This window comes from Gordionus sp. m RMFG-2023, chromosome 2 (genome assembly GCF_954871325.1).
Source record: "Gordionus sp. m RMFG-2023 chromosome 2, tfGorSpeb1-WG-v2, whole genome shotgun sequence".
NCBI lineage: Eukaryota > Metazoa > Nematomorpha > Gordioida > Chordodea > Parachordodidae > Gordionus > Gordionus sp. m RMFG-2023.
In genome coordinates, this window is record NC_088776.1 from 9,104,690 (window position 1) to 9,175,590 (window position 70,901).

Below are 70,901 nucleotides of genomic sequence, written 5' to 3' on the forward strand. Positions count from 1 at the left end.
GATACTATATAAAGCATATATGATAATTTGAGTAAAATATTTTTATGCCTCATAGGAACCCTAATAAATGACTTGATTCGACTAATCCCATCGATGATTCGACTAACCACGGGTTTGGGACTACTAGGTTGAAAACAAATTTACTAAAACTTTTTTGAGAATAAACGATTAAATATTTTAAAAATGTATATATTTATAGGTAAGTGTTTATAGTAGAGGTCTGCATTGCAGGGTTTCGGCCCGCCCCCCATCTAAGGGGGCTGGCAAGAAATTTTTAAGAACGGGCAGGCGGGCGTGTTAAAAAAATTTCAAATATGAGTGGGTTAAGAAATTTAAACAATTGGCGGGCGGTTAAAAAAATTTAAAATCATTTAAGTAATATTAATAAAAATTGTTCTTATGAACTTTTTTGGATATTAAAAATTAAAATGTCCTTTTTGGTTATACCTACAAAAATACCAATCGAATCGAATAATTGCTTTATTCGTATTCGATACTAAATTCCGAATCGAATAATGGATTTATTCGTATTCCTTTAAATCAAATAATTCATTATTCGTATTCCTTTAAATCGAATAATTCATTATTCGTATTCGTACGAATAATAAAATAATTATTCGATTCAATTCGAAAATTTTATTTAAACATAAATTAAAAAAGATAGAATATTAAATTTATTTTGTAAAATTTAACTATGGATAAAAGACAAACAAATTTTATTAGTAAGATAATATAGAAGCATATATATATATATATAGTATTTTTATATATAGTGTAGTAAAATCAATATAATATTCAATCATGTAGAAGACAAATATACTAACAACAAATTTTTTAAACAAAAAGTTTTTGCAAAAAGTAAAATTTATGATTTCTCCATCATCAAACGACGGAGAAATATCTGGTTCGCCCGTCATTCTTGACAGGATGGCTACTAGTTTATTTTAATTATATATATGTTATAAATTGCATATAAATATAAATACTTTCTTCGTCCATCATAAAACAATTTTCTGATGTTAATTTTATATTATGAAGTTTTAAATAATAACAGCCATTAACAACAATTTTTGAAATATAAAATGTTTCTTCATTATTCCACTAGGAAATTTTATTAAATAGGAATAATTGCAAATAATTCCTACTAATATATGATTATTTTTCAATATTATTATTTTAATCGAATAATTCGATCGAATAATAGATAAAAAATTATACGACGAATAATATATTTTCCTTATTCGATTCGAATTTTCCTTATTCGATTCGAATTTTCCTTATTCGATTCGAATTTTCCTTATTCGATTCGAATTTTCCTTATTCGAATTTTCGAATCTAATAATTGTGTTATTCGCATTCGTAAAATACGAGTCTGTTGTAGAATTAATTTGCATAAAGATTTCTTTTGGATTTTGTTGTACATGTATTTTGCATAAAGAATTTTTGTGGATTTATTGTTATAACGCGTGATAAAAAGATATATTTGAATAGTTATAAAAGAGTTTTGATGCACAATGACAATCTTGTCGTTGTGACAATGGTGTTGGAGAGCGGAGGAGACCGGCCCTTTACAACCTTCAGTCTGTGACCGGTGGGACAACAAGGAGATGTGTCAAACTGTATTCTAATACAAAAAAAAAAATTCCAGAAGAACGTAAGAAAAATATGTAAATAAAGATGAAAAGGAAAAATTATGTTGTTAAGATTATGTTTATGTAGGAATATAAAATCTAAAATTAAAGACAAAGGTAACATTCATAGTAGATAGAGATAATTGTGTTTAGTTATTTAAAGGTGATAATTAGGAATTTTATATTTAGAAGTTACTGGTAAACTAAAAACCAATGGAATTTTGAAACTAATAAAGACTATGATATTTTAGATTTTAGAATTATTATCAAGTGATCACTAGAAATAACTTTGACAAAGAAATAGAAACATAAATTGCGAAAGTTAATATTTAACTAATAGGTTGCTGAGATATAATAATTAAAAAATTCGGTGAATAAGATTAGAATATAACTTTATTGTTAGGAAATAGTTGATTAAATTCTTATTGAAGATTTACGTTTAACTTTTATTTTAAGGGCTGCGAGAGATAAAACAGCCTCAAGGATTAATGTGAATTAGTATATTAGGTTGTAGATTAACCAAAAAATCTTCATAGAGAGAATCGGCTTTTCGTCATTAGAAAATTTATGCCGCAATCGAGCTCAATTTGAGATCGGATTTTTATTTTGAATCATGAATAAGATTTAAGAAGAATCATACAATACTATTCTAATAATACAAAAGGAAAAACATGCTTTAGAAATATACATATCAGTTTTCAACAACGGTTGTGCGAAAAATTATAATGATTAGATTTCATAAGTTCTTCAAAGACGTGGGGTGAAAACCATAGTGATTAGAATTAAGAGGTTGTTCATAAACGTAAGTATGAAAACTTTTATGATTAGGTCATTGATTTCTCAACAACGTATGTATGAAAAGAGATTTATATATTTCAGCAGTTTTTTTTAAAGACTGAGTGTCAAATAGTACACAATGATAATTTTTTTAAAAAGATAGGTTTTGATATATATTTTAGAATAGGATTTTTAGATATAAATTTAGACATGGCTGAAAAGAAGATGAGATCAATAGCTAAAGGATGAGTACAAGTAAATTTTGCAATGAAAATATGGGTCTAGGCTTCATTAAGGGGAGAGGGGTGATAGAATGTGATATATTTATATAATTTATTATATTTTGCTACGTATTATAAAATTTAAGATTTAGTATAATTTACGCCATTTATTAAAGGCAGAATTAGTTTAGAGGAGATAAATGTAGATATGTAAATAGATTATTTTAGGTAGAAGTAGATTAGATGTGATTACCCGATATCTCAGCAAGGGCAAACTGTCATAGAAGACCCGAAAGTCTGAAAGATAGATACGATTACAAGAATTAGAGGCAACAACCAATCAATTACAAGAGAAAGGGGGAAAACAAGCAAATTGATAGAAAAGAGGGTCAAGACGTTATGCTACAATCGTTAATCGCGGATCAAAAATAGCCAATTATTATCGAGACTTGAGTCTAAGATACGGAAATCGACAATCATAGGAACAAGAATTCGTGAAAACCATCGTTTATCGCAGACCAATCGTTTATCGAGATAAAAAGCTAATCGTGGATGACAAGAGAATGATAGAAAACAAGCTACGATGAAACTGGATGGCATTGATAATCGTTCATCAAGAGTGGATCGTGGAAAACAAGCGTTTATCAAGTTCGTCAGTGGCCTACAGAGATAAAAAGCTGATCATTTCCCAGGGTGACAAGCGACAGATAGAATTCAAAAATTTCAAGCGACAAAGCCTTCGTTAGAACTTAGAAGACAGCAAAAATTAAGAAGAATAAGTCGAGATCGAAAGAAGATTGATCATTCGCAGAATGTAGGGTCTAATTTAAGTAGGGAGGTGTTGTAGAATTAATTTGCATAAAGATTTCTTTTGGATTTTGTTGTACATGTAATTTGCATAAAGAATTTTTGTGGATTTATTGTTATAACGCGTGATAAAAAGATTATATTTGAATAGTTATGATTAGTTATAAGAAGATTGAAAAGAGTATAAAAAGGCAAATTTTTACGATATAAAAAATCTTTGTTTTTTTTAAATTATTAATTTTTTTAATTATATTTTATTTTATTTTATTTTTTTATGATTTTTACTATTATGATTTTGAATAAAGAATTAAAGTTGATTTTATGATTTCGTGATTCCTAATTATTATTAATTTCCTTTATATATATATATTTGTTTTCTATTTTTATATTTAGGTTTTGATGCACAATGACAACCATGTCGTTGTGACAGAGTCGAATATCGAATAACAAATAATTCTTTTTAGGTATACTTGGTATCATAAAAAAATTTTTCTTAAAATATATAAACTTTTTTGTATATTTAAAACTACTTTGGTGGAAACCACAAGAAAGATTTGCTAAAGCTATCAAGATTAGCAAGAAAAATATTGTCAATTCCTGCAACTAGTTCTTCGAACGAGGATTTAGCATTGCTGGAAGGTTTTTAGAACAAAGAAGAACCTGTTTGAACCCAAGAAATCGATTCATTATTATTTTTGCATTATAATTACATATAATATCAATTTTATATTTATATTTTTCTTAAATATTTTATTTGAACAAATAAATTAACCAAAATTTAAATTGAATATTTTTTTATGCTTCATATAGTAATTTCCTAAATTATAAAACTTTTTGTAGAGATGTAAAGCTGAAATCTTTTTATTAGATGCTTAAAAAATTGAATGAATAGCCATAATTAAATTTTATAATATCAGGCTTGGGTTAAAAAATTTTATAAATAGATTGACGGGTAAAAATAATTTTTAGATTAATGGGCGGGCGGGTATATTTTTATGGCAGGCTGGTTTTTTTAAAACATTGGGTGGGCGGGATAATGATCAAAAAACCCTCCCAATGCAGACCTTTAGTTTAAGGTATATATTGGTATTTTGCAGAATCTTATACTATCATTATTTTCGAAGCTATGATGATTTTGACAAAAGATTTCCCGATTAGCCTTGGCCTCCCCTATGCTATTCTAATATCGCCTCACCTATAATGCCTATCAAAAAGAAAGATTGAACCATGCAAATTTGTAGATTTCAGACATACTATAAAAGAATATATGATCGATTAGTACCGACTACCGGTTCCACATCTTTATAGAGAAACCATTATAGAGAATGTATTTTATAGAGAAACATTTATAGAGAAAACAATTATAGAGAATGCATTTATAGAGAATTGTTTTATAGAGAATGTAATTTATAGAGAATGATTTTAAAGAGAATTATTTTATAGAGAATGTCCTTTATAGAGAATGACTTCAAAGAGAATGATTTTATAGAGAATGACGTTTATAGAGAATGGTTTTATAGAGAATGTCGATTATAGAGAATGATTTTAAAGAGAATTATATTATAGAGAAGGTCCTTAATAGAGAATGACTTCAAAGAGAATGATTTTATAGAGAATGTTGTTTATAGAGAATGATTTTAAAGAGAATTACTTTTATAGAGAATTATTTTGTAGAGAATTACATTGTAGAGAATTACATTGTAGAGAATTACATTGTAGAGAATCATTTTGTAGAGAATTACATTGTAGAGAATTATTTTATGGAAAATTATTTTCTAGATCTTGATTTTATAGAGAAATATTATATATGGGACAATTGTAGAGTTCAAAAAATTTATGCGGGATTTGAAAAATATATCAAAATTAACATTTTAATAATACAATTCAGTTTATTTGTTGTATTTTTTCGATGACTTTATTTGTTTCAACAATGGTTTTTTTGTATAATCTTTTTAGTTCATATCAAGGTTTAGCTTGATTATTAACTCAGCTAAACCAAACCTGAAACGATTTGTTAAATATGTATTAACCGTTATTAAAGAGAATCTAAACTGAACTAACCATTTTTTAAATTTTTATATATTGCATTTATATGTCAGCTACCTAAATTAGCCTATAGAAGGGTTCTTAACTTTACCCTTATGGATATAATATGACAGACGAGAATCTTGATTTTTTTTTTAATTAAGAAAAGGTTTTAACTAGTTGTTTGGGTGAAAAATATGTCACATTCCCGTTCGTTCTGCGTTTCGGAACACGTTTCTAAATATAATTTCCTTTCTATTTTATTATACAAATTATAAATCTTTTTAATATAGATAACTAAGAATTCATTAATCTCTAATGAAACACATTTAGATGTATGCGATGGCTTTAATATATTGAGTGTCGAAAAGTGCCGATCTCTATTTGGGGTTCCACATATTTATAGAGAAACCAATATTTTTGATTTATAAGCACCATAATTGTCCTTCCTAAAAAACCAAAACCGTAAATTGAAGGTTTCTATATAAAATATTATAGCGAATGCATTACCGCAAATGCATTGACGCGAATGTATTATAGCAAACGCATTATCGCGGCATTATAGCGAGTATAATACAGCGAAAATATTATACCGAATGCATTATCGCAAATGTATTATCGCGAATTCATTGTCGCGAATGCATTATCTCAAATGAATTACATCAGTGGCTATATCGGGAATGGAGTTTGATGAAAACTACAATTTTATATTTATCGGCCTTTAGACAGACATAGTTGAACCTGGAAATTAAGTTAAAGTTGGGCTTGGGTCTAAAAATATATTTTTTTAAAATAGGGTTAAGGCTTTTGATTTTTTTGACTCAAAAAATATAAAAAAGATTCTAAGCAATAAAATAGATTTCTCTAAAGATTAGGGTAAAGGAATTAAATTTTTATATTAATTGATTGTATAATATGCGTTTAGGTATATTTTTCAATTAAATTTGGGACAGGACAAGCTCAGGCCTAAAATTTAAAATTATGGCTAGGCTCCTAAAAATAAAGATTTTGGATGGAGCTTTGGCCGATATAAATAAAATTTGCAAGGCACTAAAAAAAAAGTTTTATTTTAAACATTGAGCCAAAAAGATAATTAGACCTCGGATTTATATTATTCTTTGACAAAGCATGCTTTAATTAGTGAGGGATTTAGCATGGACTTGATAAACATTTTTTGATAATAAATTTATATAAAGTTCTCTTATTGTTTAATCAAAAAGACAAGGTCAAAGCTTATCACAACAAGACATGAAACAATATTCAGCATCATAGGTAGATTGCCGAATTGAATTACTATCCATCTCAGTACTTAATTCGTGTAATCTCTGATGATGAAATTGCCAGTATTGTGACTTAGGAATTGGTAAAAAAATAGATTATTGATTTCCTTAATTGATTTTTGCTAAGTTCTTGCTTCCTGACGAGTCTTTTTTCCAATTATGTGATCAAAGACTAAATTATATAAAAATGGATATAGAAATATAATAAATATAAGTAGAGCTAAAATTGAATGAATTGAACATGCCTCATATATTATTAAAAATAACTTAGCTATTTTTAAAACAAATTATAGTATATTTCCATTTCAGTTCAGTTGCTATATTTTATTAATCTGATGAATGTCATAAATTTTATTAGAGTGGCGATAATAGTGATTGGACGTTACTATCATCGCTGAAGATGAGAAAATTTAATGGAATAAAATATTTACTTTGTGAGTTGTACTTCAAGGAGTAGATACAACCCTAAAAAATCGAAAGGTGGAAAATATCTCTTTTTTACATTTTCTATGCCTTTATATATAACTGTCTCAGGAAGCTTAGATAATGAAAATCCTTATGCTATGCTTGAAAATAAAAATATTGCTTTAATCATGAAAATTTTAGAAACATCCACCCCTCCTCCCAACAGAAAAGTTTGAATAAATAATTAGCCCTAATGATACGAAGAAATTTAAATATTAATGATAATTATACTTGCTTATAACCAGATCTATGGACCGACTACCAATAATAAAAAGACGCTTAACCATTCAAACAATTTTAAACAGGACCTTTTACCACAGGGGAATGGGTTATAACTCATGATTGGCATTGATATTAAAATGGGTAGTTTGTATTTGGAATTCCGTTGTTCTAATTTTGATGTGGTATAGGAAATGAGGAGAGTGGGGGAAGAAGGGGGTAGTATTATAATATATGATGAAAAATCTTTTGATAATTAGGTTTGAAATAACTTCTAAGTGTAAAAGAGTTAGTAAAATATTGTGCAATCTGCTGCAAATATCAAGCTTCGATATTTTTTAAAGAAAGACATTACAATGTGATAAATCAGTGTATATCATGATACAAAGCTTCTTATAATCATATGATGACAAGTTTGCCTGTGAACCAACCATATTTAAACAAATTGGTATCAATAAATATAATCCCTATATGTAAATAAAAAATTTCTTATAAATATTAAAAGTCTGATCTTCGGAATGTTTAACAAGTTCAAAAAACCTATAAAAAACATTTTAAACTTTTTGATTCACCTTTCTCTACACTCCTAAGGAGTTTAGGCTTGTAATAAGAAATTTTTATTTTACTAAAATCAATTTAGAGAAAAAAGTGTATTATTTTAAATTTTGTCGATGTATAATTTTTAGGTAAGGGTTTGAACTATCATTTTGTATTTTGTAAATTCAGATACAATTATTTTTGGACCTATGACGATTTTGACAGAAATTGATCCAACCACCCCCTGGTCTTCCCTGCCTACCCTGTGAATATTAGACAGTACTCTAATGATCTTTTAACTAAACTTAATTTTGGTAAGGCGATAGTTTAATGGGTAATGTTTTATTTTTTGTTATTATTTGCATTTAAAATCATTAATTGAGTGCGTTTTATTAAATTTAAAAATCTGATTTTGCCAGAAATGCACCTGAATAAGTGTAGAATACCCACCCTTAATGTTGCGCAATCGGTTAATTTTAGGCAATTCCAAAACGGTTAGCCAAGTTTTTAGATTAAAAAATCGGCTAAGAATAATTAGGCTTAGCATAAAAATAGCGAAAACTAATTATTCAAAAATTTTGCATCGGCTAAGGAGCTCGGTTAATCGCCCGTCATATATCCTTACATAATAAATATATAAAATAATTTTAATAAAGGCTAGGCTTAGTGTTGCGTAACGCTGACGGGCGATTAGCCTAGCTCCCATTTTGTCTAATTAGTTTTAGGCGATTTTTCTGTTAAGCCAAATTATGTTTAGCTGATTTTTAGGCTACTAACACTACTTATAAATTTCAGATTAATGTAAATTAAAATTTCTTCAAAAGTTCAATATAAGATCTTCTGAAATTTATAGGGTGGGTATTCTACACATATTATAATGCATTTTCGGCAAAATCAGATATAAAATTTAATAAAACGCGCTCAATTTATGATTTAAAATGAAAAAATAGAACAAAAGAAAATTATTAAATACAAAAATATTTTGGCGCAATCGTATGAAATTCCCATGGTAGATTCTCTTCGGAATTGGTAAAATCAGATATATTATGGAAATTATAAAAGCGCACTATAAATCAGAGACCTACAGGCCCGACCTTAAACCCGGGCCGTATTTTAATTTTTTTAAATACACGCGCCGGGTCAAAAAAAGCTTTTTTTAAAAAACTCGAGCCGGGCCATATATTTTAAAACCAAATATTTTAAATCACCATTATTATCTAGGCAAATTAAAAATAGATAATATATTTTTTAAAAATCGGGGCCGGGCCAAGCAGATTAAAATAATGCACAAAGCAACTAAATATTGACAAAATTTTTAAAACAATTGGCGTAAGGCTGGCTTTGTTGCTAATAGTTTTTTTTAAAATGGTTACTCTACTAGTTAAAGCAAAGCACCTAATAGAAACTGATAAAGAAGGAAACATTTTCATAATTTTAGTATTACTACTTCTAATTGTTCAGCGTATTTTAAAAAAAATAACAAGAGGAAACTCAAAAATATTATCATAATTATTCATAGGCAATACAAATCAGGAATGTGAATAATTTTTTTTAATGATTATTTTTTCCCTTTTTCTATTCAAGGGTTCCGAGAATTTATATGACGGCATCTGGCTTTTTTTGAGAAAATTTATTTCTAAAATAATACTTAATTCATTTTCTATAAAATCATTCTCTATAAAATTATTCTCTATAAAATCCTTCTCTATAAAATAATTCTCTCTAAAACAATTCTCTGTAAAATATTCTCTATAAAATAATTCTCTGTAAAACAATTCTCTGTAAAATATTCTCTATAAAATCATTCTCTATAAACGACATTCTATATAATTGTTTTCTCTTTAAAAGTTTCTCTATAAAATAAATTCTCTATAAAATAAATTCTCTATAAAATCATTCTCTATAAACGAAATTCTCTATAAAATCATTCTCTATAAGTGAGATTCTCTATAAACGACATTCTCTATAATTGTTTTCTCTTTAAAAGTTTCTCTATAAAATAAATTCTCTATAAAATCATTCTCTATAAAATCATTCTCTATAAAATCATTCTCTATAAAATCATTCTCTATAAAATCATTCTCTATAAAATCATTCTCTATAAACGATATTCTCTACAAAATCATTCTCTATAAATGAGATTCTCTATAAACGACATTCTCTATAATTGTTTTCTCTTTAAAAGTTTTATAAAATAAATTCTCTATAAAATCATTCTCTATAAACGATATTCTTTATAAACGACATTCTCTACAATTGTTTTCTCTATAAAAGTTTCCCTATATTTGCATTCTCTATAAAAGATTCTCTGTAAAGACGGGATACCCCGACTACCTACAATACAAAATATTTTGTCATGAACAGAACAAGATATTCTCTACATTGGACATGAAGGATTCATTACAGCTCGATTTAGATGATAAGTCAAAAAGGTTCCTTTATCAATATAACAGATTTTTATTTGAAGTCTAGTCTTCTCCTGCCATATTTCAAAGAGCCCTAGATTTATTATTATGGCACATGTGCTTATCTTGATGATATTGTAGCAGGAAAAAATTCGGTCGAACATGATGTAAACTTATGGAGGGTACTAAAAATACTAGACAACAATAACTTAAAATTAAACTACGATAAATGTGTTTTTAAGGCAAATGAAATAGAATATCAAGGGAACAAAATAAATGGGGATGGAATATAAACCACGATCAAACATGTAACATGAATGCGCCCAAACCAAAAAATATAATAGCATTACAAACCTTTATTGGAGTCCTTACATATTATCACACTTTATTCCGAATTTCGCAACAAAGGCATGGTCGCTGTATAATCTATTACAAAAAAAAAATCGATGGATCTGGTCAGAAGTTTATAATAACGAATTTCTGGATTTATAAAAACACATCATTGCTCCTCTCCTAACGCCTTATATACAATCAAATCCATTAATTCTTGCCGCCAATACTACCAATTTGCGCACGCGAACTGGCAATATAGCATGCAAAATATTCAAAATGGCGTAAAACCCCAGTAAAATGACGAAAGTAATAAAAATCATATAAATGGTGTATTGTTTTTAATAAAATTTACGCCATTTTGTCATATACATGTTATTCTCATCATTTAAAAATAAATATATGCCTGCCTTTGCTGATTTATATGCTTTCGATTTTCTTTTAGACCATCAAATAAAATTAGGTGTCAATTATCGGGCGTTTTCTTTTATTAGCTAAAATTTAAAAAAAAACCCAATTCTATTAGAAGCATGAATTTGCAAAATATATTTTTACATATCTAAAATGGACAATTATATAATTTCAATCAAAACATAGACGTTATATTATATACTGTATATATATATATTAACCCTTTTAGGCATTTATGTTTACCCCTTAACATTTACCTAACCTACTCTGCTAGACATCTGAGTTTTCCCTTTAACCTTTACTCTTACTCTAACAAAGAGGTATTGTAGGATTTAAAATTAACGTTTAAAGTAAATAAGGCATATAATGAAGATAATTTTACTTGCGCACCATATGACCATCAAAATATATTCCTTGTAACAACTACTCGTAACTAAAATTATTTGGAATGACAAAATTTAGAATTAGGATCCTGAGGACCAAATATAATCCAAACAGGTAGCAAATATTTAGAAGCCAACGTTCTCTGTTACGTTCCTGAGATCTAGGTTAGAATTCCAATCATTGCATTTTTTGAAGATCTAATTGCAAACGTAGAATTCTATTTTGGTTAAATGAAACATATACTAGGGCTGTGCAGAATCTCTATCTAATTTCCATAAACGTATCCAAGATTTTGCTAGAGGAGTCACTAATAGATTGGTTTTCTCACATAATAATTTTTGGAAAATAGATTCAATGATTGTAGACTATTGGTTTTCTCACATAATAATTTTTGGAAAATAGATTCAATGATTGTAGACCTTTGACTATTTTATCTTTATAATAATTATTTATTTTTATACTTTTTTTAATATATAAAATTTCTATTTTTTCAGTTTTTTTTTTATAAAATGTCTTATAAAATTTAATTACAGTCGTTATTTAAAAAAAATTATTATATACTTATTTTTATTTCAAATTTTTGTATAGTGATATATTGCATACATATTTGAGAGGGAAGGGGCTGGGGGGGGGGGGTGTATAGGAGAGAATTTTTATTAGCTTAAAATTATATTTAACAGAGACGCCAAATTTTCGAGGGGGGATTCCCCCTCCCACATCCCTGCTGCGCCTAAGCTAATCAGTATCATATATGCATTTCTATATAATAAATTTAATATCATGGCAAAAATATCTTCTTTAATGAAATTAAATCGGCAACATACTAAGTTGCGTCTAAAATAAATTATTTAGAAAATTAAAAATAATATACCTGTCATATTTTTCTAAAGCTATAATATGGAAGGTTTATAATAATAAAGTGAATATATATATAAATATTTGGCTTTTATTTTATCAGAATTTAAAAGAATAAATCAACCAATATGAATGAATATTTGTGAGGTTATTTTTAGCACTACTCAAATTTATTTTTATTTTTGGTAAGTTCGGTTAAAAAATTCAGCATTTCAGCAGGTTAGTTACTATTTTTCTATAAAAATACTATAAAATGGGATTTTCACTTATGTTAATATATTTTTTTTTTATTGTTACACATAATTTTATATCACAATTTTGTTTTAAACCATATAAGATGAGTAATAATTAAAAAATCTTCATTTGAATGAAATAGTCTTTATAAATATTTAGATAAATAATTTTGAAAATGTTTTTATTTTATAAAATTATTCTCTAATTTTTATATAGGTTGCATCAAATGTTATAAAGCTTAAATATTCACAAATATGTTTTGGGTTTTTTCCTTTTTTAATATATTTTCACAGAGTCTTATGAAATCAAATATTTATTGTAAAATTAGATTGTATACAGTTATCAGACTTTAAATATTTGCATGATTTTTTAATGCAGTAACAAAATTAATATAGCTTCTTGAATCAATATAATTCTATAAATTTTAAATGTTATATTAACCTTATATTATTATTTTATGATTCATTAATTTAATTGATAAAAAAATTTTAAGATAGTTTTTAATAAAATGGTACCATAATTATAAGGAAGGTAACCATTTATAAAAATTACATTTGAAATTTTAATTTTATGGTTTTGCTTACAATTGTTTTTGATTTTTATTATTTGTTTAAGACTTATATTTTTATTTAAAATGCATTTATTTGATTGTACTGGAAAAATTAAAATATAAATAATTATAAATTAGAAAGAATTAATCTAGACATTTTATTTTTATTACATGAAGAAAAATTATACCTTCAATGGACATAAATAATAAAATTAAAATGAAATTTTTTTTATTTAGTATAGCAAATATTAATAGCATACATAAGTAGAGAATTTTTGCCATCTTTTATGATAGATATAAATCAATTCTCTTTATATTTAACAAATAAATTTATCTATAATATATTTAATGATGACAGATCATTAGGCAGTTTTTTAATAAGGTAATATTAATCAAAAAAATAAAAAAAACTTAAGAATTAATTATTTTATTAACTAACCAAAAATTTAAAATGCCTAGACCTATCAAATAATTCTTCTATTGCCCATTTAATTTAAATGGGCAGTAAGATCAGCTCCATAAGTGTTTTAAATTTTTGGCCTGTTAATTATTAATATTAAATTGGGAACTTTAAATATGGATTTGAGTAACTCAGACTGAATACTATGAACCTGGTGATGGTAGGAATGAAAAACATATATCAGAATTAAAGAAAAAACATGATTAATGCAATAATATCAGATACAATAAATGCTATTCACTATTCGAGTTGTCAGGTCTACCACATTGAATAGTAGACTACCTCTATTTTTATAAAGATCTAATCCACTATACTCAACTAAATACCAATTCTCTTTGCAATTTCTGAAATCTACCACAAATTACATTTTTTTTCTTTTTTCAAAAATCATTGTTTTGCAGAAAATATTTATATAATATACTTATAATTGAAGGATGATTTATTGAATAATGAAATAGGAAAGGCCATAATAGTTTTTAATTTGTGGGATATAAAAAATCTGACCACTAAATAATTTCTTTAATATGTCAGTCCATGACAAATCAAACGTCTTTTGGTCAACCCCTTTCAGATTCGATAATAATTTGTAGGTTAGTAATATCTGAAACGTAATTTTATCTCATTAGCAATTATATTACTTAAGATATTGGGAATTAATAAAAAAACGCCTTTTTTATACTAATATTGAAAATTTAGTTTTAAATTAAAAAAAAATTAGTTACAATATTGAATCTAATATTAATAACTAAAATTGCAAATTAAGGGGAACATCAAAAAAATTTTTTTTTAAATATTGGTCATCTTATGTCCAGTAGAAATATAAGATTAATATTTCGAAATGATATGAGCTTCAATTTCTTAAATTTTTTTTTCTATTTATTTACTATTTTTCTAATAATTTTTCCAATAATTAGCTTTGCTAATAATTATATTTAAAAAAATCTCAAATAATGCACAAAAAAACGTATAGATAGCGCTATATATGAACATTTTTTTTATCGTTTAAAATCATTTTAAGGCATTAAAATTGATTTACGAGTAATATGCTTATTTAATTAAATAAATTTTTTTAGCCACATATTTAAGAATAAATAAATTTTATTAAGAACAATTTATTTTCTATAATCATGATATTACTCTTAAATCAATTATAATGCCTTAAAATGTAACGATGGAAAAGACTTTTTACTGCATTGAAATGTTTATATATAGCGCTATCTATACGTTATTTTATAAATTATTCACGATATTTTAATCTTTAAATAATGAGCCTGCAATTATTGATAATTTGCTAGAAAAATAGTAAAAGAATTATAAGAAAATAAAAATTTTTTAAATTTAAGTTCATAATATATTCAAAATATAAATTTTAAAATGTACATAGCAATATTTTGAAAAAGTTTAATCTTGATGATCCTTTCATAATTATCAATTATTGACTTTGTTATTAATATTAGATTCAATATTCAAACTAATTTAGCTTTTAATTTAAAACTAATTATTTGACATCACTAAAAAGTTAAAACACCCAATTATTTACCTTTAATCCCCATTAGCTCAAATAATATAATTACGTATGAGCTTAAATTTGGTTTCAGATATTACTAGAACATATATATAACGTGCATACAAATTTTTATAGAAATTGAAAGTAATCAGCCGAAAATTTAGATTTTCTTGCAAATCTGACATGGAATACCATTAATATAAGTAAGATCTTGAAAATTAAAATTTTAAAGCAGGGGCCTTTCCACTGCTACATCTATTTTGTATCCATTCTTTTCATACCGCACAATATACCCTTTTACTTATATTTCTTACGGTTTTAATTCCAGTCTTTTCCATCTTTGTTCCTAACATTTTAAATACTATTTAGATCAGTATCGAATTTATTATTCAAATTTCGGAAACATAAATTTACAATTTTGTATTTAAATTGCAAAATTAAATTAGATATAAAAAAAAATTAATAAAGAAATGAATTGATTATGAAATTATAAATTAATTTTCATATAAATAGGATCGATGATATCGCAGATTTAAGGGCACGTTTTACAATGATCGTGTCTAGGAATACGTCCTTTGCATGAACAGCACTGCAGGCTTTGTCATCCCTTCGAGTCAACAGGAACACTACAACCAGAGCAAAGGTGATGTTGGATTGATCAATTGAGACGAATTCCAATGGGATGTGTGTGTTCGTTTTTGATGAGTTGTAATTGAAGATTAACAAAAGGGATATTTCGAGGAGCTCGTGCCCAGAGCCATTTAGAATTGACGAAAAGAGAGGATGGATGATGGAAAACGACCAAATGGCATTACACAAATTCCTTAGAAGAGGGGTCAATTTCTGATTTTTGACTATTCCTGTTTAGATCCCTTAGCCCCACTTAGCACAAACATCTTTGACATCAAAGAGCTATTCAAAATTAATAAATATTCGTAAATATCCAATGAACACATTTTTATACCTATAATCTCCTCTAGGCTGTGCTTTAATCTTCTTCAGGGAACTCGGTTCTCATATTCTTAAAGTTACCGATGAACCCAAGGAAGGTTTTTACCTTAGGCAAAGACTTTCCATCGCCATTCATAAATCCAATCACATCAGTCTCATAAGCTTCCTTCCTAAGGAGCTAGTCTAATTTTTTTTTTAATTCTCTTTTTACAAATTTTATTTTTTTTGTATAACATTTATGTTATTTTTATATTTTTATTACTTGCTTTGATTCGAATTAATATATTATTTATTTTTTTATTAAATGTAAATTGAATTATAGTAAAATAGCGCTTTACCCATCTATCGCTACAAAAAAAGAGTTGCAGCTACTTTAACCACTCTGCTGTAAATATAGTAACACACACAGAGTTAAAATTATGTTGGAGCAAATATATTATTTGTTTGTTTTGGTAATTGACAAATTAGGCATCTCATATATTAAAACATTTTTAGAAAAAAAAATATATATTAAATTTTAAACACTAAATTAATAAGGAGTCACGGAAATTGCATAATAACGGTATATAAACTTGTTTATATACACTTAAATAAAAGGAGTATATTTGTTTAATTTCCTTCTATATTTATTTAATAAAAAAAATTTTTTTAAAAAAAAAATATCTGGCCTTATTAAATTCTCGATATTCCATATTTGAATCTCATTATTTTAACATTTAAGTTGTATCTCTTATGATATATATAAAGTATATTTATATAATATATTATATTTAAAACTGAATTATAATGACAGGAGATTTTGACCTTATACAATATTATTATCGTTTATATTTATTTATTTATTTTTCCCCATAATCTATATTATATATTTAATATTTGGTAAGTGTGTATCACAAGGGATGGGCTATTTATTTTTTCTTTAATAATAAATGATTCCGTCGCTACTCACTTATCTAATATTTCTTCATTCAATATTTTATTTAATTATTTCTTGTATTTTTATTTTGACTTATATAAGGTGTTATTCGCTTCCGCTATCCCACCCCTTGCTCAGGAACCATGATTGCCATAATCTTATTTCAAAATAATGATAAATAGCTTAATAAGAAATATTTTAATTACATTCTAGCCAATTCATATTCAATTAAAGAAGAAGAAAAATGCAGACGATATATTAGAAAAAAAAGTTACATGACTTGATGTAAAACCCTTTAACGTCGAAAATGCTTAGGTGAAAGAGAATTTATAAAATGTAGTTTGTAATTATGTTTTAATGAATGCCGTGCGTTAGAATATACCGAGAAATAATTCTGTATTCAGTTTTGTTATGGCAATTCCGACATATTTTATTGGTAATTGCTTCGACCATTTATTTCGATATATGTCATAATAAAGATCATACAATTTTCAGTTCAAATAATAGTATTAACAAACACCCTTATTGTAGTGAAGATAATATAATTTATAAAAATCAGCCTTCTAAAACACATAAGCCAGATATCACAGACCAACTTATCAATGATCAATCTTATTTCGCATACGATGCTCATATTATCGATTCTGGTTAGTTGAATACTAATATTTATGATTATGAGAATCAAATTTTTTTTTAAATCGTAAATTTTATTAAGTTTATGATATCTACCTTCATTTTTTAATTATTCTATTTGATTACTTGAATTTTTTAAAAGAATATATAATCATTTACAATGATTACCATTCAACTAACAAGCGTAAAGAGTTGTTATATGAAATATCATTATCCTGTGATCTAACTCGCGATAAAACCATATGGAATATAATAGCTCGTAAACAAAATAATCCTTTTGCTTACAAATATCCAAGCGACTTTGACATAGTAAGCATTTAATTATTATATTTTATATATAAATAAAATATGATTATACATTTAACCTTTAAGTTATGAACATTTTTTATTGAGCGTATAATTGAAATTTATAAACATTTAGTCAATCAATCATAATTGTATAAATCAAAAATAAACTTTAAAATGGATCAATCAGATCGCTCTAAACTTAACCAACATATCGTCTGGATTTATTGAACGACAAATCGCATGCTTTAATCAAGATCCTCGTGTCAAAAAAATTATTCCACATTTTAGAGTCACCCGAAAACTTTTACATTCCCCAAACGATATTAATACTGAAATATTTTATTATCAAAATGAGTTCAAGGGAAGGAGGAAACGAATGTCTTTACCATATTCTTTTAATTCCAATGACAGATACACCGATAAAAAAGACTTTAAGAGTTGGTTTTCTCCTTCTACAAACAAGAATAAAATGAGACGTCCTCTTCAAATGAATAGTCAATTCGAGCAGAAAGTATAATTTTTTTTTCAACTTCACACTTAATTAATCTCTTTGAAAACATTATTTTATATATAAAAAATTAAAATGACAGCAATAATCATTTATAGGTCTAATTTATTGTATGAATTACTTTTAGTTTTATCCGACAAATCAAAGATTAGTTTAATAAATTGTAACAAATATTATTAGATATCTCATCTCCTGGGAGCCGACATTCTATGGTCCCTCAATGTAACAGGACGTGGTGTAAGGGTTGGCGTCTTTGATACAGGTCTTTCTTCCCCGCACCATCCTCACTTTCGTAGGATCGCAGGCGTCACCGATTGGACTTACGAATCACTCACTTCCAGCCCTACATTTGATAATAGAGACGAATTTGTAAATAGTGGGCCGGAAATTGTAGGAGCAGTGAGCAGACGGCACGCAGCTGGGGTCGATACCCTTGGTCACGGAACATTTGTGGCCGGGGTTATTGCAGGCTGTTCCGATGTGTGCCCTGGGCTGGCCCCTGATGCCGAGCTTTATATTTTTAGAGTTTTTACTGGTTCGCAAATATCTTACACATCGTGGTATCTGGATGCCTTCAATTATGCCATCATCAAGAAAATTCACGTTTTGAACTTAAGCATAGGAGGTCCCGACTTTCTGGATCACCCATTTCTCGATAAAGTTTGGGAGATGAGCGCCAACAACATGATAATGGTTTCCTCCATTGGGAACGATGGTCCAATAGCAGGATCTTTAAATAATCCTGCCGATATGATAGACGTTATAGGAGTGGGGGCCATCGTTTTTAATGACAAATTAGCTCCATTCTCATCTCGAGGAATGACTAATTGGGAATTGCCATATGGATATGGCAGGGTCAAACCAGATATATTAACTAACGGTTTTGTTTACGGTACCGGAATTAACGGAGGTTGCCGATCTTTGTCTGGAACGAGCGTTGCCTCACCAGTGGTTACAGGAGCTGTAGCTTTATTACTTAGCGCCATCTTTAAATATTATAACGATACCCGTCAAACCAACCTAAAACTTCACAACGTCGCCCTCATAAAACAATTACTGATGGCCGGCGCATCCCGCCTCCCCTCAATTTCCATGTTCGATCAAGGACATGGAAAAATGGATTTGCTCAAATCTTATCAACTCCTTCAAGCTTACGCGTTTTCTTCTTTTAATGGTCATAATAGTTCTTCCTATGATAATTTTGATGACACTAACGATGATAAATCTAATGCTCAAAATGTTAAAAATGTCACAATTTCGCAAAAAATCTCCGATAATATCGAAAATAACTCTAAAAAGATTATTAATATAATTGAGAGTACTCATATAAGAAACCTTAAAACTCTCGATAAAATTTATAAGATTCGATATGGAAGATTGATTCCTTCTCTCTCTCCTCCTTATTTAGATACGGCCGGTGCTTCAGAATGTCCTTATATGTGGCCATTTTGTTCTCAACCTATTTACTTAACCGCTCAGCCCTTGATAGTTAATATTACCATATTAAATCCCGTTGCTTCTGCCAGTACATTAGTTGATAAACCCACCTGGCATCCTTATTCCCGCGAAAATGGCAAATACTTACATATCAATGTGGCTCACTCATCCCCGGTCCTATGGCCTTGGTCCGGTTGGATAGCCATTCGCGTGACGGTTAACCAGCTTACAGCCCCACCTTTATGGGAAGGAGTAGCTTGTGGTCAAATCAATCTAACCTTACGCCATATTGGAGCCGATATCGATACTGTTTCCAGTACTAGTACAGTAATATTTCCACTGAGAATTAGAATTGTAAGAAAACCGCCTCGTGATAAAAGACTTCTATGGGACCAGTTCCATAACCTCAATTATCCTCCTGGTTTTTTTTAAACTTGATTTCTATTATATTACAAAATGCAAAGCCTTCACCATCTACGAGTGAAGAGTTTGAATATAAAGATATAATTTGTATAATAAATTGTTTCTACAGTAGTGGCCACCTTAAAATTATCTCAAAACATCCTTGAATAAATAACTTAATTTCAGTTTTTATTTTGCACATATATTTTTTAATATTCATATTGGAATAGGTTAGATTGCTTAATAATATTTCGGAGGAGGCTTAGATTATAACGCAGCTTTCGAGTCCCATAATAATGTTTAAAATATACAAACAAAAATTGAACGTTTTAAAATGCTTTTTTCAAAAAATTTAGAATTTTTTTTTAACGTTTTTACATTCAAAATTTTTTCATGCGGGTAGTTGTATATTTTTTTTGCCATTTAATATATAAATGACGTAATAGGTAAATATATAAATAATCATATTTTTAGCAAATGGACATTGCTTTTTTCATACGGTAGTTTAACCTATATTCACAATTAGCGGCGAAGAATACAATATTATATTTCTATAATATTTGTATACTTCGTCGCGAATTCGTGCTAACTGTGGGCGCAGGGTTGGCGACATTTTTATGGGCATGTCGAACTGATGGGTATAACCTTTCAGTTCTATTCCGGTTTTTAGTTTGAAATTTTAAAACGATTTGGTTCCATTTCGATTATTTTTGAACAACTTTATATCTGTTTAATAAATCAGGTTTATTACGGTTTTTATAAGTTTTGGGTTTTTTAAATTAATCATGATATATTTTATTAATTGACTCTTAATAATGTGATAAAAAAATATTTAAAAATTACTTACAAATAACAGGCAAACAAAATTATTTTATTGGAATAAGAAATAACAAATTACATGATATATATATTAGAGGTCTGCATTGGGCGGAGTTTCGGCCTGCCCGCTCACCCATCTAAGTGGGCGGGTAAAAAATTTTTAAAACGGGCAGGCGAGCAGTCGAGTTAAAAAAATTTCAAACTATGAGCAGGTGGGTGGGTGAGTTAAGGAATAACAATGGGCAGGCGGGTTAAAAAAATTTTAAATCATTTAAGTAAATATTAATAAAAAATTGTTCATATGAACTTTTTTGAATATTAAAAATTAAAATGTCCTTTTTTGGTATCATAAAAACTTTTTTATATATTTAAAACTACTTTGTTTGAAACGACAAGAAAGAGATTTGCCAAAGCTATCAAGATTAACAAGAAAAATATTAGCGATTCCTGCAACTAGTGCTTCTTCTGAACGAGGATTTAGCATTGCTGGAAGGGTTTTAGAACAAAGAAGAACGTGTTTGAATCCAGAAAATGTTGATTCATTATTATTTTTACATTATTAATTACACATAATATCAATTTTATATTTATAATATTTTCATAAATATTTTATTTGATCAAATAAATTATCCATAATTTAAATTGAATATTTTTTAATGCTTACTTAATATAGTAATTTCCTAAAACCTTTTTATAGAATATCTGAAATTTTTTTTATTAGATGCCTAAAAAATTGAAAGAATCGCCATAATTAAATTTGATAATAGCGGGCTTATTTTAAATTTTTTTTATAAATAATGGGTGGGCGGGTAAAATTTTAGACTAATGGGCGGGTGGCTAAGGAATTTTATACTAATGGGCGGGTGGCTAAGGAATTTTATACTATTGGGCGCGCTGGCGCGTATATTTTTTGAAAATTATGGGCGGGCTGGACAGGCGGGTTAAATTTTTTAAAACATTGAGTGGGCGGGCTTAAGGTCCAAAAACCCGCCCAATGCAGACCTCTAATATATATATCATAAGTACGTTATAAATTTATACTATATTTAAAAAAGTATTATTTAGTATCGTGTGGTTAAATCACTCGTTTTTAAACAATTTTTAAAAACGGTTAACTTAATATTTTATACATAAAAATATTATGCAAGCCTAAAGATTTAGCTCATAGATGGCACTAAGTTTGGACATATATTCGCAAGATCTTAATAATTGCGTAATATTTTTTTTCCTGAATTAAATATTGAGTTAGCCTTTAAAAATCTGGCTCAAATCGAGTTACTATTTAAAATTAAAAATATATTATCAAAACCCTCTAAAAGTCCGAAATTTATAACTGTTCATTTCAGTTTCGTAAACCCACCCTAAACATTATAAAAGAGATAAATGAGCATCCATAATTAAAATAATGAATGTTGATTATATATATATATTAATCTCCAATAGACCTAAGCGAGCTGGACCTAATTTTGATATTATTTTCTGGATTGATCTAAAAAAAGAATTAATTATACTATTTTTTATATTATTAATTAACATTTATAATATTATCCAAATAAAATTTTAATTGATAATTTTTAAACTCTTCTTTTCAATATTTGAATTCATTTTTCTCATATCCGCCGCCTTCACCTTTATCCACGTCATCTTAGGCATTCCTCGAGGACTTGATCCTCCTACTTATTTAACCAGTCATCTTTTATCTTACGTTCCACGTGTCCAAACCATCTAAGTTTATTTCTTCTCATGGGCACTCCAATCACTTCAATTCCCATTCTTGCATTAAACAATATTTGTAAAATGTATTTTTGGTTTTCATATATCTAATCGCTAAAATTTTTGGATTTTCATGCAACAGTAGATTTGATTATCCAATTTTTTCAAACACTATGCTATGACCTTAGCATAGAGATCAGTAAAATCTCTTTAGTACATATAATACATAATATAACATTATATGTTCAAAAAAAGGTTATCTACCCCGTGATAATTTACTCCACAAAGAAGAACCAATGGACTGGAATGGTGATCATCTTCACACTAATTATCGTGGATTTTACAATCACGTGCGTAGACAGGGTTACTACGTGGAAGTTTTGGCGTCACCTATCACGTGCTTTGATCCACTTGACTACGGAGCACTACTGCTGGTTGATTCCGAGGAAGAATTCTGGCCTGGAGAGGTGCATAAACTTCGCGGGGATGTGGAAAATGCAGGGTTGTCTTTAATTGTCATAGGAGAATGGTATAATACGACCGTTATGAAACGGGTCAAATTTTACGACGAGAATACCAGGTTTGTTTATATATTCATTATAATTGGTAGTTAATGTCCAAAAATTCAAGTTAGCAATTCTATAAAGTCTTATTTTTATTTTATATGTTAATCAATCTATATATATTGATCAAAATTTAGCCATCAATCCGCTCTTATGTGGTCACCTTATTATATGGAAGTTTCGCTTAGTTTGAGAGAGATAAAAATAATTGAGAAAATTAAAGAAAGATTTTTTTTTAAATATATATAACTTTTTGTGTTTATAACAAAAAGGCATTGGTGGATTCCCGACACTGGAGGGGCTAATGTACCAGCCCTTAACGAATTACTCTCCCCCTGGAATATAAGTTTGGGGGATCAAGTTTACGAGGGTCAATTTTCGATCGCCAAACATATAGTCCATTTTTCTTCCGGTACTTCAATTACAAATTTTCCTTCCCATAATTCTTACCTGTTCACACCGAATCTTAAAGATCAAGGTATTTAATGTTTGGACGATATCGTGATGAATAATACATATTTTAAAAATTGCATAATTGAAGTTCCAAAATAAATTTAATTTTTTTTTTTGAAATATTTTTATGGGGCTAAAAGGTTATTCCGTTATCAACGAAGGTTCTAAACAAAACTCCCTAAAATTCATAGTAAAGACCGTCCCAGTTTTGGGTTTGTATCAAACGCTAAACAATGAGAAGGATACAAATACTAAAGGCAAGATTAAACCAGGCAGGATAGTTGTCTATGGAGATTCTAATTGTTTGGATAGTTTGAGAATGACAAAAGGTTATAATCTTTTATATTAAATTTTTTTATCCCTTTCATGTCGATTTTTATTATAAGAAGATACAATGATGGATTATTTAATACATATTTTGTTTTCGTATATCATCATTTTCAATCAAATAACCATTATATCTTGTGTTATCAAACCGGCGAAGCCCATTCTCGAGGCAACCCTAGGATAAATGCTTATTATGAAACTATTCTAACTCTAACAGATCCAAATGATATTTAAAATGTCAAACAACTCTACATTTATATAACAACCCTTAGATTGTTTTGGCTTATTGGACGACTTACTAACTTATGCTACTCAAGGTGTTCTAAGTCCCGAACTTATAGCTAATGCTGACAACTACACCTTCGATGTACCCGTTGTTTTCCCCACCAGACTTCCTGGCAATAAATTGCATAGATATTCTAAAGTTCTAGCTTCTGTGGGAAGTTTTACACCCACTCTGGAAAGTAATTTATCATATATTGTATATTTTTTAAAATATTTACATAAATCGTAATAAAGTTAGAAAAATATTGAGGCTTAAATTTTTTTTAAAAACTATTTGATTTAAATTTTAAAAATAAGATAGGGTTTAAATCAGGGGCCTGGAACCAAACGTTTTCGGGGAACGGAATTTGGGAGTGGAACATGAAATGAAAATAACAGGGATCCTGGGAACGTTCCGAAAAATAATAATAGCAACTCATAGAAATTCGTTTTTCACTTTCTTAATTCCAGTTTTATTCACATAACAATATTATTACCCATCATTTAGCATTATTATATGATTTTTAAGAATTACGGAATGTTTTTGATACATTGAATGGAACATTTTTTTGAAACAAAACACGAACCTAAAAGGCCTTTTTTCCAAGTGCCTGGTTTGAATTGAATAATTTTTTTAGTGATGTTTTTACTATCTTTCATGAAATTAATAAAGTTTAATTAGATTTTATCTTAATATCTAATGAACGCTGTTTATGTTTTGCCTCATCTACCATTTGATCTTTTGTCTCACAGACCTTAAATGGGATGTTTGTTTCTATATTTTTTTCGCGTTTCTGATTTTTAACATGTATTTGTTTTAGTGATGGTCAACGTTCCTGATTTCTCGATTTGGACCGAACCATTTAAAACCGATTTCTCGATCTGTTTTTGTAATGTCTTTGGTTCAGTTTGGTTTGAACCGAAAGAAAAATTATATATTGTCATTTTTTAAAAAATAATTATCAAATAAATTTTAATAATATCAAGAAGTCTCAGAATCTTTTCAAGTTTTATTCATACGCTAAACTAGATCCTACCTTTTTATTCATATATTAAGTGTACTCTTACTAAATATTATCTACCATTAACGACGTTAAAATCTAAAATGTAAGCTTAAACTGTGATAAAATATATAAATAGATTTTGGAAATTCAAGTTAAATAATTTCTAAATCTCACTTGGCAAAAAGAATTTAAAGTCAGTGTTTCAAAAAGGTATATTAGATTCGATTAAAATTATGATTTATGAATACATTTATATATATCATATACAATAGAGCATAACCATTAGTAATATTAGTAGTGGTTATCTTATTTTATATTTATCCTTTATTTAAATATCTATCTTTGCCTGTGTAATTGGAATATTCTTATTAGCTAGGATTATTTGAAAATTCAAACAACTATGGTTCTTTGCAAGCAATCTCTAAAGCAGGCGACCTAGTACCTTAGAAAATTATCAAGCAAAAGGATAAAATCTATTATATGGGTCTAGGCTCAAAAATGGAATAATCTAAAATTTTACATCAAACCTTATTGAAGATTATATTATTATTCTAAATAATGTTTTTGCTGTTGTGTTAGGCTTAGGCCTAGTTATAGCAAACGCGACAATAGTGGGACATCGCATCACTTTCAAAATACCAAAGGTTAAATTATACAGCTTATGCCATATTTTAACAATGAATTATCACGTAATTGACATCGCGGTTACTACATATATTTACAAATAGATGAAATTTTATATGTGTATTTAAAACCAGATTCAGGGTTTGGTCTTTAGAATCTGTCTCTCTGTTCCGTTTTTAAATATCCTCTCTGAACCGGACTTAACCATGACCTTTGCTAGTTTAAATTATACGTTCAATTTTTTGCTTCCCTTTCCATTAATGTATAAACCAAAAATATATACAAAACTAGACCAGAAGCTTGCCTTTCCCCATCCCGATAAAAATTTGGTATCGACACCCCATCCGGACGATTCTGACAAAGCCAATACATACCACAGCAAAAAACTTACAAATGATAAAAAAATAAATAACGCTATGACAGCTAATAAAAACTATAACGAGGAAAAACGAAACACTGATATCATAAAAAAGGATAAAGATAAAAATGTCACGATCGATAACGATGACGTGGGTTTACATATGAATATCCTTAAAAATGTCAACGATAACATAATCCATAATAATGGCAGCCAGGAAACGATCCCCCTCAATTTGAAACCTTTACCTTCCTGCCAGGAGAATTCCAAGCGTTTATCGTTTTTCTCTCCAGCCTTGGGCCGACCTTTAGACCTTAAATTTAGTCAACAACTTTCACATCTCCGCGGGCCCTTCGCTACATTTTTAGCGGAACGTGGTGATAAAAAGGGAGTTGATTCTACGATACTTAAAGAAGTTAAAGATACGATAAATGTGAGTTTTTTAAAAAATATATGAGCAATAGGATTTTAAATTAGAATTATTGGTAAATATAAATTTAGTTGTTTTTTTGGGGGGGGGGGGGGGTAATATTACGAACGAACGTTTTATTTATTTACTAAATCATTTTTAATTTTCACTTATTGCACAAAATAATAAATAATTAAAGATTGCTCTACAAATGAAAAATTTGGCACAAACAACTCCCGTATCTATTCGAGACATTTCATCCATTCCTCCTTTAATTCGCGATTATGCCCCAAATAATTATGGTGAGGAAAGCTTATTGGATACTAACCATTCCATCGGAATCATTTATTATCTTTTATCATATCTCCGGATCTCTCCGACATTCCCTTTCGTCCCCGTCAAATCTTTATGCTTACTAGGAATATTTCTTTTCCTAGTCACTCTAGTAAAATTTTACCGCAGTTACGTAAAAATAAATCGCAATCATGACGCCGATAAATCTGGCCGCAAAAGATTTCACAAAAAAACCAGTATTCTGCCCAACTGTTTTAAAAATTTATATCCAACCCTCCGACAAAAGTTTCAGAAATTTGTTGAGGGAGATGCGGTCAATCAAAGAGTAGCTTCTAATGAAAAGGCTTGTATAAACAAAAAGGGAAGGCGTAAAAAATAGGTCATTTTTTTAAGCTCTAAAATCAGGTGGTGTTTGATGCATTTTGGGGTTGCTATAGCAAAAAAATTTTTAAAAAATTCTTCTCGTTTAGTTGACTTATTTTCAACGAATTAAATCACAATCAATCATTGAGCGTTTATAACATAATAATTACAATTTATCGATCATATGATTTCTTTGAACATAGTAATTTATTTTTTGAATTTATATAATAGAATGGGGATTAAATAAATTTTAAATAATAAAAAAAAATGTTGATACTTATACCTTCTTACGTAATAATAATGTCTCAGATACAAGATACTCTTTTTTTTATTAAAAAATTTATGTTTGTATACAAAATTTGTGAGCTCGGTATATAGCGCACCCGGGTTTTTGGAAATTTTTTCTGAACTCAATAACATTTTAAAAGTCTCCGAAAAATAACTAACATAAAAGAAAATCACTTTTTAAAATTTATTTTAAATAAGAGAAAATCGAAAAGGGTCAAAAATAAGAAAGGAAACTCGAAAAAGATCAAAATAAAAATATGAGGTAAAAAAGGAAATAAATTTTAAAAAAGTAAGGGAAAAGGTCAAATAAAATGAGGTATAAAAGGAAAGAAAATCGAAAAGGGTCAAAAAAGGAGGTAAAGGGAAGAGAATCTTAAAAATTGGGTTAAAATAAAAGGATCTAAAAAAATTGTTTTTAAATTTAAAAAAAATTAATAATCGCTGGAGAAATAAATTAAAAATTATTAAAAAAAATACTCAATTGAGTTTTTTTTGTGATCTTGCGTGGAGTATTAATTGTATTTTGCGTAGTTTAAGCAGTTTTTAAAAAATATTCTTAGTCTAATAATGCTGTATATGAGGACTATCAACCATTTTTGTCATTAAAATCATTGCCGTCATCTTTTTACATAAAAATTAAGTAATAAAGAAGAAACCTTAATATTAAAAAAGCCATCAATGAAGAGAATTCATTTTTATTTATAAATAACAGATATTAAATTATATAATTGATTGATTACATTTAACAATACATATCAAAAAATTCACTAAAAATATCTTCGTCGGATCAAATCACATAGGATTAGTTTCTGGTTAAAAATCATATGAATCAAATCACATAGGATTAGTTTCTGGTTAAAAATCATATGAATCAATTCAATATAAAATTTAAATATAATATCGAGTTTTCAATATATGAGGAATATAAAGAATTTTTAAAAATAATCCTTTCAGTGATTTTTTTTAAACAAATTATCTAACTGGACTGGCATTCATTAACTAGAATCAAGATCAGTAAATGAGTCATCTTCACCTGAAAGAGAATCTGAAGAAGATTGGGAAGAATAGAAATCTCCTATCCTATTCGAGCCAGAACCAGCGTGAATTTGTACCCAACATCTTTCTATCCTCTGAGTACCTTTCTTTTTTCGCCTTTAAGTTTAACAAATGAGTGAGAATAATTATGGATAAAATTTAATTGTAATAAAATATTCAAAAATCCATCGATTAAAAATTTTTTTATTCCTAAAACTAAGGAAAATACTTTTTCTAATCAAATTTTTTGTTTATGCAATCATTTAAATAAAACTTTGGAGAATTATTATCATTTCGAGATATTAATTTATTAAATATCTAATGAATTCTAAGATCGCCGGAGGAAGGGGGGGGATTCAAAAAAGAATAAAGAAATAACTAGAAGATAAACCCTTTGTTTCCCACGTTCAAATCCAGCTTATAAAAATCGTCCAATATAAGCGTCCTATCACTATCTCCTTTTTTGTTTTTTCCTCCTGTATCCTCATCGAGTTCCAATATGGCGCTCGCTTCAATCATTCCCCCAAGTAAGAAAAGGGTCAGTTGTCCTGCAGAAGTACGTAAGACAGTTGCGCAAGATTTCATCCTCGGACCAGGTCTTACGTGATCACACCTATCGGAAATATCTTTTTTTTCGTCTACATTATTAGTAATACTATTTTGGATGCTATTTGTATTATTTAAATCTCCGTGGTTCGATGTTAAATTTACGGAGTCAAACTCTTCGTCAAGATCTTCTTCGTCCGAAATAAATCTTCCGTTTTCTCCCGTTTTCGGTAATAATTTGACCCGTTTCAAGCTGAAAGGTAAAGATTCGCTTTCTTTGGATAGTTGAGCGATAGCAGTATTAGAATATGAGGTAGGGTCATTGATGTGTCGTTTGAGGATGGGGAAAGGTACCCATGTAGAGGAAGATACGTCGAATTGGTATATGTCGTTGTAGAAAACGCTTTCTTATAAATATTTTTTAAGATTTATTAAGATAATATAATATATTATTATAATTTATATCGTGCAAAATTGAGACACAAAGCATTTTTTTTTATATTATAAAAACATTTTTACTTTCCAAATCTTATTTTTATAAAAATTTTATTTAAAACTTGTCCTATTTTTTTTAAAAAATCTACACATTTTGAAATTTAGATTTTTGCAAATTATAAGAAAGCATCAAGATTTTAGTATAATCACCCCCAACTTAAAGTCATTTTTTTCCTAAAAAGATTTCAAATCGAAAATTAAATGTACAAAAAGGTGTCAAGAAATCTGTAAATCATAAGAAAAAATTCACTTAAGAAAATCTGTTTCAAGATCACTATAATAACCTTTCAGTTGTGTGATGTGGGCTGATAAATCATTCTTAACACAACATAATGTATTTTTAAATATTAAGTTTTCTGGCTTCATCCATTATACACGTTTTACCCAAAATGATATCAATAATTTTTAAGAAGTAGGGTCTAGCGTGCTATAATTTAAAAATATTTTAAAAAAACAATCTGAAAAACTCGTCTAAATGCATCAAATCAGACATAAGTTATATTTTAAGCAGAGTTTAGAAACCGGAACTAGAGCCCTACTATCTTCTATAATTTATGGGAACCAGAACCCATATAAAAATTTTCAAGAAGCCATTTCTAACAAATCTGTAATTTATATTATGTTTAAAAAGTTGTGTCACTCATTTTAAAGGGCTTATTTATTATTTAAATTTTTTTTGAATAAATAGACTTTGTTAGAACCCGGAACCGTGTCAAATTTAGGAGGCGGAACTTTTTCAAAATTTTAGTAACCGGAACCATTTTTAGTTCAGATTCCAAATTCTGATTTTGTTGGTAGCCATATATCTATGAAAAATGTTTGAAGAAATATAAATGGCTATCCTGCTTAAAAAATAAAATGAAACATTCAAAATATTAATTTTTAAAAAAATAATAATAATTCTAAAACCACATATAAGTTCTTCCGTTTGTTCCTTGTCAAAAACACCCCCGAACAGCAATACTCTATCGGTTCCATAATTAACAGACACGGCCCCGCATCTCTGAAAAAGACTTTGATCTTTGTGCAGACATCCACCCATCTTTTGCTTAACCGCGGTCCATCTCCATACCATTGGTATGGCTGTATTTTTGTCGATGTCTGATAAAATAAAATTTATTTTATAACTGAGTGGAAATGTATCAAATCCGGTTCCCTTTTTAGACCCGCCGATTTTTAAATATCTGAACCGGGACCGGATATTCTCTTCAAAAATTTATAGGAACCAGAAATAAAATAATTCTTAGATGGGCATTGAATGTCGATTAATCTGTTGAAGATAAACTAATAAATTTAAATATATTTTAAATTTATTTCCCACGTATATAGGAGAAAATTATAAATGAAAAATTTTTTTTAAAAAAATATACAATTTCATTTCCCTTTTTTTAAAAAAAATAATATCTTTACTCTTTAAATCCGGAACCAATTTGTACATATCGATTAAATTTTGACCGGTCCCCACTTCCAAATTTTTCTTATTTTCGGTTGAACTTCCTTTCCCGTAATTCACGGTGTAGCCCCAAAAGAGCAAAATACCCTCATTTTCATCTGTGTCCTGTTCCCAATGTTTTAAAAGTATTTTTTTAAAGGCTATGTTCAGACGTATTATTTTGTCTTTTTATTTTTAAATGGCATTAATCCTGACTTGATTACCGTTTTTTAAATACGACATATTTTAGATGTAAGAAATAGCAGTGTTGTTAAAGTAATTAGTCACATTCCTGCGAATAAGTAATTGAAAATGCAACCAGTATCGTTACTTTTTAATATTTGATAAATATACATAGCTTTTATTATCTTTATTTGATGATTTTCCAAATTTAAAATCACTGGCTATTTATAATGCCGCATTTACATAAAGCGGTCCTGTACCTGTAGAACGTTTGTTTATTCTAGGGAAGATTAGGTCAAATTTTTATGAAAAATAAATATTATATTTGTGTGATTTATTTTTATATCTTTTCGGTGCAAATATATATTATAATCATTATATTTTTTTGTTCAATGGTAGTGCAATTAGTTTTTGTTTATATTGTATTTAACTTTATAAATTAATAAGATTATATTTTAACCTGATGGGTTAATTATTTATAAAGTAATTTGCAATGCAAATAGTTATTTTTGTAAATTAAGTTGGTTACTTTTTTTTTAGGATTTAACGAGTAACTGGGTAAAATAACTTTTAAAACTTTTAAAAAATAGCTATTGTAAGCTCCTTTTTTTAACTCTTAATAAACTTATATCCCTCTCTTTTCTATTCAATCGATAGTTTAACTAATTTAGTAATAATTCTTCTTTTTCATAAGCCTATGTCCAAATTTTTTTAAAAAAATTCGAAAAGTTTTAATATTTTAATAAAATTTTGAAATTTTTTGAAATTAACATGTTTTTATTTATATATTTTTTTAAAAAAAAGCTTATACCTTCTTTTTTAATAGCTTCAAAAGTGTGCTAATCAAATTTTTTGATATTTTGGACACAAAGTAATCAAGTTTGGAAGCAACCTATATAAAATTTTGTTGTTTTCCTTTATTTTTCTTAAACCTTATTTGTTTCGCGTTGTTTAGATGTCTTTTCATCGAGCGTCGATGACGAATCGAGAGACGTAATATTTTTTAATTTATTATCAGTGATTTTGTACGGTAAGAAGTGAAAAGCCGAACGAGGCGAGGGAGGTATGCCTTTCTGATTTTTGATATCTATATTCATCCAAACCCTGTTTTCGGTGTGGAACAAGTAAAGATCGTTAAAGTATTGACAGTACCTGATTAAAGAAAACGAAATATAGGTGTGATTAGCGCTCTGTCAAATTGAATCTTTAAGCCCGGTCCAGCCAGTATTTTTATTTTTACACTTCGAGCCAGATCCGAAAATAAATTTTATTTTAAAAAATATTTAAATTAGTGCTTTTTTATCGCAGGTTTCAAGGACCGATTAAAAAAATGGTATTCTTTGAAAGAGTCTAGCTTGAAAATATAAAAAACCGGTACAATTATACAAATAAATCCATTGAAAAAAATATTATAATGAGGTGATTAATATTCATTTACTGTCATATCAATTTTTTTTTGAAACAATTTACAAAATATAGCCTAAATTATTCAAAATAAATCTTAAAAATTCCGGGCGGGGCATAAGATAATCAGAAATAAAAAATACTGAGTCGGGGTCGAAAATGTCATTTTTTTCAAATTTGGGCTTAAAATTTTGACCTCTACTCTCAGATGAAAGGTGATCATTGTGATTAGAGGGAAGTACGCTATCATCATTTGAATAAAATTGGAGGGATAGGGGGGGGGGGGGTTGTTTTTATTTTGATTTTCTTTTTTTGCTAATTTTGATATGGTAGTAAGATTTAGGATAGGAGGTAAAAATTCTGAGGAGGGTGATTAAATTGTCATTGGTTTAGGGGAGTGTAATCCTTGTTGTCTGTTTCTACTTATTTCACATTTTTTTTTAAATTTTAAGCCCTAGCCCAACCGAAATTGCAGGGTCCTAGTGCGTGGTTACCCAAAAAGTTAAATTATAAGAATACTTGTTTGTGAAAGAATAATATAATCAATATACATAGAAAGACCAAAAAAGAATCGAATATTCAATTAATTCTGACTAATTTGAATTGAATAGTAACGAGTACGAATAGTACATTTTGTTCGAATAAGAATAAATAATTCTTCGAATGGAATTCTTTGAATATTCGAATCATATTTTTCGGAATAATTATTGATATGTTCCTTTTTAAATATAATTTAATCATTGTATCGATAACCTTTTAATCCGACAAGTGATATCATTAACAAGGTACATTGACTTAGTTGGAACTAATTTGTTGTCAAAAAATAGTATGCTTTAGAAAATAATAAGAAAAACTACTTTCCATTAGCTTAGCATTATAAATTAGATTAATATGCATTTTAATTTCGTTAAAAACTTGATCGAATATCACCAATTTTTATAATAATTTTTTCCGTTTAAAATTTTGTGAAATAAAAAATAAAATTTTCTATCAAAGTATTTTCGTATGAATTAGTTAAAATATATTATTTTTAAAAAAACCAAATTATTCGAATCTGATACAAATGGTTAATTTTATTATTTCTACAAATCGCCGCCTGAGAATTAGCTTATTCTATATCCACTTTTTGTCAAAAGTGACTTTTTTTACATAAATCAAATTTTTATAATTATACAATTATATATATAAAGAAAAATTTGAAATATAAAATAAGGCAAATTATAGCCAATATAAGGTTAAATATCCTATCGAAAATAATATAAACTTGATTTTTTAAATTCTTCTCCTGAAATAAAAAAAAGTGGAGTTAGAATAATCTAATTCTCAAGCTAATAAATAATGAAAAGAATAATATAATAGAATATTAATAATGCGCTCTTTCGTTCATATTACAAAATTTCCATATTATAGTTGTCCAATTAGGTATTAATTGTCGGTTATTTTTAAGCTAGAGTACTTCTTCGGGATATCTTAAATGGCTCAAATTTGTATTTTTTTTAAACCGTATAAAACAATTGTATCATTTTTTTTCAAATGAGGTGGGAGTTTAAATTTTAGATAAAACTGGTTAATATGTTTTTCATAGTTTTTTTTAAAATATATTTTCAATACATTATTTTAGACATTGTTAACTTAAATATTCATTTCGGTATAAAATAATTACTCCCAAAAATTATAAAATTATTATTTACAATTTATATGGTGTTAAAAAAAATTCAATTTAATATTGAAACTTTTCGTTGTTAAAGAATCCTCCAAATAAAACGATAATTTTTTTGAAAGCAACCATCCTGTGTCCACTCCTGGGTGAGGGCGCTCTGGGTGAACTAATATAATAAATAATCAATTTTAATGTATAAAACGATATGCATTTTTTAATACTTTATCTCTTGATATATTTTATTTTAAAAAAATTTGTTTAGATCTTATGAGTTGATATCTAAAATATTTTGCTATCAAAAATGGGTTTACCTTAATTTTACAAATTCTTACTTCAACTGATAATTTTTTAATAGGTTTAATTTTTAATGAAATTAAGTATTTTTAATTTTAAAAATGAAAACTCTATCTTTTCCCATTTTTGTTGAATTATATCGAAAAGCCAAAGATCGTTGTAATGATGGATTTGAACATGAGATTTAGTTATAAATTCCCCTCCAAATAGCCATAATTGCCCACCTGAATGAGCGAAGCTCACCATCTATAAAATATTTAGCTAGTTATTGTATATAAAGAGAATCCAAATATGATGACCACTAGTAAAAATTTCTCAAAATTGGTCCTTTATTTCAAAACACACTATACTGCAATTAATTAATAAGGATATATTTTGAGTTATTAAAATATATACATTAAAACAAATTTAAAAAAATATAATTTATCTTTTAATATCATTTTTATGATCATCCCCATAATTAAAATTCCCTGGAATAAAAAAGTGAGGCCTATATATCTCCCTCTCTTCCAAAATAAATATAATGTCACTAAAAACATTTTTTTAACAAGTATAACTTAATAATTTCAATTTAATTTTCAGAAAATATATTTATTTAAAAGACCTTTCAAATAATATTTATAAAGAGAAGTACTGCCCAAACGCCTCCCATTTCTTAGAAAATAATGGTTAAGTATGAGGGATTAATCTTCTTATAATCATATGGACATATTGTATTATGTCAATGAAACTTAATATAAAAAAATTACTTGATGTGAAGATCGTGGTGGAGGCATTATTTCACAGAATATTTGAAACCATTCATTTTTGTGTGGTGTGTAATAAAAAAAATCATTGTAAAATGTCACCTTGAAATTTTTAAAATATTATAATATATGCATGAAAGTGAAAGAGTATAATTAAATGATTTTAAAAAAAAATTCAGACATAAACAATTATTATATGATTTTAATAAAATGTTAATTATAATTAAAAAATAATTACAAATATAATTTAGAGATATATAAAACTAACATTTTACTTCTTTTCCGTTGTCATATTCACCTCCAAATAAGTATATAATTTCTTTATTTGGATGTGAAATAAAAGTTGAATTGGTTCTGTGGATATATATATACAAATTAATCGCCTTAATATTTACCTGGGAGATGGATATGTTATGTTTTCAATTTTAAAAATTTTTGGTGTATCATTAAGATGTTTTAAAATAATACTTTCTATATTTTCCTTTTAAGAAACATATCATAAATATCTGTAAAATATATACTTCTCCCGCATTTTTGATTTCTTTGTTTAATTTTCTATCTAATAACTTTTCTTCTTTAGCATTTAAACGTTCTTGTTTAGCCTCTTTGTTTTTTCGTTTTTTACCCATGCCAAAATTTAAAAACAAATTTTATGAATGTTTGAATAATTGGGTTATTTTTTATAATCATTGAATGCTTTAATATTTCTGGCTAGGGCTAAACATATACGTAACATCAGGGCTAGGAGGAGGAGGTGGTTACGAAGAAATTGCTTTATAAAATAACACACCTTTGATTTGTTTTAAATTCGTTTTCTCAATGAATAAAAAAATAGCAAATATTGCATTCCCATTATAGCTGTGTATTTATTTGCGTTGTTAAAGTGCCCAATTCGGGGTGATTTTAAAAAACGGTCCGAGATAGATTATAACCAAAATATATTATGTCATAGAGATTTTGCACATAGCTAGCAGAAATGCTTAGATATCTATTTGCCAAATCTCCATGCATACATAATATTATTTTAGCTAAAATTTTAATCGGGCAGTTTTAAAAAATCCAGCTTTTTAACAAAATTGGTATTTATACTAAAAAATTTTACAATAAAATAAAATTGAATTTTAAATTATTTTATTGCTTTTCCCATGCCCATAAAAAATCAAATCCCTTTATTTACAGATATCTTATCTTCCTTCATTTCTCAGGAATCAAATAATCCAATCATTATAGTTTAGAAAAAGAGATAAGTTTGTCAAAAATGATAATAATAATAATAGGTATTTTGGGTCAAATTTGGGAAAACTAACGTGGAAAGTAGTAAAACAATAATGATATATAATATTATTGTAAAACATTAAAAATTGAAATTCTCATAATATTTAAATGAATAAGACTTTTTGCTTAATCTGCTACTAATTTGGGTGTCAGCATTTAAATTCAAAATGAGCATATTAAGGCTTATATAAATTTCATTAGCAGACTATCATTTGTGACTTATAGTATATGAGTATTCATATGCACATTTAATACTGAGTATAGAAGACTTACCCATTTATAAAATTTGATATTAAAATCTTAACATCCCCGAAAAAATGTGCTAATAACAATTGTAAATGTCTGATTCCCTGTAGCCTTTTGGAAAACAAAGCAATAAGGAAATATGAGATTCTAACCAGCGCTCAAATTATATTTAAAAATATGGAAAAAATTCGATAAAATAATACAAAGAATTAAAATTTAAGCAATTGTGTAATAGTATAAATTAGTGGTCACAAAGGGGTAGCCAGGGGGGGGGGGGCTAGGGGAAATTCCCCTCCCCCCTCCTTTCAGAAATTTATTACTTTTCCTGAATATCATTTTAAGCTAATAAAAAATATCCCCCTTAGTCCTCCCCCCACTCATTGACCCGCAAAAATGTATGCACTTAAACAATAATTTGAAAGAAAGAATGTAAAAGTTAATATTTTTTATAAAAATATTCATCAATAGTTATACATTTTTAGAAAAAAAGCATTTATATATAAAAAAAAGTGAACCAAAAATGCTTTTTAAGAAATGGAATATAAGATAAGTCTTAAGACAAAAGTGAAATGTAATATAATTATTAATAATAGATCCATAAAATTACTAAATAATATAATATATCAAATATAATTTTTTATAAAGTGAGTAGTTTTAATTTATTTATCTTATAAAACTAATGATAAAATTAATTCATATAAATAAAAAAATTAAAGGACAATACAAACAGTGGAATATTATATGTCGATTTACTATCTATTTTTATCAATTATCATATGACAATCAAGTAATTTTTATCAATATAGCGAATCATATATTTTACAGAAACTATAAAATATTGATAAGGACATCAGAAAATATCTTTTAAAGATATTGTGGGATAAATAATATGAAGATTAATTTTTAATATTTTATTTAAGATATATAGATGGAGTTAAATAATTAAATGCAAATTGTTGCTATATTTATTATCAAGAGCATTGATTAGTAAAATTTGTTAAAATATTAACTGTAATATATTCTATAACTATCAAATATGTCTGTGTAAGTGGAATTTTACCTAGTATTTTGTAACTAATTCTATATAATAGAGGAATATCAACTATATGCCTACTTACTTTTTCTAAATAAATTTCTTATACTTTTTTGAAATAAATTATTACCATGCATTTACATTAATGTATATACAAGTAATTTATTATATTTTATATACACTAATAAATTATATATTTCAAATTTGTTTCTTATTTTTTTTATTAAAATTAACTTCATATCTTGTAAAAATATTTTATGACTATATATCGACTAAGGTAACCCAAAGGGGGTTTTGGGGCGAAGCCCTCAGTAATTTTTTAATTCCCCCTCCTCTTAGGAAAATCCTGGCTACGCCTATGAGTGGTCTAGATTATATTAATCGTAATGGGAAGGGAAGTATAAAATAATTTGGTAGGAATTAATTTTGAGACTTATAAGATCTTAGCTGGTATCTATTATTAAAATAAAAAGATTCATCTACATAGTGTTATGCTTATTAATTTTTTATATTCAATTAATTTTATAAGAGTATTTAAATTATTTATAATTAGATTCTTGTTGAGCGAGCACATTATAATGTATATTAGGCAAATAAATATGTAGAGTTTATTACTAGATGACATAATGATAATATTACTTTCGTGATAATTTTATTGTATTGGAAATAACAATAGAATGGAATACTGCGAATATAAAGCAATATGTCATTAATATAAAGATAAAAAATAGAGAATTATAAAAAATTAAGAGTATTATAGGAGATAAATAAGACAAGACAGATCAATTTTTACAAACCGATTATTTGTTATAGTTATGGAGCACAGACACATGTAGTGACAATGCGAGTTAACAATGCATCTAAAGGGCGCGAAATTTGGACATAATAGTCACGTGTATACGAATTAGAAAGGATTTGATAATAGTTTGAAGTTCTCAAAATGCGGACAAGGACGGAATTTACAAGGGAAATGTAATAAATAGCTAAATGAGATTAGAAATAAGGCTATAAATAATAAAATTAATAGTATGCCTGATTTTTTAATAACAATATAAATTTAGGTAAAAATGAAGATATAATTAATTTAAAATGTGTAATAAAAATATTTTTAAAGATGGAAATATTATTGGAAGAGAAATTGAAAAAGACATTGTTTGTAAAATTGAATTATAAGAGATAATAAAGAGAAGAATGCCCGTGGATTAAAATAACAATAATAGAAAATGAACATTCGTTTTAACAAGAATATAGGTGCTGATTATAATTGCTGGTCTTTAGTTTAGAAATTAAACAATATTTAACAAATAATTAATTATAAAGTAGAATCTGATATAATTGAGGATATGTTCTGCAGTGAAATAAAGAGTATATTGTTTTTTAAGATTAATAAGGCACTCAAAAAGATCTTGAGGTAGATGTAAGATAAGTGGAAGATTACTTGCCTAAATTTTGTGACATAAGAAGTTTACTTTTTTAGAATAGAGTAAAGAGATAAAGTACTAGACAAATGGCTTAAAGAAGCTATAATAAGACAACAGTTGATAGTGTATGGGCACACTATTTGTCCCTATAAGAAAATGAATCTAAAGGGAGCAACAATTTTTCGAAAATAGATTTTTATAATGCCTTCTTTTAATTAAGGTGAATGAGAAAGCTAGTAAGATATTAACCATTACGAGACATTGCTTGCATTCTGCAGATTGTCTTTTGGGTTAAAATCAGATTTCAAAGAACATGGGCACATTAAGTGGAATGATATATTATTTAGATGACGTTTTGATATCAGGTTAACAGAACAAGAGCATAATATTAGATTAATTAAAGTGTTAGATATAAGCTAAGAAAATGGTCTAAGAGCTAATATGAAAAAAGTGTTTTTGGAGAAAAGAAAGTAATGCACTAGGACATGTAATAAGGGGAATTAAATTTATCCTATTTTAGAGAATATTGATATGATTACGAGCATGAGAACACCGAGTAATAAGACAGAAAAACAAGCGTTCCTAGAACTATAAATTATTATAATCGTTTCATACCGAATTTTGTAGAGATAGCTACGACAAAGAAAAATATAAGATTTTAATCGGAAAAAACAAAAAAAATGGTAGATAGCAGTAGCGTAGCTAAGAATTTTTCTCAGAGGGGGTCCATACATATAAAAGCCCCTCAGGCCCCCTTTTAAAATTATATTTGTTTTTCTTATAATATAAAAGTCCTAGAATTATTGATCATTTTAATTAGTGTTGTTAAAAGGCTCGATTTGAGCCGATTTAAACAGCTAACTCAAAATTTTAAAATATTGCTCAAGACTAGAGATTTCATGAATAATGTTTAAACAAGTATTTTTTGAACGTATGATCCAAATTTTTTTTTTCTCTGGGGATAATGAATATATTTTTTATAAATGCAACAATAATATGTTAGTATAATTTAATAGATTTTTCTCTATGACTTTATAATAATACAATCCAGAATAATTTTAATAGTAATATAATATCCTTTCACAAAGATCAAAACCAGAAAAATATAAATATTCATGGTATTTATTTGATATAAAGTCACTTTTGAGTCTTTCAGCATATAATCTAAAAAAAAAAATTTGCTCTGGGGGAGGGGGGGGTCTAAACCCGATCCCCACCTCGTAGCTACGCTACTGGGCAATTATATGATTTGAAATTATAAAGAGAGGTATACTTTTCTCTTCGATTTGGCTAATTCATCTAGAATCAAATTTTTATCTAGAATAATCTCCTTATAAATTTTTAGTATGGCTAATACTGTTTTCACCTGTCTTACCTAAATAAGTTAACTTTTTCAAAGTTGAAAGACCTTTCATTAGTGAAGGTACTAATCGATAAGGTAAATAAAATAAAAAGCAATGTTTTTATATTAGGCAGGGAATCTAAAATGCAATTACACATATTTTTTTTGTCTCAAAGAGTACACTTTTCGGTTAAGATTTTTATACCAAAATTATACATGACAGAGTAACTTATCATACAATCCTGATAAATCATCAGAATAAAACTGAGATTTTCTTAATATCCTCTCGCATTTCAAGTGTATTCGGACTCAACCAGCAAAAGAAAATAATAGCTTCTTAATATAAAATTGTGAAAATAAATCTATCCTTTAATTGAAATATAAATGTGTAACAATAGGGAATATAAAAATTTTATTTTATAAAATTCCTCAATCTTAGATGCATCAATATATGAGATTGGACTATTTAGAAACTACTCTAGGTTAACAACTTTCAATCCCAGACACATTAGCGATCACCTTTATTTTCTCGTATATTTCATTTCATGATCCATGCTATTTATATTTACCAAATGAAACGATTTTTCTTTAATTTAAAAATTATAAAAAAGAATTAAAATTTTAAAACTATCTAATTCGTTTAACAGTATAAATTTTATTATTAAATTAAATTTATAAATAATATCTAATTTAATTATTGTAGAAAATATGTACAATATATCTTTATTGTTATTTAATATTTTACATATAATTATTAATATATATTTATAAACCATGAGATCATGTATTTTTTAAATATATTTTCTTTTTTACCTTGTATAAATTATTATATTTCTAAATTAAAGCTGTTTTTTAAATAAAATTATTCGCACTAAAAAAAATTTACACTGCCTATATGGATCCTAGAGGTCTGCAATAAGGGGTTTTTAGCCCACAAGATAGCACATCCAATATTTTTAAAAAAAATTAACCCATCCGCCATAAGTTTTTATAAAAAATATAACCGCTCACCCTTTAGTCTAAAATTCCTTACCCAGCCACCCATATCAAATTTAAATAAGCTAATTCTTTTAAGCATCTAATTAAAAAAAAAATATTTTCAGCATTATATCCCTAAAAAAAGTTTTATAATTTGGGAAATTTCTATTAAGCATAAAAAATTTTTTTTTTCTCTTTAGCTTTCACCTTTTCTGGTGGTAAGCTCCTTCAACATCTCTCTCCACTTTATGTTATTCGTACAATCTCTTTTATCTATTTTATACTTCTTTATATTGGCTCTAACTTTATGGCCCCATTGAAGTTTTGGCCTTCCTCTTTTACGTTTGCCCATCACTTCCAATCTTTCAACTTTATTTCCTATGTAGTTCATAGGCCTTCTCATTGTGTGCCCATACCACCTAAGTCTGTTTACCATTAACTTAGTCTTAATGGGCACTACCTTTAAACTATTTAGTATTCTTGTACTGCGCACCTTATCCTTTCTTGTTACCCCAGCAATCATCCTCAGCATTCTCATCTCCATAGTTTGTAGACTTCTCTCGTCTGATTCTTTGGTTGGCCATGTTTCCGAACTATATAGAATAGTTGGTTGTACTATGGAACTGTAAATTTTTCCCTTTAATTTGTGTGGGATTCTTTTGTCAAATAGCACTCCAGATAAAGATCTCCACTTTAACCACCCTTGATTAATCTTATTCTTTATCTCTTTTTCTATTGTGCCGTTTGTTTGTATAGTGGAGCCCAAATATTTGCAGCTTTCAATTGCGGATATCTGCCAATCATTTATATCAATACTCTCCGTTTCATCTCCTCCTATCACCATATACTCCGTCTTTTCTCTATTTACTTTTAATCCGTGCGTTTCTAGGATATTTATCCAATTCACTAACCTTTCTTTCATTTCATCCTTGGATTCGGCAAGTATCACAATATCATCTGCAAATATCATATTCCACGGGACTGTTTGAGGTATAGACTGTGCTAATACATCTATTACTGTAATGAAGAGAAGTGGGCTGAGAGCCGACCCTTGATGAACTCCTTCGGCTATTGTGAAGCCTGCTGAAGTACCTGTTGTGCTACGGACCATTGTTGTATGTCCCATATACATATCCTCTATTATTCTTATATATTTTTCGGGAACTTTTTTGTGGCGTAGCGCCCACCAGATAAGTTTTCTTGGGATTCTATCGAAGGCCTTTTCTAGATCGAGAAAGACCATGTGTAGCTTTTTGTTCTTTTCCCTGTATTTTTCACTCATTTGCCTAATTGCATGGATAGCATCGGTTGTTGATCTTCCAGGCATAAAGCCAAACTGTGTCTCTCCTATTTCGATTATATCTCTTAATCTTTTTTCTATTATTTTTTCGTATAGTTTTAGACAGTGTGACATTAGTTTTATGCCCCTGTAATTTTGACAATTGTGTGGATCCCCTTTATTTTTGAAGATAGGAACTAGATAGCTCTGCCTCCATTTTTGGGGGACCTCTTCATTTCCAAGTATTTTATTGTACAGATTTGTGAGGAGATGTATTCCATCATCTCCTAGTGCTTTAAGGCTTTCTATTGGAATATCGTCTGGACCCCTAGCTTTGTTGTTTTTCATATGCTTGAGGCATGTGATTATTTCTTGTTCTGTTATAGGTTGTACAAGGTTTTGACAAGGGGAGTGTTCGTCGAGATGCAATATGTGGGAATTAAAGTTGAGAAGCTCCTGAAAATATTCTTTCCATCTATTCATTATTTCTTTTTCCTTTATTATCAATTTCCCATCTTTATTTTTGATTACTTTCGGAGCTCCGTTTATATCCCTAGAGTTCTTTTCTCGCTGTTTGGCTAATCTGTATATTTTATTTTGCCCTTCTTTGGTATGTAGATCTTCGTACATGTCATCGTATGCCATAGATTTGGCCCTAGCCACCGCCTTTGTAGCTAATCTCTTGGATTTTTTGTATCTTGACTTGTCATCTGCATTTTTGGATTTGTACCATATTTTATAAAGGGCTTTTTTCTCCTGTATAGTGGTTTGTACCTCTTGATTCCACCACCATAGTTCTTTGTGTGATTTGTTGCCTCCTCTTGTCAAGCCTAGCGTCGATTTTGCAGTGTCTATTAATCTGGATGAAAGGTCTGTCCAGATTTTTTCACTGACTTGTGAGCAATTTATTGTTTCAATGTTTGCATTGATTGCAAAGGCATCTGTCATTGTTTTTAATTTGCCCCATTTGATGCATGGTTCCAGTTTTATCTTATTTTGAGTGGATTTATTTGAGATTTGTAAATCCATGATTAGTAGCTTGTGTTGCGCGGCGATATCTTCTCCTGGGATGACTTTGCAGTCTATTACATCTTTTAATCTTCTGCGAGAGATTAGCATGTAATCTATCTGTGTTTTCCTAGTACCACTTTCATATGTTATTAAATGACTGTCTTTTTTCCTATAGTAGGTGTTGGTTAAGGCAAGGTCGAAGGCTTGCGCAAATTTCAGTACGTGCTCTCCTTCATCATTTCTTTCTCCGTATCCAAAACCACCATGATGCCTTTTGTAGCTATCTCTTGCTTTCCCCACATGCGCATTTAAGTCACCACCAATTATGACTAGGTCATCCTTAGGGATTTCCATTACAGCTTCATCAAGGATAGCTCTAAAGTCATCTTTCTCTTCTTCCTTGCAACCCGTTTGAGGAGCATATACTGAAAGGATGTGTAGTATTGATTGACCAATGCAGAGTTTTATCTTCATTAGTCTATCAGAGATCCTGTTGACTTCTACAACTGAGGAGGTTAGATCTTGACTGAGGATGATGCCGACACCGTTCCTATTGCTAACAAGTCCATTATAGTACAATTTATACCCATCTCCAATCATCAAAGTTTTCTGTCCTTTCCATTTCGTCTCTTGTATGCACGCTATATCAACTTTTCTCCTGTTCAACATTGATGCCAATTCTCTCGTCTTACCTTTAAGCGTCCCAATATTCAAACTTGCCAGTCTTGTCTTCTTTGCTTTGACCTTTACTTTATTTTTCACAGGATGGAGGTCTACACCCTGCGCGTCGCATGGAGGGAACGCCCTAGCTTTCATATTCATATTTTCATTTGTGTCCTTCATTTTGTTTATTGGACAGGTATCCTTAGCACCCGGCTGTCCAGGCCTGTCGGTGACCGGGGTGTCATCTCTAAGCTCCGAAATTCATCATACCATATGTCTTTACACATCAGTCATCGAAGAAAAACTTGAAAGTTTTTATGGTTCTTACCAGGATTGAACCCGCGTCCTTGTTCATGCTCGTGTTTCCAAGCCTACATCTTACCCATTAGGCCACCCCATAAAAAATAATCAACTTAAATTACGGATAAGTAATTTAATTGATCTAATAAATTATTTATGTAATAAAATAAAATTGATATTTATCAAGAATAGAATATCAAGATTAAAATATTCAAGAGAAGTTAAATATATTCTTAATGACTTTTTCCCAAGTTCATGTGACTTGCCCACAAATTTAAGGGCTCCTCATTTTTTCTCCCCCTAAATTAAAAGTTTGATAGATTTTGAGGAAAACCAAGCATAACTCTGTTGTATCCACAACCAGAGGGTGAAAACGCCTTCATCATGTAATATTTATTGATATTACCAAGGTTGAGAACTCAAACCCTTCTTAAAAATTTAAGGTTCATAGTACAAGCTATTTTCTTTTTGAAAAAAAAATTTAATAGTGAAGTCTTAATGACGATATTATAATTCGATTGAATAAAAATTTTAAAATAGAAATATTATTTTTAAATTGTATTATATTATAATTAATTTTTATAAGTTATTATTTTTCTGGTCTCCAAACCCTGAACTAGTGTTGTTAAAAGCCCGATTTTTAAACGGCCTGATTAAGATTATAACTAAAATAGTATTGTGTAGGCTTGGTGATTTTGCTCATAGATGGCATGGCAGAAATGTTTGGGTTTCTACTTGCCAAATCTTGAGGCTTATACAAAAATATTTGGCTAAAACTTAATTGGGCCATAGTTGCAGCTATTTTTTATGATTAATGGATAGTTATTTTAATGGCTAATAGTTGCCTATTAAAACATTTTTGAAAAAATTTGTCAACTGACTTTGTACTCTTGAAGGGTGGGTAGGGATGCAATCTCCATTTGAACTGATTTAAAAAATAGTTAACTTATCCATAAATATTACACAAGCAAGAAAATTTTGCTCATATATTTTACAGTTTTATACATTTATAAGTAAATCTTGAGGCTTAGGCAATATTTCTCTGGCTAAAACATTATATATTTAAAAAATCAGCTCAAATGAGTACAAAGTCAATTGACAAATTTTTTCAAAAATGCTTGTTTTTCATATCAAATAAATTTTTTCTTTTGGTTGAGTCCTACTTTTTATGAAAGATCAATCATTATTTTTTGGAAAGTTGAAGGAAAACATATTTATATACATAAGATTGCAAATTTTTCTGCATATTTAATTCAATTATAAAAATGTTTTAATAGAAAGTGATTGTTTTTTTTATCTAAAAATTTGAAAACCATAATTTATTATCTTTTTTTAATCAGGCAAATAAATATAATATCCTTTATATAATAGTAATTATTTTTAAAGTATTTATTTTTTTTCTTCCATTTCCTTGGCTTTTTTCTGTCTTATTCCAGCTAACTTCACATCAGATCGAGTCATTCTTAATGTATCATATGCCTTAAAGTCCTTTTCTTCCTAAAATTTAAATAATTCCATAAATCATATTATATAATTATTAACTTCAGTAATAAGTCTGGCCTTTTCTTTTTTGAAATTTGTATGTTTGATTGGCAAAATTGTACCTTTCAGTTGGAGAGCCATTTTTAGGTCTTCAGGCTTTATTATAAAATAATTCAGATATTACTAAGTAAATTTTTTGCCATAACAATATATATTAAACTAGAAAACTAATTTAATTTATATAAATGAATCTATTAATTATTTTGACTAAAATTAATAGTGTACAAGTATTGAATGAAACTAATTGTAACAATGCAAATCCATGAATAAAATTTTTAACAAATAATTTTACTGATGAATCAGTTTTTTTCGGTTTAGCCATATTTAATGGGAACAAAATAAGCCTTGATTTATATTCCTTCAGTCTCTGAACATTGATTTGCAAGCCTTCAACAGATCTATTCCTGCGCCTATGATCTACTGTTATACCAATTGTCCTGGCATATCTTTTAGGTATTTTTGCAGTCTTAAGTTAATATATTTTGGTCAGAATTTTACTGTAATAAAATATAAACTTTCAATTCTTCAATAGAAAATCCTCTTCCAAGTCTAATTTTTTTATTATAGCGAATAGTAGGGCACCTAACAACAGGCCTTAACGGTCCTGCAACTGGTCTTGGAGCTAATCTTCTAGCTTTTTCTGTTCTCTTTCTAAATAAAATTATATTAATTAAATAATGAAATATTTATCTTATGTAAGTTAAATATCGAACCATAATTATTTAATATAAGCTTTGTGTACAACCAGTAAATACTTATAATCAACAAGTGGTCAATAAAGCTGGTAAATTTAATAAAATAATTACTTATGTCTTCGTTTTTTATTCATAGGTTGGTTAAACCATGTTTTAACCATATTCTTCCAATCCTTATGGAAATGGCCATTTGGAATCATATTATTTCTCTTACCCGTCATATCTACCTAAGTTATTATGATTTATATTTTTAAGTGGCCCAGCACGTGAAAAATGTTGAAATGATGCGAATATAAAGTTTGATTTGTGTTAAATGATGTTCGGTTAAGAAATATTAATGTAATTATCAAAATTCAATAGTTTTTAATTATCAATATAATATTTTATTGATTATATTTTAAAAAGCTTTTTATAATATATAACGTGGACACAAAATATTGTAGGCTTATATAATGTTTTAATATTGTAATAAATCTGTTTAATATATAATATTTATTAACATTTGTGAGAATTTTAAGTTCGGTTTTCCGGTGCGAATGTATATGAAAAAGAGTAAATTAGTAGACCTCATCATCTATTATTCCAGTGACTTATTGCTGTGTCGCTGGGTTGAAAGGCAGAATTGCTCTTCGCGAGAAAAGGAGTGAGGTGCCCTCATAGAAGAACTATTATAAGATCTTCTAGCCATTCACTCGCTTAAGGCGGGGGACGGGACCGGAAACGCTGGAACCCTTTCATTTCATGGGTCTGGCAGATTTTTTGAAATAGAAATGTCCACAATATTTCTATCTTTTCTAAAAATTTTACCAAAATATATAAAATAATATTAACATAGTATTTTAAAATTGCAATTTTTATATTTTGTTTTAAAAAATAATATTCTTTAGGTTATGATGTAAGGGCTCTTATTTTGCTGCCCATATTTTTTAAAAATTTTAAAGTTCCGCATGACATATGTCGAAGGGAAGAGCTAACGATTGGTAAAAAAAATATAATTTGATAACTTGGAATATTTAATTGTTTTTTTTCCGGCTATATCAACCGGGTCAGAATTTAAATTTTTTGGAGATGAAGAGAAGCATGTGAATTCCCAAATTAAGGATTTATCTACAGACCAAGGCACAGAAGTTAAACCATCTGTCTTAGGCCATCATCTAATGATAAATTCGCAGGCTCCACATAGGCCTAGCGAAGACAAGGGGAAATCCCCCCCCCCCTTCAGAATTTTTTTTTTTGTGAATATCATTTTAAGCTAATAAAAAAATATCCCCCTTAGTCCTCCCCCACTTCCTGACCCCCAAAAATGTATGCATATAACTTTAACAATAATTTGAAAGAAAGAATGTAAAAGTTAATATTTTTTATAAAAATATTCATCATATTTTATACATTTTTGGAAAAAAGCATTTATATATAAAAAAAGTGACCCAAAAATGCTTTTTAAGAAATGGAATATAAGATAAGTCTTAAGACAAAAGTGAAATGTATTATAATTATTAATAATATAATATATCAAATAGAATTTTTTATAAAGTGAGTAATTTTAATTTGTTTATCTTAATAAAAGTAAAATATAATTATAAAACTATTGATAAAATTAAATCATAAATTAATTTAAAAAATTAAAGGACAATACAAACAGTGGAATATTATATGTCGTTTATCAATTATCATATGACAATCAAGTAATTTTTACCAATATAGCGAATTATATATTTTACAGAATATAAAATATTGATAAGGACATCAGAAAATATCTTTTAAAGACATTGTGAGATAAATAATATGAAGATTAATTTTTAATATTTTATTTAAAATAAATAGATTGCGTTAAATATTTGAATGCAAATTGTTGCTATATTTATTATCAGCATTGATTAGTTAGTATAATTTATTAAAATATTAACTGTAATATATTCTCGAACTGTCAAATATGTCTGTAAAAGTGGAATTTTACTTAATATTTTGTAACTAATTTATAATAGAGGAATATCAACTATATGCCTACTTACTTTTTCTAAATAAATATTTTATACTTGTTTGGAAATTATTACCATGATTTTATATTAATGTATATACAAGTAATTTATTATATTTTTTATAAACTAATAAAAATTTATTTCATATTTGTTTCAGGCTTATTTTTTTTTATTTAAAAGTAACCTCCTACTTGTAAACATATTTAATGACTATATATAAACTAAGGTAACCTGGCCGAAGGCCGGGCAAAAGCAGCCCGAAGGCCCGCCCAAAACAGGGTCTGAGGGCGAAGCCCCTAGTAATTTTTTGATTCCTCCCTAATCCCACTTAGGAAAATCCTGGCTATGCCTATGATCTTAACAGTCGAAAAAATTCCCTAATCTTTGAGGCAAGAGTATTTTGTTTTTCAAGATTGAGTAATCTTTCGTTTAAACCTTAATTGAGGCTATGATAATAGTTTCGCTTAGATTAGGTTTAGCCTTTTTAGTCAGCTTAAAACCTGTTGAAAATGGAGCCATATATTACCACTGCTTGCTGATAGTGAATCTACCCCTGTACTTTAAATATCCAATGTATAGAAATTATAAATTTCTCAAATAAAATTTTATTAAATACATCTATGGGTCAATAATATCATATTTATAGAATATCTCAATAGATCGAGAGTTCCGCTGCCTGTAGTTGACACCACTGTTATAAATTAAATTTTTTTAAATCTGACATAAATGTTAATTGTTAATACATTAACTATTAAATTTTTATTAGCCTTTATTCTTTAAATATAATTAATATTTTCTAAATTTTATTAACCTGAAGATAATTTCTAATAATATCCATAAATATTGTATAAATGAAAAATTAAAAATTTTAATCTTAGTTGATAATAAAATATTAAATAAAAATATTGATAAATAAAACTTTTTTTTTCTATCTTATACGGCTACAAAAAAAATATGAAAAAGAAAAAAACACATATTTTTAAATTTTATAAGAATATTATAAAGAAAAGAGATTCAAATTTGTAACTTGTGAAAATATTAATCATTTTTGGCCAGGGGAGTTCAGCCCTTCCAAAATTTATAAAAAGGGTTAAAAATCAAAAAATATACACGGGGATTATACCTCCGGAGCTCTCCTTGCAATAAATCCCCTGATTATCATTTAGATATATTTTATGGGTTTTATTTATTTAAAAAAAATAATTTTCCCTTTTGAAAGACGAGTTTTGCTCCTTACATTTTTAAACATTATTTTAGAATTCATTATAAAGATAATCAATTAGCTTTTAATAATAAATAAAGAGAATAAACAGATTCACAATAATATTCATAAGTAAAATATTTGAGATATAAAGGTTTTAGGTAATCAAACTTATACTAGATAGCTCATACCGCAATGAAACATCTAGCAATTTTAAAAATTAGTATTCAAATTATGAAAATTTATGAGATGACATGAATTATATTTAAAAAAAACGATAAATACTAAGAGACCACTTAGAGACCTTTTTCAAATGAGAACGTAAGGGCAAGGGGAAACGTTCCGATAAAAGGGTGAGGCTTTATAAAATTTATCAAATACAATTGCTATGTACGGTTTGTTATCATGGTAAGGCTCGATTTGGATCGATTTTAAAAAACCACCACCATAGATTTTAACCAAAATATAAGCCTGGAGATTTGGAAAATAGAGGCCAAAATCTTTCTGCCATCTGTTAGTAAAATTTACAGGCTTCCATAATAATATTAAGGCTAAAATTCTAATAGAATCAATTTTTAAAATTCAACCCAAAGAGAGAAATCTAATTTTAAAAAGGGCCATAAAGTACAAACAAGTTAGTTTGAAACTACATAGCATACAAGACACCAGCTGATTATGATGAATCAAATAAAAAAATGATTTTTTATCCTTTAATTAATTTATTTGGGTAAAGCATGCTGCGATAGTTCGAAAAGATTGGTAGGTGAAAAAGATGTAAACACAAGGAAAAACTTTTAGGCAGTTATGTGGTGAAGGGAACTTATTCCCGACCGTTATAAGTGCTCTAAAGTATCTAGAGTAAATTGTTTTAAGGGAAAACCTGATCGGTAGCTTATCTGATTAAGAATCTATAAAATTAAAAAATCAGTACTAATTTTTTTTGAAATAATAGGGCAGTTTGCATGTGTTCAAATAATTTTTTTAAAAATATTTTATTAACCTGGGAAATTATAGAAGATGCTAAGTCTTCTGTATTTTTATAACTTTCACATTCATTCCAAATATAACTATAAAAATGGAAATATATATTTAAAACGTTTATAATATAAAACCAATAATATTTGGGTACAAAATAAAATACTTCTGACTATCGGGGTAACAAGGGGGATGGGCAAGGTAAAATACCCTTTCGGAAATTTGCCTGTTCTCATAAATATTATTTTAAGCGAATAAACCTTCCCACCCAGCCCCTTACTATCCCTTAAAAATATGTACAATATATTACTTAAAAAGAAGAATTTTAATGAAAAGTTAGAAAAAGTTAATATAACCACTATATTACAAAATATTTAGAAAAAAGCAATTTTATAAAAAAATAATAGTGAAAACCCAAAATTATTTATATAAAAATTTAATAATAGCCAAAATCCTACAATAAGTAGGAAAAGAGATATCCACTAAAACTTTTGAGGAAAAAACGCTCTAGCGTCTACATGACAGGATTTTCATTGGATGCAAACTCCATTCAAAAACCCTCAATGTTATTATCCATTATTGTTTTCTTGATTTTTGTCTTATACAAAATTTGTCACGCTAAATTATGGTTCGACCACCAACACGAAATCAGAGTCAGCCCGCACCATTTTTTATCCCTCATCAAGAGCTAACGCCCAATAACTCTTTGGAGGGCCCCGCTAGCGATCCGACCATTGCAGCCATCGTCACAGCCATGCAAGCAATCACGACGCAAATGGCCGAATTAACGCGGGAGAGCAAGGCTAAAAGAATCAGATCGCCCTCCCCACATACCTCGACGCCAAGACGACAAGACGGTCGTGCACCCACACCACCGCCACCCGCACCCGCCACCATTGTCACCCCTGCCGTACCAATCGTCCCTCTCACTCCCTTAGAGAAGTACGACAAGCTCCGCAAAGTTTGGGCAGGCCTACAACAAGACCTTCTAGTAGTGTTGTTAAATGGTTGGTTTTTTACGACCCACAACCCGAGCCGAAGTCGTAGAAATCTGCTCAACCCTGAGCCAGGGTTGAAAAATCGACTACGACCCAACCCGACCCAATGGGCATGTTGAGCCGACCCATTTGGTCGGCTTGCTGGGTCGGCTTACTGGGTCGGCTTGTTGGGTCTGCTCACTGAGTCGGCTTGCTGGGTCGGCTTGTTGGGTCGGCTTGCTGGGTCGGCTTGTTGGGTCGGCTTGTTGGGTCGGCTTGCTGGGTCGGCTTGCTGGGTCGGCTTGTTGAGTCGGCTTGCTGGGTTGGCTTGTTGGGTCTGCTCGCTGGGTCGGCTTGTTGGGTCGGTTTGCTGGGTCGGCTTGCTGGGTCGGCTTGTTGGGTCGGCTGGCTGGGTCGGCTTGATGGGTCGGCTTGCGTTAAAATTTGTCATAATCGTTATCTTTAAATTTTATCGAATTTATTTGATAGCAAATAGGTAAAAATAAATATTGTAAACATGTTAAATTAAATTTTCAGTGAATATGTACCTTAGAAAAGTGACAATTGTCATAATCGTCATCTTTAAGTTTTTTCGAATTTTTTTGAAGCAAATAGGTAAAAATAAATATTGTAAACATGTTAAATTAAATTTTCAGTGAATATGTACCTTAGAAAAGTGAGAATTGTCATAATCGTCATCTTTAAGTTTTTTCGAATTTTTTTGAAACAAATAGGTAAAAATAAATATTGTAAACATGTTAAATTAAATTTTCAGTGAATATGTACCTTAGAAAAGTGAAAATTGTCATAATCTTCATTTTTAAGTTTTTTCAAATTTTTTTTGAAGCAAATAGGTAAAATATATGTTGTGAACATGTTAAATTAAATTTTCAGTGAATATGTACCTTAGAAAAGTGACAATTGTCATAATCTTCATTTTTAAGTTTTTTCGAATTTTTTTGAAGCAAATAGGTAAAATATATGTTGTGAACATGTTAAATTAAATTTTCAGTGAAAATGTACCTTAGAAAAGTGACAATTGTCATAATCGTCATTTTTAAGTTTTTTCGAATTTTTTTAAATTAAATAGATAAAAAAATATATTGTAAGGATGTTAAAATATTTCGAATAATTTTTTATAGCAGGGCATAGGCTAGTTTGAATCCCATATTATACCAAATATATCGACTCAGGCGCGTACGCGGAATTCGGTCTGGGGGGGGGGGGATAATAAAATTTTTGAAGAAATATTATTGTTTTTTAAAAATATCAAGCATACATTTATCAGGACTAATAACTATTTCTAATACACAATTTTAAATTAATGTGAATTATAAAAAAATTATATGTAAAAAATCACTTAAATGACCCAAAATAGAAATTTGAATTTTTTGAGCCTTTACACAAAAAGTTGCTTAGGAATAATTGCATTTTGTATGTTATATATTTACAATGTAAAATCCAATCTTCGTTGTGATTGAGCTAATTTTTCAATTATCTCATTCTTGCTTGTTGTCAAATGCCTATGAATATTCAAAAGATCAAACCTTTTCTTGGTATGTTTTTCGGAGACCTGATTTTTTTAAATATACCCGACCAGGGCCTAAAAATTTTTAAAAAAACACCCAAGCCGGGCTGTATTTTTTAGAACAGCCTATATTTGAAATCGTTATTATTCGCTATAAAAATCAAAAATAAATATAATTTATTTTAAAAAAAATCTTGGCTGGGCCTGAAAATTTTATTTTAAAAAAAGCTGGGCCGGGCCTGAAAATTTTATTTTAAAAAAGAGCCGGGCCAGGCCTGAAAATTTTATTTAAAAAAAAGCCGGACCGGGCCTAAAAATTTTTAAAAAAGGCGGGGCCGGGCCTGAAAATTTTTTAAATAAAACCCTGCCGGGCCTTAAAAAATCTTTAAAAAAAATCCGGGTCGTTACCTGCAAATGGTACTTCTACAGGCCTCTGTTATTCTTCTTAAAAAAGAGAATGTTCTCTCATTAGTTTATTAATGGGAAGAGTTTATAAACCCTTTTAATACATTGGGAATTTAATCTAAAATATGTTTGAAATAATGCAGAGCATCCATAGCATTTTTTGGGACTATATCAACCATAGTTAATCTTATAAACATAGTTATTCAGCTAGTAAGGCATCAAGACTTAAAATATTGTATTCAACATGGTAAAAATTATTAACTTTAATTTTAAAACAAAAACACTTTTCAATATGATATATTTTAATAAATACTCTAACTTATTGTACCAACATGGTAAAAATCATTAATTTTAATTTCAAAAACCAAAACACTTTTCAATATGATATATTTATAATAAATACTTTAACTTATTGTACCAACATGGTAAAAATTAATAATTTTAATTTCAAAAACCAAATCACTTTTCAATATGACCTATTGTAACTATTTATCTCAAAACACACATTTCTTTTTTTCCTTTCTTTTAAATAAAAATGGTCAACAATAAAATAATCATTTTATTCGTGGTATGCACAATTTATATTTTTTTATGACTTATTTTTAATAAATAACAAAATTACATTTCAAATCTTCCCTTTTTATCCATACCATAAACCGTCATTTTATTTCAAAATATTTAATTTTTTTTTACTTAATTTTTTTTACTTAAAATATAATATTTATATTACTTAAAATATAATATTTTTATTACTTTTAAAATATAATATTTTTTCCTTACTCTTATAAATTAAAAAAAATTTTTTTACTTTTTATTATGGATTCCTCTCCATCTGACATTCTATCTTTTTTGGATTCCCCATTTGAAAATTCAAGTCATTCTCAATTTGGTGAAGATTTTCAGGTAAAATTATATTTAAGTCAGAGACCTTGATGGGCCTAGATTTTAGGACCAAGCCCGGCCCAGGCCAATCGTAAAAAAAAATTTTAAGCCCAGGCCCGGCCCGTTTTTAATATTTAAAAAAATTACCAAGCCCGCTATAATATTTAAAAAATTTCCCAAGCCCGGCCCAAGCCCATAAAATTATTTTATGTATACTTAACTTATGCTGAAATATTTTATTTAGTAATAATATATCATCTCAACAATATTTATAAATAATATGTAAATTAAAAGTGAATGGAATATTTACATTGTAATTGTATGGATAGATTTATTTGATTAATTGTTTAAAGGAATATTTACAATTCAATTAAAGTTGCATCTAAATTACATTTATTACAATAAATATAAAACTCTAAAAGAAAATCTTTTTGCAATAATTTGATTATGATAACTATGTACCTTGATTTGATTTGCAAGATATATCATGTTTCATACTTATGATTTTTTATGGTGTATGTATATATTCATAACCTTTATAGTTTATGAAATTATGTCCTTTTTGAGTTCTCTAATTTAAATTTTATTTTCAAATATTATAAAAAGTTTACTTGAATATCTATTCTATTTGTCTACGTCTAACAATTGTTTTTAAATTTTCTGCTACTGTTGGGATTTTGCTTTGAATATGACGCTAACTTGGGAAAATAAATGTCATATCGAAAATGTTGGTCATCTTTGGGAACATTTTTGGGAATATTCCCTGATTTTCGCTGTTTCTTTTTTCGCTGTTTCGTGCCCAGGCCGTTGTGTTAAGTTAAGTAAAATTATACCAATTTCCGATTTAAAAAATATATACTCTCCCAAGGTGTATAGGAAATTTGATAAATAACACTAATAAAATCAGAATGATTTGTTATATTTGTCCTATTAAATATCCTTAAAATAAGCTAAATTTGAATTTAAAAATTTTGGCCCAAGCCCTTTTGCAAAAATTTCCAACGAGCCCTGCCCAGGCCCTCTAGAAAATTTATAATGCCGTGGGCCGGCCCGACTCATGAAGGTCTCTAATTGCAGTTAGCTAAAGTGACTGCTACATAAAATCCTGACCCATATATAAATCATACAAATGATATTTTTTTTAAAAAGATATTAGATCAAAGTTTGGTTCCGCTGAAATCTTCCAATGATCCTTGTGTCAAAAAAATTTTTCGCATAAGTACATCATCAAGTAAATTTTTTTTAATATATAAAATACGTAAAATTAGCATAAAAATTTTTAACGAATGATTTAATTAAATATATTTTTTTTACCTTATTGTACCTTTGTTTTTACGTAATAAAATATTAGTGTTGTAAAAGGGCTAAGCCGAACTCAGCCAGTTTTTGAGTAGAAAAATTACTCAGATACAAGCTGGCTCAATAAGCCATATGAGTTGGCTCAGGAGTTGCTCAAGCCGACTTTTCAGCAAAAATTTACTTTTGATTAATAATTTTTAAAATTATAATTATGTAGAAATAGTGTACCATCGCCATTTGGAGTGAAAAATTTATTCAGATTTAAGTTAAATTATAATTATGTAGAAATAGTGTGCCATCGCTATTTTGAGTGAAAAAATTTATTCAGAACATGAGTATACTAGCTAAATTAGGTTGCTCAAATATTCTTTATAACTACAAGTTAATATATTAAACATCCCTGGCCCGAGACCTATTTTATAAAAATAATTTAGTTCGGGCTTAATAATTTAAAAAATTCAAACCGCGCCGGCAGGGGGCGGACTCGTTACGATACGGCCTCGTGGGCATTCATTTATAACGGCCTCATTTGTTCCCTTAAATGGTTTCTTCAAATTATATGATTTTTATAACTAACTATTTACATTTTTAAAAAAATAATAGTATGACATCATACTTATATATTTTGTTTAAAATTGATCATCTAAAATCATATTCATTGCACATATATATCTTGTATTAAATATACAACGATATATATTGCACTATAAAATAAAATATACATGTTAAATATAAAATACCTACTCAATAATCAATTATATCAGAGTTGTTAACAGATACTTTTTAAATGGAGAGACCGGACCGTGTGACTATCGGTTCGGTCCGGTCGGTCCCATATAATTTTTTTTATTAAGCTACAAAAGTTTTTCCTGGCAATTTTGCTAGTATGAATATAACATGACTCATTTTACTTAGGTAATTGTTTAGAATTTTTTTTTTCGAAAGGTATTATAAGTGAACACTTTAATATTAGGATTTATGTATTCAATCATTTCCAAAAATTTAATTTAATCATAGTATTGTAAACTTTTATTTTCTTTAATCGGTCTTCAATCGGACCGGACCACAGAACCGTGTTGTGGAACCGGACCGTCCCGTTAGACACAAGAGCATCTTTTGGTAGGCTCATTTCATTATTCTTTTTTCTTATTTTTTGATGTTATTTTTTTAAATGTTATTTGTTTTCGATTTGATGAAATAAAACTACTTTTCATCTAAATATTTAGCCCTCCCCCCTCCCCCTAAATTCTGGTTAGTCCTTTTGGTAGGTTCATTTCATTATTCTTTTTTCTTATTTTTTGATGTTATTTTTTTTAATGTTATTTATTTTTCGATTTGATGAAATAAAACTACTTTTCATCTAAATATTTAGCCCCCCCCCCTAAATTTAACTTCCATTTCCATCCATCTCCTTTAAAAATTTGTAAGCAATAATATTATTCATTTGTTACAAGGTTTTACAATGGATTTGATTATATAATATATAGTTAATTTAATTTAAATATTTTATATTAAGGAAATCATACATTATGCCAAATTTAGACGGAAAAGAAATCGAAGAATATTTAACAGATCCGGTTGCTCAAACCTCTGTTGATATTATAGATTGGTGGTCTCGAAACGCTAATCGTTTTCCAAAGCTGTCGACAATGGCCAAGGATTACTTATGCGAACAAACTACGTCCGTAGCAAGCGAACGTATTTTTTCTCGAGCCAGCGCAACCATTACTAAGAAGAGGAATAGGATGTCAGCCTCAACGTTAAAACAATGCCTATGTATAAATTCATGGGGTTTTAATGTTTTAAATTTGCGTGACGAATTTTTTGTATAATTTGTTATTTTTCCATTATTTGATATTTGATTTCATATAATTTTTATTTTTTATTTATGAAAATAATAAAGATATGAAAATGTGCCTTATTTATTTTGCATTTGTAAATTTTTACTTATAAAATATAAGAGCCTACTTGCGATAAATGAATAATAAATATATCATTTTTAAAAAAATAATAGTTAATATTTCTAAAAAGAAAAGGGGGGGGGGGGTTTATAGATAAAAAATTTTTAATTCCTAATTAGTAGTATCTCTGAAGATCTAAATGTTTTCCAAATTTTTTCTACGAAGTATGAATATTTGGATTTTGCATAAGTCATCCACAATTACCAAAGAAAAAAAATCAATTAAAATTTATAATGATGCAATAGTGTAGAAAGTATTTAGTGAGTTTAGCAAGGCCCGCTAACACTCGCTTTAACAATCGTGATATGTAAACAAAATATTTGTAAAACTCAGAAATTATGAATGTCAAGAATTATATCCATGATCTTAAATCAAATAATAATTAAAATCTTGTGTTTCAAATCAAATTTGATATAAAAAATTTATAGTAGTTACATATTAATTAATATTTTTATAAGATTAGAAAAAATATATGTATCTGAATGTCTTAAATTTAAAAATGAGTTCCTTGCTCAATTTTCCCTGTATTTTCCTATTATCTACCAATCCTTTAAAAAGTTTCAAATGATATACCACTCATATCTAATAGCAAATATTATAAACTAAGTTCAAGTTAAAAAAAAAAGAATGAAATACAATAGCAGTATCAATATTAGAGGTTTAGAAATATTTTTCTAATTATAAAAACTTTTTACTAGTCTGAAAATAAGTATAATTTATTTTATATTTCTAGATTTTTAAGGGTGGAGTCAAAAAGTAATGAAAGAAAAAATTTCTTACTGAATCCAAATATTTTATAACATCTTTCCAATATCAAAATTTTTTTAAATAGGCTTAAAACAATTTTAAATAATATTTTCCTCATTGGAATAAAATATAATTGAAGTGACACCTTATTACTAGATCCAATGGTTTTAGAAAATCTTTAAATATCCAAAACTTTTTACAAGACTTTAAACATAAATAAAATGTTTTTTTAATTTTTACATTTCAATGGTGTTAAAAAAAATGGCAATAGAAATATCTTTATAAAAATAAAATTTTTGAACTTTATAATATTAAAAACCACTAAGATTAAAAGAAAGTTTAAAAAAACTAAAGATGACGATTATGACAATTGTCACTTTTCTAAGGTACATATTCACTGAAAATTTAATTTAACATGTTTACAATATATATTTTTACCTATTTGCTTCAAAAAAATTCGACAAAACTTAAAAATGACGATTATGACAATTGTCACTTTTCTAAGGTACATATTCACTGAAAATTTAATTTAACATGTTTACAATATATATTTTTACCTATTTGCTTCAAAAAAATTCGACAAAACTTAAAAATGACGATTATGACAATTGTCACTTTTCTAAGGTACATATTCACTGAAAATTTAATTTAACATGTTAATATATATATATTTTTACCTATTTGCTTCAAAGAAATTCGAAAAAACTTAAAAATGACGATTAAGACAATTGTCACTTTTCTTAGGTACATATTCACTGAAAATTTAATTTAACATGTTTACAATATATATTTTTACCTATTTGCTTCAAAAAAATTCGATAAAACTTAAAAATGACGATTATGACAATTGTCACTTTTCTAAGGTACATATTCACTGAAAATTTAATTTAACATGTTCACAACATCTATTTTACCTATTTGCTTCAAAAAAATTCGAAAAAACTTAAAAATGAAGATTATGACAATTTTCACTTTTCTAAGGTACATATTCACTAAAAATTTAATTTAACATGTTCACAACATATATTTTTACCTATTTGCTTCAAAAAAATTCGAAAAAACCTAAAGATGACGATTATGACAAATTTTAACGCAAGCCGACCCAACAAGCCGACCCAATAAGCCGACCCAGCAAGCCGACCCATCAAGCCGACCCATCAAGCCGACCCAACAAGCCGACCCAGCAAGCCGACCCATCAAGCCGACCCAACAAGCCGACCCAACAAGCCGACCCAACAAGCCGACCCATCAAGCCAACCCAACAATCCGACCCAGCAAGCCGACTCATCGGGTCGGCCCAATGGGTCGGCTCATGAGGCCCATTGGGTCGGGTCGGGTCTGATCTATGGCTAAATGGGTTGGCTCGGGTTTAAGGTCGTTTTTTTCGGCTCAAACCTTGCTGGGTTTTCGGCCAAGCCGACCCGACCCAGCAATTTAACAACACTACCTTCTAGAGCCCAAGTGCAAGACCAGCGTACGGGTTCGCCATGAGATCAAGCACATAGCCAATGTGCTTGAAATCCTCAACGAAACGTCGGACACGAGACTAATGGAAGAAATGACCAAACGCATTCGAGTGCTAGCCCTTGCGATACACTGAAATTGGCAGACGGCCATCAACAACGATGCCTCGTACCAAGAAAAGTTTTTAGGTGGTGAGGAGATAAAGATATTTCACGACACCCGGCCCTTTTAAGAGAGGGGCTACGGCCCCTCAACATCGGGGGCGTATAGGAGACCGGACATAAAGGAACCGGCCTCCGCCAGGGGCAAGAAAAGGAAGTGATCCCACTGAAAACACTCCCGTCACTTCTACTACCGTTTTCCCTTCTTCCACTACTCTAATTTCTCCTTCTCCTTCTACTTCTACCAACGTAGCTCCGTCGGGGGAGGCTACGACGGGCAACGGACCACTGGCCCAAGCAGGGGGAACAGATCAGCATCCATCATGGTTGGCCAAAGTAAACAAATTCCTGCGGATGCTTAGGCATCAGCTGTTCTCTCCTAGTGATGATGACTCATCTTCGGACGCGGGTACTAGCGTGATATCAATACCGGAAGACGATAATCAACATCCCCTGTTGCAAAGTCCGACGGCCAACGCTGCAGATGAATCGGATACCCTATCCTTTTTGTCGGAGGAATCAGCGATTCCCAAATGGTGGACACCTAGTCCACTTTCCGCCTCCCTTCCCTCAAGCAGCTCCGGAAGCTACGACTTAGCTGCGTCCATCATCTCGGAACTAGAGTCAACAATCTATAGCACGGATGATGCTGGTGTGCCCCAGGTGGGATCCACAGCAAGCCCGGATCTGACCAATATCCTCGCGGGTATCAACCGACCAGGAAGCCGTGGGATCTTTACTGACGAGCAGCTCGAGGCCCTTCCAACGCTAAACATCAGCACAGCCCGCCTTGCCGACGGACCACTAATGTCAAACTTCACACGAAGAGTCGCAAGGAGGGGATTTCTACCAAGACTGGACCACTTAAAAATCAACAATAATAATAGCACCTTCTTTCGTCACCAAGGTCCAGTCGGGGTACACAGGAAATATAGGGATATAATCCAGCAACTACTAGCCGCGGACATTATCGAACTCTCAACATCACCTTCACAAATCTGCTCGCCGCTATACGTAATACCCAAGGCGGACAGATCCCCAAAAGTCTTAAGTTATTTTCGGAGGTGTCCAAAAATTTCCTGTACTACCCTTTCAAGCTAAAGTCTATCCCGTTGATGTCAACAAAACTAGAGCAAGCAAAATACTCTGCAAGATTGACATAAGATCTGCCTTCTTCTCGATTCCCCTGTCATCCAGAGTAAGGTCGTTCTTCGGCATTCGATTCAACAATGCAAATTATGCCTACAAAGTGTTACCAATGGGAGCTTCGTTCAGCCCCTACTGCCTGCAGTCCATCATCCTAGATGCTAGCGCAAAAACTGTAAGGAAAGCAAACTACAATGTCTTCCTAGATGGCATCTTAATATACGGCGACAATGAATTTGACTTAAAATGGTCAACCAGATCGCTAAGATGTACACTCGAAGGATGGGGACTGCAGATCGCGCCGGAGAAGTCAGTCCTAGACCCAAAGGATCGCATAACCTATTTAGGAATACCAATAGACCTCTCAAACAAAACGATCCAGGCTGACACTAACACTAGACGGCTCGAAAAGTGTCTACAAATATTCCGGCGCCATTCCTACTAACATCTGGAGCTAGGTAGGTTACTAGCCGCTAAGATACTCGGAGTAGTCAACCACTATGCCTACACCATTACCGGGATGTCAAGGCTCTTCTCCCCGTATTATCTAACCGTGAATAACTCTAGCCTAGCCCCGGTAACCGATACCTACCTAGCATTCAGAAAGGCCAGCATAATCATTGAAGCAATGAAACAACCATTCTCGTTGCGATATTATGCAAACACACCCGTATACACAGACGCGTCCAACTCCCATATCGGTATATGTCTTTGGGACTCCGAATACACGTCGCTTTCTTACAACGAAGCATGCTTACTATTCAACGTTCCAGGACATGTCATCGCCCACATCAACGCCAAGGAAGTCCTGGCTGCCGGTATGGGAGCCGTCCTAGCCTTCAGTAACGGTCAAAAGCCTATGATCTACACAGATTCTACGGTCACATACTACTCATTCCGCAAAGGAGGATCCAGATCCATCGAGATCGTATTAACGCAAATTTTGCAAAAACTGGGTCTGGAAAAATTCACCACCATTGCACAAAATATCCAAAGGTTGCCATTCAAAGACAACCCGGCGGATCAACCATCACGTATATGGATGGCCCAACAAGAGCACCTGGACTTATTCGGTGATCAAATCCTCACGGGCCCCGTTACTCTAACCAAGACGACATTTCGTTATTCGGCGAGGAATCCGCTATAAACACACCATCAGTTATAAACACACCATCAGTTATAAACACACCATCAGTTATAAACACTCCATCCGTTATATCCGACCTGCCCAGTATGAACACTACTATATCATACAAATGGGAGGACATCTCAATCACTCCAAAGATCTAACCTTCAACTAAACAAAATCCCAACAATAAATAACAATCAGAACGAATCATCCCTCTATATTTATTTATATAAATACTCTATATTTACTTGTTATTATCCATTATTGTTTTCTTGATTTTTGTCTTATAAAAAATTTTGATTAGTTACATTAATAAAGCCTTAGGGATGTCAAAGCCATAAAGGCCAAGATATCCAGTTACATCCACTTTTTCCTATAAAGGGAAAAAGTTAAAGGATGTAACGGCGAAGCCTGCCTACCCCCCTAAAAAATTTCTGCCCTCTTAGGCGGTGATGTTTCCCTATTTTTAAATTCACCTTTTTAATTATAATGATATTCTTTCAGAAAATTTAAAAAGAATAACTTAAATTATTTTATCTCTACTAACAACTATCGACATTTTGTGAATATAAAGAAGTTATTTTTTAGATAATAAATTCAATTAAAAGCCCCATCATTTGCAATTTATATATTATTTATAGCATTATGTGCTTGCTGAAAATGTAAACCTTTTAATTACACTTCAGAAAATTTTATTTGGAAAATAATGTGTATGATTGTTTGCAATATATAGATTTGGTTGATGAATTGTATTATAATAGGTCTATAATAAAAATATTAATTTTTACAGCAATAAATTTTGTCCTATTTGATCTCAAAATTTAATAGATAACCCCCCCCCCCCCCCACCCATATGAAAAAGAGAAATAAAATGAAATAAAATAATATATTTACTTTTTCTCCAAGGACGTCCTTCTTCTTTCTTCATGGTGCCCCGGCTCTGGGTGGTGGACTTGAATGAGGTGACTACCTAACCTAATGAGGACCAAGAACCAAAAAAATTCCCTAGCACGTTCTTTCACGCCAAAAGCTTCTTTCTACATAATGCCCCGGCTCTGGGTGTTGGACTGGAATATGATAACCAGCACAGCACCTAACCTAATGTGACAACCTAGAAAGAACTGATATGGAAGTTGAACGATAGGCTATGAATTCTATATAATGAGACCAATGATGATTTAATAATAATTCTAAAATCCATGTAAGAAGAAAAGTTATAAATTAAAATTATATGCCGCTATTATGGTATAAATTATTAAAATAATTTAAATGTAAATCAATCATAATGGACATATTTGAATACATAAAAAGCCTTAAAAAATATTTACTTAATAATGAATTAACAGTTGAATTTCTTAGCGAAATGCCTATTGATATTTTTCATATTTTTGATTTCTTGAATTATGACCAATTGTGGAAATTAACTGAATTACCTAAAGATAAATTCTTAGATACAATTAAAAAATATTTACTTAATAATGAATTAACAGTTGATTTCTTAGTGAAATGCCTATTGATATTTTTCATATTTTTGATGACCAATTGTGGAAATTAACTAAATTACCAAAAGATTAATTCTTAGATATAATTAAAAATATTACAAAGTTAAACCATTAAAAATCCTAAACAAGAAGATAAAACTATAATTTTAAGTCTATATTAAAATGTAATTTAAACATATGAATTAAAAGATTTAAAAGATAAAAATCATATGATTGATTTAAAAAATTATAAAATTAATATAACTCTTATAAGTAATAATTAATATGATAAAAAAGTTTTTGAAATTTAAAGCTTTGAAGACAAGAGGTTATGTAACATCTTCATTTTAGATAAATATTTAAATAATGTGATGAGGAGATCATTTTCTAAAAATTATCTTATGAAGAATTATTATTTAAAAAAAAACACTTTTTGAATTAAAACTAGGGTGTGAAATTAAATAATTTTTTTAAAGAGAGGGAAATGTGAATAATATTTTATTTGCATATTTTAACCTCGTGGATTGAATATATAAATAAAAATAAATTAAATACTAAAACGCAAAAAATTAAATAAACACTAAAACGCGTAAAAATAAATTGGACACTAAAACGCTAAAAATATTATATAACAATCTTATTGATTTATCATTCTTCACTTATTTTTATATCCAACTTGATGAATTATTATTTCTCATTATTCGCAACTTACTGATGATAATAACAATTTTGAAAAATGATAATAATAACAACTGAGTACTACCAAGCAAGCTATATGACAAAATCATGATTTATGGAGATAACTTTCGATAAGGATATCAAGCTTACGATTTAAACAAACCAACGATTTGGACAAGCCAACGATTAAGATGTGACTGATGCAACATTGACAACCAAAACGATAAACCATTAAGACAACAAACTCTCTATGACTGCTTAAATAAACTTATGGGAAGGCTTTTTTAGAAGAGGGAGAATGTTATATTATAGAAATTAATAAATTAATATATAATATATTTTGGTTAATAAATAGTATATGTTTATAATGAAACGCACATTCATTTAATTATGTTTATTCAAATCGCGCATTCATTTAATTAATAACTTATTCAAATTATATTTTTATTTTAGTTTTACCTTTTATTTTTATATGTTAACCTTTTTAATATTATATTCTAATTTTAGTTTGTAAAAATGTTATATATATATGATATGAAAAAGATAAATAAAATGAGATAAAATAATATATTAACTTTTTCTCCAAGGACGTCCTTCTTCTTTCTTCATTTTCTTTTCCGTTTCGATTTACTTTTCTCTTTCTATATCCTTTCTTCTTTTCTTTCCATATTTTATTTTATTTTATTCCATTATCATTTCCCTTCCGCTTCCCTTTACCGTTTTATTTCACTAATCATTTTTCTTTTTTTACCTATCCCTTTTTACATTTTTCTTTTCTTTTCGTTTTTAATTTTATTTTTCCGACTCCTTTCCCCTTTCTTTACCTTTTTCTTTTCCTTTCCCTTTCCCTTTTTCTTTTCATTCTCATTTTCCTTGCCACATTTTCTTCTCCTACATTCCTTTTTCTTTCCCTATTCTTTTCCTTTTTCATTTTCTTCTTCTTTCTCTTTACCTTTTTCTTTTCATTACCCTACTTTTTCTTTCTCCTTTTTTTCCTATTTTTTTTCCTTTTCCCATTTTCTCTTTTAAATTCTTTTCCATCTTAATTTTCTTTCTCTTTCCTTTGTTTCCCTTTTAATTTCTATTATTACCTTCCCCTATCTTCTCATTCCCCTTCCCTGTAATTTTTCCTTTTTCTTTTTTTTTCTTTACCTTTACCTTTTCATTCCCATTTTCTTTTCTTTTCTTTTCTTTTCTTTTCTTTTCTTTTCTTTTCTTTTCTTTTCTTTTCTTTTCTTTTCTTTTCTTTTCTTTTCTTTTCTTTTCTTTTCTTTTCTTTTCTTTTCTTTTCTTTTCTTTTCTTTTCTTTTCTTTTCTTTTCTTTTCTTTTCTTTTCTTTTCTTTTCTTTTCTTTTCTTTTCTTTTCTTTTCTTTTCTTTTCTTTTCTTTTCTTTTCTTTTCTTTTCTTTTCTTTTCTTTTCTTTTCTTTTCTTTTCTTTTCTTTTCTTTTCTTTCCTTTACTTTCCTTTCCTTTTACTTTTCTATTTTCTTTTACATTTCTTTTACATTTCTCTTCCTTTTCTTTTAGCTTTTTCATTTTGCTTCTCCATTCCCCTCTTCTTTCCCTTTTCTTTACCTTTCTATTCTCGTTTTTTCCCTTGCCGTTAAAATTGTAAATCTCGCTTATATCTTTTAAAACTTTAAAGGCAATATTGAAAATAATATATATAGATGATGGAAAGAATCATATTCAGAATGTGTACTTATTTCCCTCATTTATAGCGATTTAAAAAAACTCAATTAAAATACAAGAATTTACTTCCTTAATATCCATTAATATTAATTTCAAATTTACTTTAAAAATTTTCTAGCATGATAATGATAATGATGAATTAATATATTAACAAAAAAAATGACAACGAATACGCAAAATTAACTTCCCATTATTAATATAATAGCGCCATTTCTGATTCCCAGGCTAAAACCCCCCCCCCCCCAAACCGACGGCCGAGATAGGGCCTAGCCCTAGTTCCTATCTAATAAAATTATTATATTTTTGATTTTTATATGTTTTTAAAATATATGATAACATATATAAATTTCAAATATTCCTAGAACTATTACTTAAATGTCTGTGGACTGATTAAAAAGAGAATAGAGAAACACAGACAACACTCATCAATTTAATATATATCTAATTGATTTATAAAGCAATGGACAATTTTATTACTAGATATCTATGTTAAATGAGTAGATTCTGTTGGTTGAAAATAGCGACCCAATGCCTTTATAGCATGTTGATGTTTATGTTATCATCAGTATTAATAAATTAAATATAATGAATATAGAAGGTATTTAGTAAATGATAATATTTTATATGATTAATAACCCTTCTCGAATTTTTCAAATTGTTGCACCGGATGAACAAACAGCACCTAAATTCGATATTTGTAGTATGAATAAAATTCAATATAGAAATTGCGATTGCTAACTATGAGTTTAGGGGAATGAGCCTATGTGTAGCGATGACATGACTTAGCATATAACAAATATTCCTTAGAAAAATAATCAATTTTTTTTTATAAATATTCAAACTCAATATTTAATTTTAGAATTATTTATCTCGTTAACAAATATCATATGATTGCGATGAACATATGTTAAATGGGAATTTCAATAAAAATAACATTAATTTATGCATTTTTCTTTTTTATATCTATATTACCTAAGATTGGAAAAATTATATTCAAACTGTTTATCTTATCTCTTCTAGTCTATATTTTACAACACTTAATGCAAAATATAATGGTAAATTATTATTTAATATTTTGAACTATATTTAATTTAGCATTTTAAAGATTTCCATTTGCCAGAACATCTAAAATTAAATCTTAAAAAGAACTGATTTTTATTTCTTGTTTTATCTTATAAATTTAAATCATAAAAATGATTTAAATAATTTCATAAATGTTAAATAATTATATGTTAATAAATTTATATAATAAATAAGAGCAAAATTTTTATTCCTTAAATGCCTTTATATGATTTTCTATACCAAAAATAATATTAAATCAATATTTACTAGTTGGATTATGTTAATTTATTTGGTAGCAAAATTTTTAATACCATTCCAAAATTATATTAAATAATTGTTGATTTTTATTAATTATTTGATTCATTGTATTAATAATAAAATTCTGACAAGAATGAAAACTATACACAAATTGATTTACAAATTATTGAGTAGAAATAATTCTTAGCAGTATTCCTATTTTATTAAGATTGATTTATTTATGTTATAAAACATTAACACCAGGCTGAAAACCCCCATGGAACTCCCCTCAGAAAATATTTTAATTTTTTTGATATGTGAATATTAAATTATTCATAATTTTTGAAAACCTCATTTTAGTAGTGGAGGATTACCTAAATTATTCCAAAAATTTATGATTTTTTATTCCAATTAATTTTGCTATTTTTTAACAATTCTCCCACACTAGGACATTTTATTCCATAAAATGGTATTTTGTCATCATTACAACCATTTTTCCCACATATCAATGTATTTGGCAAAAAATCTTTGAAGAAAAATTAAGATTTTTTTTAAAAAGATAAAAATTTATTTCATCATAAAGCATTTTTTATGCATAAAAATCACAAAAGATTTGGAATATTATTTAAAATATTTGATCAAATATCTTGTTGAAACTAAAAAAAATCTTATTTTGAAGTGCATTTGGCCTATGCATAAAGATTTTGCAGCTATACAGAAAGGTTAGACATCTATTAAGAAAATATCTAGGCTTGCGTATTGATAAAATTGTCTAAATCGAGAAACAATATTAATCAACATCTTATTTTGTTATTTATCAAAAGTATATTTATTACACACTATTTGTCAAATTTTATTTTTTATTTTAGTAAATTTAAATAATAAATATAAGTTTGTAAAAACTCATAATCATTAAAAAACATAAGATTGTATGTGTTCAAAATTGTACAATAAACATTAAAAAACATTAGATTGTATGTGTTCAAAATTGTACAAGAGTTGTATTAATATCGAGGTTTAAATAAGTACACCTGAAAACTCGTTAATAATTTTATATTAGAAACTAGTAGGGCTGCGCTGATATTAAATATTGGATCGGCACATTTAGCATTTCAAAAAAATATGGCCAGTATTTATTTTTGTTTTTGGTTATTACATGATTGTATTTTATATATTCATATGTTTTTAGGTTATAAATAATTTTATAATAATAAATTAATGAAAAGAACTAAACTAAAATTTATTTGTTGTAATGTTTAAAAAATAATAGTTTAAAATTTTACACTACTCTTTGTTATAATATCTGCAACAAGAAAAGGAGTGTTGCTAAACGTTTCGATTTAGCTAATTTAAAAAACGGTTCACTCAAGATAATGTCCAAAACTAAATTACTTAATCTTATTGATTTTGCCTATATATGGCAGAAAGGTTTGGACTTCCATTGGCAAAATTTTGAGGCTTAGGTGATAATATTTTGGTCAAAATTTTGATTTAGTCCTTTTTAAAATCGGCTAAATTGAGCTGTTTAACAACACAATATTCACCCATAAACATTGCAAATATTTTAAATGAGATTATTTACTTTTGTTTTGTTTAATAAAAAAAAATACACGTAAATCATTCGTGAAGTTAATTTTTTTTTTAAAATAGAAAATTTGAAATTTTTATTACATTGATACAAAAGATAGATGGTGAATAAAAATCAATATAAGTATCGGAATCAGATCAGGTTTTTAGTAATATAGGATCGGTCAAAAATTTGTGGATTGGCACAGCCCTAGAAACTAGTAAAGGCTTAGCCATATATCGATATCGTCTTGAGCAAGGCCTGACAAATAATCGGGTCCAACGGTAAAAATAATTTCTTTCTATTCGTTAAGAAAGTGCGCATAAATTGAGCTTTTACGTTTTGCAGCACATTTTTTATTAATAAGAAGGTAACGCATCGTTTGTTTAAATCGAGGCTGGATTTCTAGTTTTATATTAGAATATGTTAGTTTGAATGGAAATAATTTACGAGCCTTTAAATTATAAAAAATATTGAAACAAACTAGTTTGCCTTTTTAAAATGGTTCGATGCAAACGCAAATAATGCACTTCAAATGGTATGGTGCAAATTGGTAAAATTACTGTTTGGAAAATTTCTTTTATAGAAAAACGTTTATAGAGGAAACGCCTATAAAGCAGGGGCTTCATTAACCTTTATGATTTCAGGTGGCTCAATTTTTTTAAAAAAAATTATTTTCAAAATGACCATTTTTTAGCTAACATTTATAAAATGACTTTTTATAGAGAATGATTTTATATAGAATTACTTTACATAGAACTATTTTATAAGAGAAGTATTTTATGTATAGAATGATTTATCAATAAATATTATTTCTAAAATTAATCATTTCAACAAATTTTAAGTCTCAAAAATGAACATTTACCGTCTAATTTAATTATATTTGAGATTTAAGAACTCCTTCCTTTTATCCAATTTGCCTAAAATTTTTAGGAATAAGGACAATTACTTACTCATGCGCAAGGGCATATCTCCAATTTTATTTTTGGACCCGTTTGAAAATTTTATCTACTTAATAAACCAAATTAAATCAGAAT

The 70,901-nt window shown here is 28.5% G+C and overlaps 3 protein-coding genes across 4 annotated transcripts; 1 reads left to right on the forward strand and 2 right to left on the reverse strand.

Annotated features, from left to right (window-relative positions):
• Nucleotides 1–12,536: 12,536 nt before the first annotated feature.
• On the forward strand, nt 12,537–27,606 carry LOC135923220 (membrane-bound transcription factor site-1 protease-like). Its single transcript, XM_065457860.1, has 11 exons — nt 12,537–12,566; nt 17,068–17,612; nt 17,741–17,907; nt 18,074–18,397; nt 18,575–20,252; nt 23,021–23,345; nt 23,601–23,806; nt 23,922–24,110; nt 24,381–24,572; nt 26,292–26,791; nt 26,967–27,606. Exons 2-11 carry the CDS (start codon nt 17,327–17,329, stop codon nt 27,438–27,440), a joined length of 4,341 nt encoding a protein of 1,446 aa, XP_065313932.1. The 5' UTR covers nt 12,537–12,566; nt 17,068–17,326; the 3' UTR covers nt 27,441–27,606.
• An 893-nt stretch (nt 27,607–28,499) lies between these two features.
• Nucleotides 28,500–36,137, reverse strand: LOC135923769 (kelch domain-containing protein 4-like). Of its 2 annotated transcripts, XM_065458698.1 has the most exons (11): nt 36,029–36,137; nt 35,903–35,988; nt 35,783–35,861; nt 35,511–35,609; nt 34,871–35,007; nt 34,541–34,633; nt 32,336–32,555; nt 31,199–31,346; nt 30,698–30,889; nt 29,139–29,700; nt 28,500–28,864 (listed from the first exon to the last, which is right to left on the reverse strand). In XM_065458698.1, exons 1-11 carry the CDS (start codon nt 36,134–36,136, stop codon nt 28,708–28,710), a joined length of 1,881 nt encoding a protein of 626 aa, XP_065314770.1. In that variant the 5' UTR covers nt 36,137; the 3' UTR covers nt 28,500–28,707. The 2 variants fall into 2 exon arrangements, with proteins under 2 accessions (XP_065314770.1, XP_065314772.1); XM_065458700.1 differs by lacking the exons at nt 35,903–35,988; nt 36,029–36,137 and having other exon boundaries at nt 35,776–35,794.
• A 10,230-nt stretch (nt 36,138–46,367) lies between these two features.
• Nucleotides 46,368–47,599, reverse strand: LOC135923244 (large ribosomal subunit protein eL13-like). The gene is made up of 5 exons (XM_065457891.1): nt 47,404–47,599; nt 47,113–47,248; nt 46,890–47,063; nt 46,598–46,693; nt 46,368–46,552 (listed from the first exon to the last, which is right to left on the reverse strand). The coding sequence occupies exons 1-5, from the start codon at nt 47,511–47,513 to the stop codon at nt 46,445–46,447; spliced, it is 624 nt and encodes a 207-aa protein (XP_065313963.1). The 5' UTR covers nt 47,514–47,599; the 3' UTR covers nt 46,368–46,444.
• Between the last annotated feature and the right edge of the window lie 23,302 nt (nt 47,600–70,901).

Coding starts and splice junctions, on each gene's coding strand:
- LOC135923220 (XM_065457860.1), top strand. CDS start 17,327: ATGCCGTGCGTTAGAATATACCGAGAAATAATTCTGTATTCAGTTTTG. Junction 20,253..23,020: donor TAACCTCAATTATCCTCCTG/GTTTTTTTTAAA, acceptor GTTCAAAAAAAG/GTTATCTACCCCGTGATAAT. Junction 24,573..26,291: donor TTTTACACCCACTCTGGAAA/GTAATTTATCAT, acceptor ATACAAAACTAG/ACCAGAAGCTTGCCTTTCCC.
- LOC135923769 (XM_065458698.1), bottom strand. CDS start 36,136: ATGGGTAAAAAACGAAAAAACAAAGAGGCTAAACAAGAACGTTTAAAT. Junction 35,862..35,902: donor ATAACATATCCATCTCCCAG/GTAAATATTAAG, acceptor ATATATCCACAG/AACCAATTCAACTTTTATTT. Junction 34,634..34,870: donor CAAAAATGGGAAAAGATAGA/GTTTTCATTTTT, acceptor TTATTATATTAG/TTCACCCAGAGCGCCCTCAC.
- LOC135923244 (XM_065457891.1), bottom strand. CDS start 47,513: ATGACGGGTAAGAGAAATAATATGATTCCAAATGGCCATTTCCATAAG. Junction 47,249..47,403: donor AATAAAAAACGAAGACATAA/GTAATTATTTTA, acceptor AATTTTATTTAG/AAAGAGAACAGAAAAAGCTA. Junction 46,553..46,597: donor AGGCCAGACTTATTACTGAA/GTTAATAATTAT, acceptor TTTAAATTTTAG/GAAGAAAAGGACTTTAAGGC.